A 72,089-nucleotide genomic window follows, 5' to 3' on the forward strand; every position below is an offset into this window, starting at 1 on the left:
GCTACGCCTCTCACTTGGTCCGCTCAGCTACACGCCCGTCCGACCACAGCTCGCTTGGTCTACTCTCCCGACACCTCTCGGCCTCTCTGCCTTTAGGCCGCCCTGCCTTCCACTGTAAGGCTAACTACACACTCGACCTGTCTGCCCAGTCGACCAATTTACTGCTTGCTCGCTCGACCCTTCTGTCCGCTTTGACTTTGCTGCTCGAACTCGGAGCTCAATCTGCACTCAGCAATTAGTAGAAACCAGCCCCTGCTAGCAGCCTGAGATTATCAACTCAGGTCATTTTAACAGATAAGTAAATTTAATTCGATGTATTTAAATTCAGCTAATTCCAAATATGTCTGACAGATTGTTTGTCCAACATTATCAAATTATATCAAGCAACTGATTATATACCATCTAAGGAAGACCGAAGAGATTAGCAAGTCAATCTACGACGACGATGAAGTTGACATGGTACTTTATGGTGATAATCATGAGACCTTAGTCGTTCGCAACAGTTTGCTGGCCCCCAAGGATGACTCGGAGGAAGATGATCCTATGCCAATAAATAAAGAGGAAATAATGAGAGAGCTTTAATTGATTGTGAAAAATTACCCAGACTCTGTAATGGTGGTCACAACGTTCTGAATGGTGATGCTTCAGTCTCCAATGTCTTCATAGAAACTGAAGATAAAGAAGAATGTGTACATATCGTGGGTAATAATTTTGAAGGAAAGCCAGCCAATGACATTATTCTTAAACCATGTGATCAGAATCATAAAGATGAGCAATTAAGGGAGTCTTTTGCTAATATCACTGCCAAGGAGATCAAAGATATAAATGAGAAATATTTTGGTGCTTATGGCTCTTTTGACATACACATGGCAGATGATTAAAGGACTATATCATCATAAAACTCTCAAGAATTATTTAGCTTTTCCTTTGGAGGATCAAGCGGCAACCTATTTGCTGGTGGAAGCAATGCTCATATATACTTTTGGGACTAAAGAAATGGTAATCACTTTTAGAGGAGTCCCATATGGATGATGTCACATAGGTTGCTAACGTAAATGATCAGAAAATTGAAGCTGATGAAGCAATCAATTTGGTTGAAATCAGTTTCATCAATCAATTTGGTTGAAATTCAGTATGTTAATGGAATTGATGTGTGTGAAATTTATTTTCAGCTTCTCAAGGTCCAATAGTTGCTAGTAGATTTTACTAATTTGGTATCAAATGATCTTTCTCCTAAGCAACCACCTAAAACTACCTTGAACTCTAGGACGAGTTATTTCAACCCGGAGTATCTAATGCTGAGAATCTGGAGATTATTATTATTATTTTTAGTAATTTTTATTTTTTTTAGTAATTTTGAGTTTTTTTTTATAGTTAGAGTATTTTGGGTAATTTTTATCTTTTCTATTGTTAGATTTTGAGTTCGTTTAAAAATTTTAGGATTATGAATCTTTTTACTTTTTATTTTAATTTTTTTTTCTTTCCTTACAAGATAGAAATTATAGTCTATATGTTAGGATTTCTTTTCTTTATTTGAGTCTTAGGGTCTAGAGTCTATATAAACATGTATTTAGCTTTTTGAGAATTAATGCTCAATTATTAAATAAAATTTTCTTTTTTCAAGAAAATTTAAAGGGTGATGGTTTTTCTTTTCTTGTCTTCTCCTCAATTTCCACTCCTCGTCTTCCTATAGGATAATCGTTATCCTACTCAACGTCAAGAAGACATGTTAATATGTGTTATTGAATTGTCATCATGTCCAATTTTATATAGAGTATGTTTTTTTTATATAAATCATGTGTTTAAATATATAACTATTTAAGTCATCTTTATTTACAAATTTATTATTCTTTTTTAGTGAACACAAAATAATTGTGAATCGTAGTTATTCTCGTCTTCCACGACACCAAATTGAGCATTTACATAGTGAAACTTTTACCCATTGGTTTGCTAGGCATGTAAGTTGTGTTGTGATAATTATTTATATGTTACAATTATTTTAAAATATATTGATTAAGTACTTATTTTATGATAGATTGAAGATATAAATATTCCAGCAAATGATCTAGTGTCAAATGATTTGAAATCAATTTCTAAAGACCCGACTATCATTAGGATATGATATGAAATTTTTTTTCAAATGGATTTAGGCTTCATACAAAGAAAGTGGAATGTCATAAAAAAACTCAACTGTGATATAATTGTTAGTGCAACTACTTCAAGTTATTCAAGTATAACAGATCATAATAATCTAGTATTAAGTGAACTTGATTATTATGCAATTTTACAAAATGTGATTAAGTTAGATTATGGAGGAGGTTGAAAAGTTGTTTTATTTGAATGTGAGTCTCCAAAAGCAAACAACTAAAATTGGATGAGGATGATTTTGTGTTAGCCAATTTTAAAAATGTTATGTGTCATAACGAGCCTTATATTTTTGGATCTTAGGCTATGCAAGTATTTTACGTAGAAGATTCAATTGATTATGATTGGCATGCCATTATCACCACTGGTGCATGAGCAAAGTATAAAATGTAGCCTATGGTAGATGTTGATACATATTTTCAAAGTTATATTCGTAATTCTGAAGAATACATTGAACATGAAGAAGTGGTTTGGGCTCGTGATGATGTTGCCGGAGTAGAAATCGATACTTATTTATAATGAAATTTTATCTAGTCTACGCATTTATGTTTACTTAATTATCATTGTAATAACAGTAGAATGGATTTTTATATAATGATTGAATGATATATGGTGATATGTATTCCATTTTCATGTTTAACTTTTAGCTTTTTTATATTTGATATTAGAAGGTTTATGATTTTTGTATTATCTATAATTTATAACTAACTATTATTTGTAGTAGGAATGACACTCCTAAGCATCTAACTAATAGGAAATCTTGTTTTAAACTTTAACCTAAGATAGATATACAACCATCAGTTATAAGTACAAATCACACAGATTGACATTCAATTGAAAAGGTATTTGGGAAAGTGTATTTAGGTTGGATAGATTTATCCAACTTTTGCTCATTAGATAAGATATCAATGATTGGTTTTATTGAAGTCACTCAAGGTGGAAAATATACTCATTAGATTTGGAATGAACTTGAATATATGTAGGAAAAAGAAAAGGGATACCCTCCAATATGAGTTGAATTATTTTAGTCTTGCTTTACTTATGCCAATGAAAGTCTCTAAAGCAACGATGTAGCAGAAAGATTGGTAAGATATTTTATACTCTTTAAATATATTAATTTAAAATTAATTTATTTTAATTATCATTATGTATTTAATAAGTATCAACATGTCTTGTTTTGATAAAGGCTACTATGAATGAATTAACAAATTAACTTCTTGAATATTCTAATGATCTGGTGAATCAAAATGATATATTTGCTCAAATCATAGGCTAGATAGACCTGGTCTAGTACGTATGCTTGATAATAATGTTAGTCCATCTGATTTATGGGGAGAAGTTCTTAGTCGTGGCACATGCTGTTGGATAGATCGTACGTGAGATGGGGAGTGAATTACGTGATTTTTAAAAACTCATTTTATCATTTTAAAATCACAAGTATGCGCAGCGGAAAGTATGAATGAAATCAAAATTAAAAAGACACGAGAAAGACACAAGCGGTTTACTTGGTTCGGGGCCTTCAGCGACTCCTACTCCAAGACCAGGTCCCACAAACTTATTGATGGGTAATCCACTAAAGGCCTCTTCCGATACCTCTGAAAGAGGAAATCCAGTATAAAGAAAGTTTGAATAAGTGTAACACACTGCACTTGTCCTTTTGCAGTAATCAAGTACACAAATAAAATGTTACCGACACTTTAGAAATAGAAGTAGGAGCACTTGTGTGTCGGTGTCGATCTACCGGCCGTGATCAGAAGTTCTCAGAGCAGTTGTCGGGCGCAGTAGCTTCGCAGCAGAGTCATAGCAGAAGCCTAGAGCAGTTGGAAGCTCAAACGGATGCGCGGTAGCTCGTATATTAGCGTTATTTGAATGCCTTCTCGAGACTGCCTTATATAAGGCATGGAAGGCCCCTTCCATAGTCGTTGAAGGCACCTCCAATGGTTTAAACTTGATCTCGAATAGCCCATCACTTATCCACGGCGAGGTTAAAATTTCACCCTGCGAAAGGCGCCTTCCATAGCCATAGAAAATCCCTTTTATGAACACCTTCGGACACTGTTCATCCAAAGGCAAATATGCTCATTTTTTTCCTTCAAAACAATGTTAGTCCAAATACCCTGCAAGATAAATATTAGGACAATGATAATTAATAGTAAAAAATAGTAATTAGTTCCTGTCCTCCCAGGACCAGGAACTAGTCAAGGTCTCAGTTTACGGATCCTAAATGGACCTAAACTGGACTGACGCCTACTGTCCCTCAACCGGGATACATCCTCATAAGGTCACTCTCCTCCAGTGACTTACCTTAACTTACCAACTTTCCAAACATCCGGTCAGACCATCGACCTATTTGGACTTCATACTAGCTATTTGGTCAGGCCATTGACCTAGCTGGATTTCTTGCCAGATATCCGGTCAGCCCGTCGACCTATCTGGACTTTGTACTAACTATCTGATTGGCTCATTAACCTAGCTGGATTTCCTACCAGATATATGGTCAACCCGTTGACCTATCTGGACTTCTCCTGCATACTTAATCGAGTGGTTAGATCACAACAAAATCTAACTAAACTTACTTGTCATTCATCAAAATCTGAGTTAGACCGTTAGTTAAAACTTCATCAACACATGAAACTAATTAGTGATGGAAAAATAAAAAAAATTAGAAAAAATGGATGAGCAAATTAAAAATCAAGGCCAGCATATTGCAATATTAGAAATAAAGATTTTTGATCAATCAAACCAGAGTCCTTTTTCAAATTGCAATAGTAATCAACACACATCATTAAGTACTAATCCACAAATTTGTGTTCCTCATCATCCATCTTTATGGGTAAGGTTTGTTTAATTTCTTGTTTTATTATCCATTTGACACCTCTTCAAACTTTTATCTCTTTTGCACTTTTATCTATATTGGATACTTTGTTTTGATTAAAAGTTTAATTGATTCAACAAAAATTGTTACAAAGGAGTGCAAATGGAGAAAATGTCTAATGGAAAAGATCTTGCCAATAATTAAGGAAGATAATGTCAAATGGAGAAGATCTTGCCAATGATAAAGGAAGACAAATGTCACCTAATATCTTGGGATTATAATTGTATATTCTTGTTGTATATTTCCTTATTGATTAATCCCTAATTTGTTGGGTTTACTAGGGATAGATATAGGTTTGTATATAAATATGTAAGTACCCTTTGTAATGAAGGACCAAATTGAGTTTTCTATTTCAATTGTTATCATGGTATCAGAGTCATTGAGCAATTCTTTTTCATTGTAGCTTATGTTCTATTGACAATTTCTTTTGAGAGTTTCTTTCCTCAACTTTTTATCCTTTAAAGGATCTATTCAATCTTGAACTTTGTGTTTCCAAAACTTGTGATTAATCTCCATGGATACAAACAAATTCAAAATTATATCTATCAAATTCAATGGAAAAAAAATTTGCACTTTGGGAATTTCATTTTTGGATTTTTGTTGAAGGCAAGGGATTATCTAGAATTCTTGATGGATCGGAGAAAAAAAGGTGTTGAGAAGGATTGGAAAACAAAGAATGCACAGGTTATTACTTGGATACCCAACTCGATTGAACTTGATATTGCACTGAGTCTTTGATCTTTTGATACTGTTGCTGATATATGGAATCATCTTAAAAGAATTTATTCTCAAATAAACCAATCATGCCAATTTAAACTTGAATATGAAATAGCCAACATTACCCAAGAGGATAGAGATATTTGCAGTTTTTATACAGAAATGTTAAAATTGTAGACTAAACTAGATATGATTTCTTCTTCTATGATTTCTCCTATTGTATATGTTGAAGTTAAGAAAGAAAGAAATCATGGATAAGTGATGTAATTTCTCATGAAGCTTCTACCTGAGTTTGAGATGGCAAGGGGAACATTAATTAATCATGGTGATTTGAATATGGAATCCATATTAGGAAAACTCATTCATGGTGAAACGTGCTTAAAGACACAAGCACAGCAAGACACAAAAACTAATTCAGTCGATTCTATATTTCTTGCTTCATGAAAATATCAGTTAAAGCAAAGCACATGGAATAAAGAAAATATTTGATGTTGACGCTGTAATGAACTTGGACATGTCCAGTCTCATTGTCAGAAGCAGAATATGTGCAACTATTATAAGAAATCAGACTACATCATTTTGGAATGTAGGCTTTTGAAAAATAAACAAAATTCATCAATTTTTGTTACTATGAGCAGTGATCAGAAATCAGAAAATGCAACCGCAATGTCAGTCACACTGCAGGTTGTTCAACAAATGATTCAAGACTCAATACAATCAACTCTTCCAAGTGTTTTTTCCTCTGTTTTTTCTATTGTCGGGTTATCAGGTACATGAATTAAATCTACTCAGGTTTTTAATTTAGCCACTTTTAACCACATGACTAATAAAAAACATGCATTTGTTGATTTGAAAACTTGCCCCTTAAATCAATCTGTCACTACTGCTAATGGTAAAAAATACCAATTCAAGGAGTTGGTATAGTTTGTTTGTCGAATAATTCTACAAAATACATTTGCATCCCTAATACATTTTATGTTCCTCGATTGATAGCTAATATGATTTTTGTTGGACAACTTATTGATCACAATTGTTTAGTTCAATTTTTCTTTCATAGTTGTGATGTGCAGGACCTTCAAATAGGGCAAATGATTTTAAAGGGGAATAAACATGGGTGTTTAATTTGTTTCATCTTGATCTCAATCAGAAAAAGATTCCTCCATTTTGTTTTATGATCACTTCATCATCTTCCACCTCACATGAGAAAAATACTTGGGATCTTTGGCATCGTTGGTCGGGTCCCCACATGTTAGTCGATTAGAATCTATGTTCAAATCGATGTTTCTTCTAGATATGTTGATTGTTAAGAAAAATGCCTTTAAACATTGTCGAACTTGTGTTCTTGGTAAATTTGCTAAATTACCTTTTGATCTTATTCATTGTGATTTGTGGGGACTTTAACCTATTTTATCTAGACTTGGGTACAAAAAGTTTGTTCTACTTATTGATCATTTTACTTGTTTTACTTAGGTGTATTTCTTGCGAGCTAAATCTGAACTAGGAGATATTGTCCAAAATTTTGTGACTATGATAGAAAGATAATTTGGAAAATAATCAAATTATTTTGTTCAAATCCAGTAGAGAGTTTTGTGCCTCAAAACTTATTCACTTCTTTAGTAAAAAAGGTATTTTAACTCAACAATCATGTCCTAAAACTCCCGAACAAAATGAGATAGTAGAATAGAAAAATCATCATGTTGTTGAAATTGTTCGAACTCTTTTGCTTGAGCTTTCTATTCCATATTAATTTTGGGTAGAAGCGATTCATACAGATGTTCATCTTATTAATAGGCAATCTACTCCTATACTTGGTAATTAATCTCCGTTCTCTATTCTTTTTCATAAATCACCAAATTACAAGCATCTTTGTGTTTTTGGTTATACCCGCTTTGTGTTGCTCCCACCCCATGAACAACATAAACTTTATGCAAAGGCTACTAAATGTGTTTTGATCGGTTATAGTGATAAACAAAAAGCTTATATTTATTATGATCCTCAACATCATCGCATTCAGGTATCTCATAATGTCATTTTTTTTTTTGAAAATTTGTATTTTTATCTTTCCTTCTTAAACACATCAACTCCACATTCTTCCATTTCTATGTTATATAACTTTTTGGATCCTTCAAATTCTAGTTTGTCTAATGATGTTTCCATCATGCCTGATATGCCACTTCCTGATCATGCACTTGAAGGTTCTCCCACTGATGTTCCAAGCGATGCCCCACCACTTATCTTGCCTCCTTTGAAGAGACCCACTCTTGTCAATTTTGGTAAGCCACCTAATTATTTAACTCTTTTTATAAATCTAAGTTCTATTGTGATCCCTTCAACCTATAAATAAGCAATGGAACAAGCAAGCTGGAAAAGGGCAATAGATGGGGAAATAGAGGCATTGACTATGAACCATACTTGGGATTTAGTCCTATGACCTTCTAATACTTCTATCTGAAAGTACACCGTATTAATTTTGAAGTGATCAATCAGGTCAAGTTAGGCTCTGCGTCTCTTGCATCTGAGTGTGCAGGGGCTTAGGAACACAAGAAGTCGAGCGGAAGATACGGTAGACGAGAAGGATTACATAGGAATCGAGTCAACGGGCTCAATGCATCCGAGAGATCAGAAGTTGTGGAAGAGAACACCAGTTGATCAAGAAGAACGTATGTGGTGCTTCCGAGGGATGAGAAGTTGGAGCAAAAGACTGCTCGAGGAGAGAAGGTCAAAGTTGGGTTTAAGTGAGCTCAACTCTGGATGGCAAGAAAATCACTCAAGCGACCAGAGCGGAAGACTGAACAAAGTCAACCTGAGTTGACTTATCCGGACACTTGGACCTCATCCGAGCTCCCAGACCAGTTTGGTGCCGAAGAGGCGCCCATTGCTATGGATCATCGCTAGTCCACATCAGCAACAGTCTGGGTACCCGGAGTGAGTCTAGGCATCCGAAAGTGGATAAATGCTTATCCCTTTACCATTACGAAGCAAATCGAGGTGACTAGCTGGGGTGCCCAGATCGGGTCTGGGCATCCAGATCATGTCATATCATCAAATGGTCACTTCGACCAGTGAACCTATAAAAGGAGGTCTAGTGCTCAACATTTAAAATAACACTTTCTGTACTTTGATTTTCTGTTCTATTTTCAAGTTTTGTGCTTTCAACGTCTTGTACAAAGCTTCTCCGCCTCTGACTTGTATCAAAGAAGGAGTCTACTAGTTGAACTTCATTTGTCTTGGATTAGCAACTTCTTTGATTGCAAACCAAGTAAAACCTTTCTATCTTGTACTCTCTTTTATGCTATTTAGTTTTGTTTGTTAAAGTGTTTGCCTTATCTAAGTTGAAAGTTTTGAGAAAGGGCATTTTTGTCATTTCAAGTAATTCACTCGCCTCTTGCCAGCTACACAAGAACCAACAAGTTGTATTAGGGTGAAAACTCTTTAGAATGACTACCTGTCGACTGAAGCACACAAGAAATGGTCAGACTAGCATCTACCCGCCTAACTTCGAGGGGGAATTCGCGACATGGAAAAAGATGATGGAGGTATTCTTCAAAATAGATTTTGATTTATTATTAATTATGAAATATGATTTTGTAGCACCTAAAGAGAAGCAAGGAGCCAATAAAGAAGAATATCTATGGACAAAGAAAGAGCAAGCTGATTTCGTGGCAAATGGTAAGGTAGAATTCTATCTGTTGAGCGTTTTACCACCATAAGAAGTCAACTGGATTAGAACTTATGAGTCGGCCAAAGAGCTCTAGGAGAATTTCTTGGAGCTACATAAAGGGATCTCAGAGGTGAAACTTGCAAGATAACACCTGCTCCGGAACAAAATCAACAACCTTCAAATGGAAGAAGGTGAAACAGTCGCTCACCTGCACTCAAGGATCAAGGAGTTGATCACTAGACTCACGAACCTTGGTGAAATGTAACAAGCTGAGATTCATTAAGGTATGCTTTAAATATATTTCTGAGAACACTTGAGTGGACATCCATAGTCGACTCATTTTACATCTTTAAGGGCCTCGAGGTGAGTACACTAGAAAATCTATTTTCTACTTTTTGAACTTCACGAATCGAGATGTGCAGATTTAAAGAACAAAGAAGAAAAGGCACCTCAAAACCTAGTACTGAAAAATAACCAGAAATGTGAACCAAATTCAGACACATCACTTGATGAAAATGAAGTTGCGTTTATGGTAAGAAACTTTGGTAAATTCCTTAAGTCTAACAAGTTTAACAAGTCGCAGGCTAAGAAACTTTCACGAAGCAAATGAAAGGTTTGATGCTACAACTATCAAGAAGAAGGGCACATCAAGGACAACTGTCCAAAACTGAAGGATAAGGATAAGAACAAAAGACCAACTCGGATAAAACATAAAAACCTAAAGGTGACCTAGGACGAATCGTCGTCATCAAAGGCGAAGATTGAAGCCTACGTCAGACTTGCACTAATGGCAAGTTACCAAGAAAAAGATGAAGCAAGCTCATCCGAAATGAGTATCGAGAGCATCGATGAAGGGAGAACTACTTTAGAGGAAAGCGGCAATAAAAGGGGAGCAACGGATAACTAGATCGACAAGATAAGTAAGGTATGATCTCTACCTCCTGATAAATTATTTAAATTTGTTAAAATACTTTCTAAAAATTCTTATCAATTAAAAACTAAAAATGAAAGATTTAAAAAGAAAAATTTAGAATTAAAAATAAGTTTAGCAAAATCTTGTTGATTAAAAGATTTTGATAAATTAAAAATTAAAAATAAAAAAAATAATTAGAGTTATTGAAAAAGAATGATGCATGTTTAAATTTAAGTTCATTTCAAAATTCAAATTTGAGAAATTATGGTAGGCTGAATTGATATTTTAGATACCTAAGGGTTAAATTGTAAAGGTTTCATAAAAATTTATTCCTAGAAAATAACTTATAAATCCAGTATGTAGGAACCTATATTGGGTTCTAAAATCATGTATAATTTAAATTCCTTTTAAATTTAATTGATTTACTATATTGAAATTTCTTTACTTAGAAATTTTTTTTTTTTAATACAAACTTACTATTATTATTTTTTGTTCAAAATTTTTTAAGCGGTAATACAACAAATTCTCTGTTAAAATAAATAATTTCAAAATTTTATAATTGTTAATTAATTTTTATAAATTTTTTTGTCAAAATATTAATTTTTAATATTAAAAATTCTCAAAAAGTAAATCTTTGAAAATTTAATTTTTCTACATATATATTTTATGTTTTATATATTTAAAAAAATTACAAGATTTTTAGAGCTTAAAATCTATTTTTTATGTATTTTCCTTTGCAAATACATCTTTCTACATAAAATAATTAATTTTCTCTAATATCGATGTTATTTTCTTGTGAAAACTTTATCTCAACAATGGATAATTATGTTTAACAATGAAAAAAATTTCTGAATTTTTCAAAAAATAAAAAAAAATAAAATTATTTCTTCTAAAACTAGTTTTTAAATAGTGAAATTTTAGATTTTTGAAAAATAATTCGCACAATTTTTCTAAGTGTTAGTCACTATTTGTGTAACCCGTAGAATTTTTTGTTAAATTTTTACCCATATTTTTAATGTGATCAAAGGTGGAGAATAAATAGATTAAGTCTACGAGGAGGGTTCAACTTATCAATTTATTTGCATTACATTTAAATTTTGCATATTTATTAATTACTATTTATTTATTGCATTTAATTTAGCATAATTATTTCTCTTTACGGTTTTGGTTTAAACTCAAACTTAATTTGGGTTGATCACATCAAAAAAAGGGAGATTGTAGCATCTCGGGTTAGTTTTGATGTGATCAACCAAGTCAAGTTAGGCTCTGCGAATTTGATGTCTTACGTCTAAGTGTGCAGGGGCTTAGGAACACAAGAAGTTGAGTGGAAGACGCTACAAATGAGAAATATTGTATGGGAATCAAGTTAGTGAGTTCGGTGCATCCTACGGACTAGAAGCTGAGGAAGAGTGCACCGATGGAGCGAGAAGGATGCGCGTGACACTTCTAAGGGATGAGAAGCTGGAGCGGAAGATTGCTCAAGGAGAGAAAGTCAAAGTTGGGTTTGGGTGAGCTTGACTCTGGATAGCCAGAAAATCACCCAAGCAATTGGAGCGAAAGACCGAATAAAGTCAACCCAAGTTGACTTATCCAGGCACCCGGACCAGTTTGGTGTTGAAGAGGTATCCGTTGTTGTGGATCATCATTGGGTCCACATCAACAGCGGTCCGAGCACTTAGAGCGGGTCCGGGCACCCAAGAGTGGATAAATACTTATCGCTTTACCATGTAAAGCAAATCAAGGCGGCCAGCAAATGGTCACTTCAGCTAATGAGCCTATAAAAAGAGGCCTGGTACTCGATATTTAAAACAACACTTTTTGTACTTTGATTTTCCGTTCTGTTTTCAAGTTATGTGTTGTTAACGTCCTGTACAATGTTTATCTGCTTCCGACTTGTGTTGAAAAAGGAGTCTACTAGTTGAGCTCCATTTGTCTTAGATTAGCAAACTCCTTGGTTGCAAACCAAGTAAAACCTTTCTGTCTCATACTCTCTTTTATGCTATTTAGTTTTGTTTGTTAAAGTGTTTGTCTCATCTAAAGTTGAAAGCTTTGAGAAAGGGTATTTTTATCATTTCAGATAATTCACCCCCCTCGCCTCCATTGCTAGCCGCACCGGGACCAACACTATCATGGGCAGTAAATGGGTGTACACTATTAAGGTCAAGGCTGATGTTATTCTAGATCACTACAAAACTCGTTTGGTAGCATAAGGCTACAAGTAAGAATATGGGATTGATTATAAGGAAAATTTTGTCATAGTTTCCAAGATTACCATAATTCGAACTCTTCTTGCTACTGTATCATGCAAGCAGTGGTTATTTGTATCAATTAGACATAAAGAATGCTTTCCTTCATGGACATTTGAAGGGAACTATTTATATGGAGTGCCCCTTGTTATTCTCCTAGTGATTCTAATGAGATTTGCAAACTTAACAAATCTCTTTACAGACTTAAACAAGCACCACGAGCATGGTTTGAAATTTTCACTCAACTATTTATTCAGTTGGTTTCTAACAAAGTTCAAATGATTACTCTTTATTTACTCGTCACTCCTATCATAGTATTATAATTCTACTTTTTTATATAGATGATATGGTCATCACAGGTAGTGATCCATAGGGAATTATTCAGTTTAAACAGATTCTTTATGATTCTCTTCGTATGAAAGATCTTAATACTCTTACTTATTTTTTTGGCTTTAGAAGTGTCTTATTCCTCTCATGGTCTTTTTCTCGCACAACACAAGTATATTGAGGATTTGATCAAGCTAGCCAATTTGAGTTATAATAATTTTGTTCAACTCCTATGAAACTCAATTTGAAATTAAAACTTGATGATGGTGCACCTATTTCTGATCCTACTTTGTATCGACAATTAGTGGGCAGTCTTGTTTATTTGACCATCACACATCCTAATATATCTTTTGTTATTTAGGTTGTCAGTCAATTTGTTTCTCATCCTCGACATTATCACCTCTCAACACTTTATCAAATCATTCTCTATCTCAAAGGCACTTATGATTGTGGACTTTTTTCCCCCTTCAAACACACCTCTCACTCTACAAGCATTTTATAATGCTAATTATGCAGGATGTATTGATACTTGTCACTCTACGACAGGTTGGTGTGTTTTTCTAGGTGCCTCACTGATGCATCTATTTTATATAGGTATTTTGATATATTTTGATGTATCTTTTGACCTCCTTTGCATGTAAATATTTCATAATTTCATCTATTTATGCTTTATATTAATAATTCCTATGTTGGGATATTGCTCTTGTGCATTTCTTGTGTTAGGGCATGGAATGGAGAAAAAAATGAAGATTGAAGACCAAGTTAGGAGTTTCTAGCACTGAGCACAGCCACCCGTGCCCAACGGCATGATCGTGCTCAGCTTCTAACACAGAACATGAGCGGTCGTGCCCAGTGACATGACCCATGTTCAATTCAGCTTCTAATCTAGAGTGCCCATGCCCAGTGGCACGGGTCGTGTTTGGCCGTGATATGAAGCAATAGCACCCCTGTGCCACCGAGCACGGCCCATGTCGGGCTTCCATTCGAACCATTTTAAGGAGATCCCTCTACTTAGATTGGGGATCCAATCTAGACATCATTTGAGGGTTCCAAGGAGGCTTGAGGAGGAGATCCAAGGACCATCCACACCATCTAGGTGAAGGAGGAAGACCAAGAACATCTAGGAAGAGGATTCTTCGATCAAGCCTATGCATCTTCTCTCATTTCTCTAATTATTTGAATTTCTAATAGGATTTCTGAATTATGATCATGATTTGGGATTGTAATCCCACATTTATGGGGTAAACTTTGGATTCTAGGATTAGGGAGTAGCTTTGTGCAATGTAAACACTATATCTTTTGATCTAAACATGTTTGAATCTTCTTGTTCAATGATATATGATTTGTGGTCTAGATCTACTATATTAAAACAATTTTGATGCCAAGAGCACAAGATTCATATCCCATGAGAGATTCAGTGTAACGACCCAAATTTTCTCATTTTGAGCCTCAAAAATAATTCAAAAATATTTAGAAATGTTATAGAAAAATTCTAGAGATTTTTAGAAATTTTTAGAGTATTTTTATGCTATTTTTGGAGTTCGTTTGGTATTTTTACCAAGAGGAAGAAGTTTAAAAAAATAATAATAAATATATATGTTAAAGCCAGGTTTTGAACCCAAGATCTCGGACCGAACTAGACCCTAACCAAAGTCAACCAACCAACTGAGCTAAGCAAGTTTTGTTAAATATATATCGTGCGAAATATTCTTAAGCCGTAGTTAGATAATAGGAAACCCTAGTATAAGAAAGGAATTGAGTTTCTTTTTTTTCAAAAACCTAGAAATTTCTCTCAAAATTTCCTTTCCTCTCACGCTCGCGACGGCGCACGACGGTCTCGGGCGGAAACGTAGCGAGGTTAGGATTTCGTCTCCGGCGCCGGCCAAGGGGTGTTCTTGCGAGATCCTCACACGTTCGTGGCCATCTCGTCGAGGGGAGCACGCGGACGCGAGGAAACGCCGGATTTGGAGCTCACCCGAAACCCTAGAACCTCTCTTTCTCGGTTGTAAGTCCAAGAAAACGAAGGTAAGTCGCTTCTCACCTGCAGTAGGAGTAGCTCCGAATTGGCTTTGGTGTTTTTCTAGTTTTCTTGAGTTTTGCGGTGAAGAATCTTAGTTTTTTTGTTTGCTGCCGTGAACCTTAAAGAAAGAAGAGACAAATTAGTTCAGTAAGCATGAAGAACATATTTCGGATTCCTGTGTTGGGCAAGGAACAAGGAAGAGTTTAGTTTCCTTTAAAGCATGTAGTTTGATTTTGTAGAATGGTATGTTATGATACAATACATGAAGAACAGCCATGTTTTCCTAGGTTTTCAGTAGCAAATCTTTATTTGGTTGCAAGGTGTGTACAATGGCACAATGTTGGTGAATATGCTATGAGATACTTGATTGTAGTTTAGTCCTTAAAGCATGTAAGTAAATGTACTACATATTTATGCAATTGATATGGAATTTGTGATGTGTTCAGATTATGGTGGTGTAGAATCAATTCTGTTGATGCTCTGTGAACAGTTAGGCTAAGAAATTTTGTAGACAGTAAGTGGTAATATGATGAGCAAGTTGATTTATAAAAGTTGGAGAGAAGATTATTTTATAGCAAATAGAAAGATATAAGTGCAGGTGGTGACAAAATTAAATCTTGGACGTGAAAGATTTTATGGATCTTAAAAGGAAAATGTGTAACGCCCGAAAATTCTTAAACTTGCATTAGAATTATTCTATGATTTTTTTGGAATTTTTAGATATTTTTCCGGAATTTTCCGAGTAGCGGAAGTAGCAAAAGTAATTAGATAAGCAAAATGGTTTAAGCGGGAATCGAACCCGGGACCTCTCGGGTCCGCTAAACCTTTAATTAGCCTTAGTAACCGGTGAACCCAGCAGCGCCGTGCTGAAAGAAAGAGGAACAAATTATATTTATATTAGAGTTGGGTTCAATAATCCGCTTAATATAAATTAAGAACTTAAGTAGGTTTTGGTTTATTTTGGGTTCGGCAACTTTTCAACCCTCACCACCGAGACCTCACCGCCGCCTCTTCCCTCTTCTTCCTCTCTCGGCACATCAAGCCCCAAGGGCTCTAGGAGCACTTTCCGGCAGGATCTTCGATACGAGGACGTTCCCCTCCGCGAGAAGAACGCGTGGACGCGAGCGAATCGTCGAGAAGTCGTCTCCACCGGAATTTCTAGCGATTAGATTTGTAAGAAATCTAGCACACAAGGTAAGAAACCCCTCACCTGCAGTATAATAGCTACCGTGTGATTTTTCTGTGCATTAGTTTAGTTATATGCGTATGTTTTCGACACATAGGGTGTATTTAACCCTCCTCACAGGTTTAGGGATTTAGTGAGTACCTTTAGATGGGCCGGACACATCTTTTCTCCTTCAGTTGGAGGTTTAGATGCTGTTGGGTGCCTAAAGGTAGTCTCCCTAATAGAGAGGGGAGTTAAAGCGCACTAGGTGTTCGATTAAATAATCAGCTTAGAAAAGAATGCAACTTAGGCATTTTTATTAGCACGGTTGAATGCATTAGAAGTATCTAAATTAGTAAATCAGTTTATTCTAGCTTATATGGGACTACGGTCCAATGGGTGGGCTCCCACAGTCGCCTCTAGGTTCAGACAACCTAGCTCTAGGTTCAGATAACCTAGAAAGAGCAATTTAGAACAGTTTAGCTATACTCAGTATTTTACTTTTCAGTGGCCACTGTACTGGATTAGATATCCATTGGGTTGGGCTCCCATAGTCGGTCCCTAGGTTTAGATAACCTAGTAGCTCTACTAAATTCGGGACTTGCAACTCCGGGTCTGGTTAGAGATGCGCGCATAGCACGTACAGTTGTCGGACCCCTCAGCAGCATGTTTAGTATTTTCACTTATTATATGTATATGGTTTTCAACCTTTCACAAATTAGTTCGTGAATTCGGTACAGTTCTAGCAGTAGCTCAGTATTAGCGTAGCTCAGTTCTTAGTATCAGCTTAGTTTTTCCCTGTGAATATGCATGATGACTTTATGTTCAGCTTTAGATATGCCATGATTGTATGCTTATATGTCATGCCATGCTTAGTTTATTCAGTATATCCAGCATATGTTTTAACCAGCATGATTTAAAATCATATTTGCATCGTTGCATGTTTTTGTGAGGTAGATGGTTTCTTACTAAGTTTTTTAGCTTATAGATACTACTTTTCTTATACTGCAGATAAAGGTAAAGGAAAAGTGGATCAGTAGCGGAGGCTGGAGGGCAATGCTATCAAGATGTGTGTGGGCAGGGGTTGGAATAAAGATCTTTGGGATCTAAACAGTTTTACTTCAGTATTAGCACTTTGCGTTTTTAGTTTTCATTATTCAGTTTTGATTGTTAAGTGTTATGAGATAGTAAACCATGCACTATGTAGTATGCCAGGTTCAGAATGTTAGTAGTTTTATATTAGTGTGATTTGCATTGGTTTAGAGTTGTTGTGTGAGGTTTTGGCACGCCAAAGTGCTGAAATCAGATTCCCGGGCGAAATCAGAACTCTGATCGGTCTCCAGACCGATCAGGGCCTGAGCAGTGCCACTGGATCGGTCAGCCGACCGATCCAGACAGATACAGTATGCTACTGTATCCTCCTGGATCGGTCAGCCGACCGACCCAGCACGATACAGTAGCGTTCCAGGAGAGTTTCGGGTGTCTGGATCGGTTAGCCGACCGATCCAGACATACCTGGATCGGTCTGCCGACCGATCCAGCCACACCTGGATCGGTCTGCCGACCGATCCAGTTGGGAACAGAACGACCGCAGCTCCGATCGATCTGTGGATCGATCGGCAGGTCTGTAGGTAGTTGGGAAGTTTAGTTTCTAGTCCCTAGCTCAGTTGGGATGTTCAGTTTCCCCTCCTTAGCATGTGTACACCAACAAAGAAGGTCATTAGACCTTTCTTATCAGTTGTATCCGTCCTTAGTAGAGTAAAATTTTAATTAGCCCAGCTTTCCGCACAGTATAGTTTAGCAAAATTGTAGCGACCGGCCTTACAGCCAGTACCCAGAAGGTGGGTCGTTACAAAGTGGTATCAGAGCCAAGTTCCATACTTCCTACACACACATCAGCATTGAACCTGCAGTTTCCAAGTAAGAATACCTCTACTCTCTTTATTGTTCTTGCTTTCTAGTTACAATTCATGTTTATATGCCTACTGCTTGTTAGTATGTGATAGTTTTAAACATGATATCAGTAGTTATATAACTGTAATTACCTTACTTATGTTATGTTCTCTATGTCTTTAGAAATGGCACGAGGACGCCCAGCTAGAAGGGCACTAGCTACTGAGCCCTAGCAAGAGGCAGGCAGTTCAGTGCCTCCTCCAGACCTTACAGCATTAGTGGCTCAGTTACAGCAGCAGCTAGCTGAACAGCAACAGGAAATAGCCACCTTAAAGGCTAACCAGCAGAATACCCCCACAGTCACCCCGGAACCGAATTTGACGACTCCGGTAGTCTTAGAGGTTCCACCAGCTCAGCCTACAGCACCAGCACCAGCCCCAGCAGCTGAGCCAAGAAAGGAAGCCTATCTGATCCAGTGGCAGCGGGTCAAGCCAGAGAACTTCTCAGGCACTAGTGAACCATGGGATGCACAAGCCTGGTTCAAAACACTGGAGAGCACGATGGAGCTTCTGGACTGGCCAGAACACGAGAAGGTGAAGTGTGCCTCCTTCTGCCTGACAGGAGACGCACGCATGTGGTGGGAAAGAATCAGAACGAAGCGCCCAGTGAACCAGATGTTATGGGCTGACTTCGAGAAGGAGTTCTTCGAGGAGTTCTTTCACATACGGGTTACAAACCGCCACTACGACGAGTTCACTGAGTTTCGTCAGGGCAACCTATCAGTTGAGGAAGCCGTGAAGAAATTCAACAGGTTGGCTCGTCTATACCCAGAGCTAGTCAGCACAGAAAAGGAATGAATCCGGTTGATGCTCAAGATGCTGAGGCCAGAGATAGCAGTGAACGTGGCTGGTGGCATACATAGGCCACAAACCACAGAGGAGTTAGTGAGCAGTGCCTTGACCACAGAGCATTATCAGAACAGCATAAAGCAGCAAAAGCAAGTCTCCTCAGAGTCCAAAGGCCAAGGAAACTCTCACACTCAAAAACAGCAAGGCCACAGCTCTAACTGGAAAGGGAACTCCAACAGCAAGCGCAAATCAGGAAGTGACCCAAAAGGAGGACCATCTAGCAAGCAACCCAGTTATCCAAAGTGTGCTACTTGTGGGAAATTCCACCCAGGGGTTTGTCGCAAGGGCACACGAGGATGCTTTGAATGTGGACAAGAAGGGCACATGGCCAAGCAGTGCCCGAACAAGACCGGTCTTCCTCAGCCACAGCAGATTCAGTATGCAGGCCAGCCAGCTCAGTTATATCAGATGCAAGCCGCTCTAGAAGGTCCACTTATCAGCCAGGGCAGATTAGAAGCCCCTCCAGCTATGGCGAATGCGAGGATCTATTCACTCACCAGAGAGGACGTAGCCAATGCCTCGACGGTTGTCACAGGTCAAATTAGCATTTTTCAGTATAGTGCTACTGTTCTATTTGATACTGGGGCAACCCATTCATATATAGCTAGGATGTTCTCCGAAAAAGTAGAAATACCCTCATAGGTACTCAGTGGACAGTTTTTGACGGCACTACCTTCAGGAGAGATCATGACATCCACGCACTGGCTCAGAGCAGTGCCGGTCATTATAGCAGACAGAGAGCTCTTTTGTGATCTGATAGTGCTAGAAATGACCGACTATGACGTTATCTTTGGAATGGACTTTCTGATCAGATACGGTGCTACCATAGAGTGCCGTAAACAGAAAGTCATCTTCCAACCTGAAGCGGCAGTGCAATTTGAATACAGCGGGGAACCAAAGAGAAAGGCCAAGAAGTTTCTCTTAGCTATGAAAGCACAGAAGCTACTGGATTCAGGATGTACAGGATTCCTAGCACACGTAGTCAACGCCAGTCAGGACAAGAACCAACAGCTAGCAGAGGTTCGAGTCATATGTGACTACCCAGCAGTCTTCCCTGAAGAGTTACCAGGCTTAGCACCAGACAGGGAGATTGACTTTGAGATAGAGCTCATTCCCGGTACAAATCCTATCTCCAAAGCGCCTTATCGCATGGCTCCAGCAGAATCAAGGAACTTGTGAGCAACCTCTGAGCCGCTTGATAAGGGTTTCATACCGAGTCACTCACCATGGGAGCCTTTGATTGTTCGTGAAGAAGAAGGATGGAAGCATGCGATCGTGCATAGACTACGGATCATCGAGCCAAGTCACAATCAAGAACAGTATCCCTTCCGAATCGATGACTGCTCGACCAGTGAAGGGGCAGCAGATTCTCTAAGATAGATCTCGGATCGTTATCATCGTGTGAAGGTTAAAGAAGGGATATACCCAAAACAGCATTCGTAACCGATACGGACACTACGAGTTCGTAGTCATGCCCTTTGGCGTGACCAATGCTCCAGCTACATTCATGGATCTCATGAACAGAGTATTCAGAGAGTATTTAGATAAGTTTGTTATTGTGTTTATCGATGACATTCTTATCTATTCAGGAACTCAGGAAGAACATTCAGAGCACCTGAAACTAGTATTGCAGACCCTTCAGCAGCACCAGCTATACGCCAAGTTCACGAAATGTGAATTTTGGTTAGATCAGGTGTCCTTCCTGGGTCACATCATCTCAAAGGAGGGTATCATGGTAGACCCCAGTAAGATAGAAACTGTGAGCAATTGGAAGAGACCCAAGAACGCTAGCGAGATCAGAAGCTTTCTGGGATTAGCAGGATATTACAGAAAGTTTGTAGAGGACTTCTCCAGGATAGCCTCCCCACTAACAGCTCTGACCAGAAAGAACAGGAAATTTCAGTGGACAGAGGACTGTGAGAACAGCTTGAGCGAGCTAAAAAGGAGATTGACCAGTGCTCCCATTTTGGCTCTACCAGACAACACCAGCAGCTTTGACATCTATAGTGATGCCTCTAAGTTGGGATTAGGAGCAGTACTGATGCAAAACGGCAAGGTGATCGCCTATGCCTCCAGACAACTCAAGGATTATGAGAAGAATTATCCTACTCATGACCTTGAGCTTGCAGCAGTAGTGTTCGCTCTCAAAATTTGGAGACATTACTTATATGGAGCTCAGTGCAGAGTGTTTACAGATCATCAGAGTCTGAAGTACTTCTTCACTCAGAAGGATCTGAACATGCGACAGCGCAGATGGCTTGAGCTGGTCAAAGACTACGATATAGACATCCTCTACCATCCAGGGAAAGCCAATAAGGTAGCCGACGCACTTAGCAGAAAATCCAGTGCTACCTTATTATCTCTTACAGCCATGTCACCGCCCCTACAGAAGGAGATCGTAGATTTCGGTCTCGAGCTCATCGTTGGACAGCTCTCTACTATGACCTTAGAGTCTACCTTGCTTGGTGATATTCAGTCAGCTCAGGAGCAGGACCCTGAAATTCAGAAAATCAAGCAAGGGCTAGCAGAATCAGAAAGTAGAGAATTCAGAGTGTCCGATAGAGGGGTGTTGTATTTTGGTGACAGACTCTGTGTTCCAGATCAGGAGGAACTACGGAGACAGATTTTAGATGAGGCTCACAGGACTCCCTATGCGATGCATCCAGGTTCCACCAAAATGTATCAAGACCTGAAGAAACATTTTTGGTGGCCCGGGATGAAGCGAGACATCGCCAGATATGTTAGCATCTGCCTCACCTGTCAGAGGGTCAAGGCAGAACATCAGCGACCAGGAGGAGTTCTGCAGCCTATACAGATTCCAGAATGGAAGTGGGAGGATATCTCTATGGATTTCATAGTGGGACTGCCCAGAACCACGAATGGTTTTGACGCCATCTGGGTAATAGTCGACAGGTTGACTAAATCAGCCCACTTCTTAGCTATCAAGATATCCTACTCCATGGAGAAGCTAGCTCAGTTGTATCTCCAGGAGATCGTCAGACTACATGGAGTCCCACGAACCATCATTTCGGACAGAGACAGCAGATTCACATCACACTTCTGGGAGTGTGTACAGTCAGCGTTGGGCACTAAGTTAAAGTTCAGCACAACATTCCATCCTCAGACAGATGGTCAGACGGAGCGAGTAAATCAGGTACTCGAAGATATGCTCCGAGCGTGTGCCCTAGACTTCAAAGGAAGTTGGTGCAAATATCTGAGTCTAGCAGAGTTTGCATACAACAACAGCTATCAGGCCACTATCGGCATGGCACCTTACGAGGCTCTCTATGGGCGGAGGTGTAGATCTCCAATCTGCTGGTATGAGAGTGGTGAACAGAAAGAACTAGAACTTCAGACAGATCTAGTAGAAGATACCACAGTAGCTATAAAGCTCAGAGCCGCCAGAAAAGCTATGCTGACACACGGCGCAGACCTTTAGAGTTTTCAGTTGGGGATTCAGTGTTCCTCAGAGTAGCTCCCCTGAAGGGAGTAATGCGTTTTGGGAAGAAGAGCAAGCTAAGTCCCAGATATGTGGGACCATACCTTATGAGCAGAAGAGTGGGCAAGGTAGCATATGAGCTAGAGCTACCCCAGGAAATGTCAGCTGTCCACAATGTATTTCATGTCTCTATGCTGAAGAAGCATATCCCAGATGCCACCCGGGTGATTGAGCCCAGTCGGTACAGATCCGCGAAGACCTCAGCTACGACAGTCGGCCTATTCAGATAATAGACCGAGCAGTTAAGAAATTGCGGAACAAGGAAGTACCATTAGTCAAGGTTATTTGGCACAGTCACACAGCAGAAGAGGAAGCGAGCGAGCTCCTGGATCTCAGTGTTGTTCTAAGTTCGTTCGGATTTTATAAGGTATGGGATTTAACGCCCAAAAATTCTCAAACTTGCATTAGAATTATTCTATGATTTTTCTGGAATTTTTAGATATTTTTCCGGAATTTTCCGAGTAGCGGAAGTAGCAAAAGTAATTAGATAAGCAAAATGGTTTAAGCGGGAATCGAACCCGGGACCTCTCGGGTCCCCTAAACCTTTAATTAGCCTTAGTAACCGGTGAACCCAGCAGCGCCGTGATGAAAGAAAGAGGAACAAATTATATTTATATTAGAGTTGGGTTCAATAATCCGCTTAATATAAATTAAGAACTTAAGTAGGTTTTGGTTTATTTTGGGTTCGGCAACTTCTCAACCCTCACCACCGAGACCTCACCGCCGCCTCTTCCCTCTTCTTCCTCTCTCGGCACATCAAGCCCCAAGGGCTCTAGGAGCACTTTCCGGCAGGATCTTCGATACGAGGACGTTCCCCTCCGCGAGAAGAACGCGTGGACGCGAGCGAATCATCGAGAAGTAGTCTCCACCGGAATTTCTAGCGATTAGATTTGTAAGAAATCTAGCACACAAGGTAAGAAACCCCTCACCTGCAGTATAATAGCTACCGTGTGATTTTTCTGTGCATTAGTTTAGTTATATGCGTACGTTTTCGACACATAGGGTGTATTTAACCCTCCTCGCAGGTTTAGGGATTTAGTGAGTACCTTTAGATGGGCCGGACACATCTTTTCTCCTTCAGTTGGAGGTTTAGATGTTGTTGGGTGCCTAAAGGTAGTCTCCCTAATAGAGAGGGGAGTTAAAGCGCACTAGGTGTTCGATTAAATAACCAGCTTAGAAAAGAATGCAACTTAGGCATTTTTATTAGCACGGTTGAATGCATTAGAAGTATCTAAATTAGTAAATCAGTTTATTCTAGCTTATATGGGACTACGGTCCAATGGGTGGGCTCCCACAGTCGCCTCTAGGTTCAGACAACCTAGCTCTAGGTTCAGATAACCTAGAAAGAGCAATTTAGAACAGTTTAGCTATACTCAGTATTTTACTTTTCAGTGGGCATTGTACTGGATTAGATATCCATTGGGCTGGGCTCCCATAGTCGGTCCCTAGGTTTAGATAACCTAGTAGCTCTACTAAATTCGGGACTTGCAACCCCGGGTCTAGTTAGAGATGCGCGCATAGCACGTACAGTTAGCATGTTTAGTATTTTCACTTATTATATGTATATGGTTTTCAACCTTTCACAAATTAGTTCATGAATTCGGTACAATTCTAGCAGTAGCTCAGTATTAGCGTAGCTCAGTTCTTAGTATCAGCTTAGTTTTTCCCTGTGAATATGCATGATGACTTTATGTTCAGCTTTAGATATGTCATGATTGTATGCTTATATGCCATGTCATGCTTAGTTTATTCAGTATATCCAGCATATGTTTTAACCGGCATGATTTAAAATCATATTTGCATTGTTGCATGTTTTTGTGAGGTAGATGGTTTCTTACTAAGCTTTTTAGCTTATAGATACTACTTTTCTTATACTGCAGATAAAGGTAAAGGAAAAGTGGATCAGTAGCGGAGGCTGGAGGGCAATGCTATCAAGATGTGTGTGGGCAGGGGTTGGAATAAAGATCTTTGGGATCTAAACAGTTTTACTTCAGTATTAGCACTTTGCGTTTTTAGTTTTCATTATTCAGTTTTGATTGTTAAGTGTTATGAGATAGTAAACCATGCACTATGTAGTATGCCAGGTTCAGAATGTTAGTAGTTTTATATTAGTGTGATTTGCATTGGTTTAGAGTTGTTGTGTGAGGTTTTGGCACGCCAGTGTCAAATCGATTCGCGAATCGAACTCGATCGGTCTCACCGATCGATGACCGATCGAGAGATGTTATCAGATCCTCCTGGATCGTCACCGACCGACCCAAAGACGATACAAGAGCGCCCAGAGAGTTTGGTGTCGGATCGGTTAGCCGACCGATCGTGAGATACTGATCGGCCGGAGTTCCCTGATCGATCCGCCGACCGATCCAGTTGGGAACAGAACGACCGCAGCTCCGATCGATCTGTGGATCGATCGGCAGGTCTGTAGGTAGTTGGGAAGTTTAGTTTCTAGTCCCTAGCTCAGTTGGGATGTTCAGTTTCCCCTCCTTAGCATGTGTACACCAACAAAGAAGGTCATTAGACCTTTCTTATCAGTTGTATCCGTCCTTAGTAGAGTAAAATTTTAATTAGCCCAGCTTTCCGCACAGTATAGTTTAGCAAAATTGTAGCGACCGGCCTTACAGCCAGTACCCAGAAGGTGGGTCGTTACAAAACGAGAGCATGAAGTTTTTTAATGTTAAAAGATCTTAGTTGAAGAATTAGCAATGTGAGAGACACAGTAATATAAAGATAAATAAGAGTTTGAGGGAGACAAGGGATAGTCATAACATATGACAGTATTAAGCTGTATAATAAGTCAGATCAGCAGGAATGATGATAAGAGAATACTAGTAATGTTAGATGGATTCTAAGTAAATTGTAGTATATAGTATATTTACTACAACTCTACTTGTACTATTCAGCTTATATCCGTTAGATCTCTTAATGGCTAATTTAAACATGCAGTGATCTCTTCATTTTGTAGTTTAGTGTTTCAGTTTGAAATTGTTCTGTTAATTCCGAGCACGAACAGTTTAGATTTCCTTTGCCTATAGGTTAATGCTATTGTGAGTAGTTGATCTATTTAATTTATGGTAGTTACTTCACTTATCAGCTTTGGAGATGTAGAACCATGGAACAATTAGAATTGTAGCCTATATTCTACCATGCACGAACAGTTTTTTTTGAAGCTTGCTGTGAGGTTTCGGTTTGTAGCAGATAAAACGGATTTTCAAAGTGTTAAAGAAGGTTCCTAGTGTGCATTGTATTCCTTGGGTTGACTGCAGAATTTTCGGACAGATTAGAAGGAATAGATTTAGGTGTGGTAGCAGATCTTAGATAAGCTTAGTATGCAGATTTTGTTAAGCTTAGTATGCAGATTTTAGATAAGCTTAGTATGCAGATTTTAGTTAAGCTTAATATGCAGATTTCTGTTTAAACTTGTATGCGGATTTTGTTTAAGCATTGCAGTGTTAGAATTTGTTTAAACATTTTAGTTTTGTAAGAAGCATTCTTTTATAAGAAAAGTATAAGAAAGATAAAGAAAAGTATAAGACAGATAAAGAAAAGAAAGAAAAAGGCCAAGGCTTAAGTAGATCCCAAAGTCAAGACTTTAGGGATTTTGGCACACAAGGTGCTTATTAAAATGTCAAGGCATTATATATTAGAAGTATTAAAAGATAACAAGTATTTTACTTTTATCAGTGGCACTGTACTGGACTCTCAGTTGTTCTTGGGTTGGGCTCCCATAGTCGTCCCTAGGTTCAGATAACCTAGTAGTAACGGCACGGCCAACGGTCGACGGTCGACGACCTGAGGGTCGCCAAATGGGCCGCCAAATGGGTCGGGTCGTTACAAAAGTAAAAGCACAGTTGCCGGGTCCAAGAGAAGTTGATTATTATTTTGAAGTATTATAAGTATAAGTTTTTGAACAAGTAAAACGAGTTTTACATAAACATAAAGTATTAAAGATTAAGTTTAGAACAAATGAAATAAGTTTCATATAGTTCTAAAAATCAGTAAGTTTAGTTCTTTGTTCTACCATGTTTATCTAGTGGATGAGTAGTTTTCATGTTTACCTATTAGATGAGTAGCATGATTAGCCATTAGAATTACATGAGTAGATTCCTTAGCTTTTCTTTGCTATTAGTTTGACATGAGCAGTTATGTTTATGCTTTATTTCTTTTTAGAGCATATAGTTTCTAGTTCTTTTCGTATACATGCACATTCGTGATTTTGTGAGTTAGATAGCGCTTACTAAGCAAATTTTGCTTATAGATTGCACTTCCTCTTACTGCAGATATAGGAAAGGAAAAGATATAGCAAGAAAGGCGACAAGGTGGCGCGGATGGTGTGTGATGTTTGGACTATGGAGTAGACTAAGAGATTGAACCAGAATTTATTTAGAATGTTTTGGTTTAAGTGTTTAACGTATTTAGAACTTGTGCATGTTATTATTTGGTTTGTTTTGTCGTGTATTCGTTAGAGTTGATTTTTCCTTGGTATTGTGCTTCTTTTTTATATATAAACTGCGTGGTTGATTGATATGTGTTCCAGTCGCTTGTGGCTGTGTATATTATGTCATGTATTAATGATTATGGTCACCGGTACAGGGGAGACTCTGCCGAAATTTTTCAGTAGGGTTTCTTCGAGGATTTTAATTATACCGGTTAAGTAGAGTTAGTAGATAAGTAACGGTCATCCTTAGAGAGTAGTAGTAGTAAGAAGGGTGGTCGTTACATTCAGAGATGAACTGAAAGGAAAATCTGATCCTCTGACTCAAAAAATTACGGAGAGTCGGCGACAAAAGTATATTAGTATGCCACGAGAAGCCCTAGATTATTATAGAGTTTAATGGATTAATCTTAATTCATCATTGCATAACAATAGAACTATCATTTAAGGGTCATGGGGTCTCATGACAGGGCCCTACTTAGGTTACGATCCTTAATTTGGTCCACTCCAAAAGTAGTCGATAATTGAAATTAGTACATCGGTGTAGTTTTAAAAGTTTGCACTGGTTACATAAGATAGTCTACCTACACAAATCAATATTGAGGATAGGAATTCAAATGTAGATAAAGTGTTTACTTGTATAGATGTGAAACTGAAATCCTAGAATCACTCTTTCTCTAACTAATAGCATCACTTTCTGTCTTGCTACCATTTTTCTACTGCATTGCTACTATTTCAGTGGATCCCCTTTGATTAGACCATTATTTCCTTTATTATCTTTTTGAGCTAGCTACCTTTTCTCTCTCTATTCACTTTTCACTTTAGCTATTGATTTCTGTGACTGTGACACATTACATCTCTAATTAGGTCTAAATAATTAAATTTGTTCAGTAAGCTAGTATTCAATCACTAATCCCTATGGATTCGATCTTTATTACTTGACGATCTGACCTTGCACTTGTGATTTACTCACATCACTCACCCATTTCATGGAAATGTAAGAAGTAAGAAATGACATCTAAATCTTCTGTCGAGGCTGAGTATCGATCTATGTCTCTGTATTTCTGAAATTGTATGGCTTCGATGGCTTCTCCTTGATTTTGATGTCACTTGTGTTAATTATATTCCTCTTTTTAAAGATAATACAAGTGACATTAGCATTGCCACTAATCATGTTCATCATGAGTGAACCAAATACATTGAGGTTGATTGCCATTACATTTGAGAATTAGTTCATGATAAAGTTCTTCATCTTGTTCATGTCTCATCTCATGATCAAGTTGCTGACATGTTAACTAAACCCATGTCCTTTGCATGCAATGAATACCTTTTATGAAAATTGATGCTAGTTGATAACAATCATCAATTTGAGGGGGGATGTCAAACAGAGAAAATGTTGAATGGAAAAGATCTTGCCAAGAATCAAGGAAGACAATGTCAAATGGAGAAGATCTTGCCAATGATAAAGGAAGACAATGTCACCTAATATTTTTGGGATTATAATTGTATATTATGGATGTATATTTCCTTATTTATTAATCCCTGATTTGTTAGGATTACTAGTGATAGATATAGGTTTGTATATAAATATGTAAATACTCTTTGTAATGATGAATTGAATTGAGTTTTCTATTTCAATTATTATCACTCCATAGCATGGATCCAAATACTATAGTAAGGAGACATACACTAGGACCAAATTGACGTGAAGTACGAATACAAGTTATCTTAGAACCAAAAGAGAGTTTTGTTAAACTATATGATCATTTATAGAAGTTTGAGAATACACTTAGAGAAATGATAGCTTAGCTTTATGATCTAGTATAATTTTAACCTTTCATTAAAATATTATTAATTTTTTATATTATTATATTATTATAATTTTAAATAAATTTGAAATGTATATGCAGTTAACAGTAAACGAAGATTACTATTAAGTGAATATGAAATGATACTTTACATTTTCTCATTTGGTATGATATGCAATATTTATCATTATTTCTATTAAATTTGTGTCTACATTGTTTTATTTCACTAATACAAATATATCCATTATATTTGTAAGTGATAGGTACCTGGATTTTTGTGAAGCAATATGATGGTTGAAGATGATCTCTCTAGTTGAGTTTTTATTTTATAAGACTTTATTAGTTCTAAAACTTAATATTTTGAGTATCGTATGTAGTTATTTTTACATGTAAAAAACTCATCATTAGTTTACATTTTTAACTTTGACTCAAATATTTGTTGGATAAATTTAGATTATCTATTTGTACTTTAAATTATATTTTATAAAATTTTCTATTCTAAATGATGGATGAATTGTGATGATGTATAAATATTGAATTCATATTATATATTCTAAATAAATATCAGTGATTATTTTAAATGTATTTATAAATTATTATAATCACATTTAATAATGTCAATATAGATTAGTTAAGGTGATATTTTAAAATAATCTTATAAATTATCTTCACTAACACATTTTCATTGACCATTAAAAAAAATAAAAATGTCATAATATATGAGTTTTGGTGGCATTTATCTTTGGTCCTATTATGTGATAACATGACATATATAAATGTCCTTAAAAAAACTTTTTCTAACATTTTAGAGTGTCAATATATCTTTAAATTGAAAAACTTTTGACATTAGCATTAATATTGTAACGACCCGACCCTCTTGGCCTATTTGGCGGCCCATTTGGCGACCTCTCATGTCGTCGACCGACGACCCTTGGCCGTGTCGTTACTCACTAGGACTTTCCACCCCTGGTCAGTGGATTTTTGCCTCTCCCAGGATTCGAACTCTAAACCTCCAGGCTTAAGTATTAGAGTTTATGAATCCTGGTAACCAAGTGAGATTAACAACCCACCATTCTTACTACTACTCTCTAAGGGTGATTATTACCTAACCACTACTCTACTTATTAGTGTCACTGACGCTATTATTAGAATCAGTTAGATTTATCACGGTTCAGAGGAATTCCTACCGAAAAATTTCGACAGAGTCTCCCCTGTACCGGTGACCAAATCCATGATACATAAGATATATACGCAGCCACAGGCGGCTGGATCACATTTTTCACAACCACGCAGTTATAAAATAACAGTGAAAAGAAAGAACTACTCTAGCATAAATAACCAACTACGGTACTCCACAAATAACACAAGTAACCCAATTACAAGTGTAGAATAAACTCAATCACAATCTCATAATTTTCATAAGAGTAATTAAAGAAAGGAATTAGAGCATAAACTCTAAATAACTAAGTCCTGCAGGTTTGCTAGAACCCTCTGGATCTCTCCATAGTCCAGTCACCACACACATTCATCATCACCACCACCCTGTCGCCACCCTTCATATCTTAGCTTTTCCTTTATCTGCAGTAGGAGGAAAGAAAACAAAACTATAAGTAAAAACGCTTAGTAAGTACTAATCTATCTCACAAAACTCGAAGTGCATAAAAAGTAATGCAATAATACTGAAACCGAAATGCTAAAGCAAATCTGCATGTGCTCATGGTATACAGAAAATGAAACTGAATACTAAACATGCTCACTATCTAACAGGATAATAAGAAATCAATACTGTAAGCTTAGAATTAAAGAAACTAACTTTTTATTTATTCTAAGCATAAAACTTGTTTCAATTTCCTATATCCTTGTAATAGAAATTAATCTTTTAATTTCTATCTTTTACTTTCTTCTTCTTTCTTTCTTCTTTTTAACTTTTTCTTTTCTTTGGGCCCAGGCTTAGTACCATCTTTGTTTTGCGCGCTCTCTAATAGTGACTGAGGTAGCGAGTCTCTAGTCCTATGAGGTAAAGACCTTGGTTTTACCAGGGCCAAGACCTTGGAATTGGTCACCTGGATTTATTTAACGACAACCTTGGAAGTCGGGTACTAGCCTCTTACTTTAAATGATTTACTGGTTAACTCCTTTTAACTAGACCTTTATCTTTTTCTTACTTATAGCTGCTTATTACAGCAAGGAAGGTCCAAACTAAATGCTATGTGCGAATATGTAGATGCTAAAATCTGTTCATGCACATTTTAAAGCAAGAGAACCAAAAATCAGCATACATGACTAATAAAAATCTGCACATAAAACTACTAAAAATCTGCACTTAAACTCAATAAAATGCTTAAACCATTCTAACTAAATGAAAGGCTGTTCTTGCCCTTTGAGTAGCAAGGAAAACTAACCGCATGCTTCAAACTAAAAGAAAACCCGCTGAACTAAAATCCCTTGCAAACATATTCACAGCATAAAGCGATAAAAACTACTGCTGCTAACAACTTCTACACGTGGTGTACTAAAGCATGCATCACTAGATCTACACATGTTGATTCATTTCCAACGAAGTAAAGCAACAAGAAAAGCTACTGCTGCTATCAACTTCTATCTGATAAAGAAATCTGTCCATCTATTTGCAATAGAATGATCAACTAATAGAAACCGAAACCACATGTTAACCCTAAACAATTTATTCATTTATCTCATATTTCAAACAAAACTGAGTCCCTAACAAGCATAGATTTGGCTTAACACAATTCTACATGCTCAATCAAACTAAACAATTTATTAATCCTTCTTTGAAACCCACGGCAGTCATCCTAAACCCCCAAATTCAATCACTTCCAAAGCATAATTCGGAAACAAGGAAAGCCACTTATCCAAGGTTCACCGCCGAATTCATCCAACCAGGGAACTCACAGCAGATTCACATCAAGGGGAACTACAAATCCGAAAACAAGGAACGAAACCCTAAGTTCGGAGCAACTCCTACCACAGGTGAGTAGTACTTACCTAGGGTTTCTTGCACTTACAACCGGAAAGAAGGAAAGGAAGCTTCTAGGGTTCGGGTAGCTACTTTTCCCGACGATCCCTTCGTGATCCCAAGTTCTCCTCTGTCGAGACAACCGCCCGCGGATGAAAACTAGCCGGGAGGAAGCTTCGCCGGCGCCGGAAATTGAAACCCAGACTTTTCTTCGCCGTCGCCCGAGCAGGAGCAAATCGTCGCGCCGTGCGTGAGAGGAGAGGAGATTCGGGAGAAGATGTTGGATTTTTTTGGGAAAATCCACAACCTAATCCCCTTTTATATATTAGGGTTTTATTCCAAACTATACTATATCCTTAATTCTTTCTATATAGAGTTAACAAAAATCTCCTAGCTCAGTTCGTCAGGCCGGCTTTGGCTTGGGTCAGTATGACCCGAGGTTGCGGGTTCAAACCTCGCTTCCAACGATTTTTGCCTAAACTAACTTCTTTGGTTTTGTAAAAATACTAAATGACCTTCAAAAATTATGTAAAAATACTCTAAAAAATTATAAAAATCTCTAGAATATTTTAAAAGCATTTCCAAATATTTTTATGGGCATTTGGAACTCGAAATAGGAAAAATTGGGTCGTTACAATCCCCCATACCTTATAAAAAGTTCGTCCTCGAACTTAGAATAGCTCTGGATACTTCTGTCTCATACTGTCCTCCCGCTCCCAAGTGATTTCCTCGTGCTTCTGGTTCTGCCAGACGACCTTCACTAGTGATACTTCTTTGTTTCTCAATCTCTTGACTGCTCTGTCCACTATCTGTGTAGGTCTGCTCTCATAACTAAGATCCTCTTGGATCTGCACTGACTGAGGCTGAATCACTTGGCTCGGGTCATGGAGACACTTCCTTAGCATGGAGACATGCAATACATTGTGTATTGCTGACATGTCTTGTGGTAAGTCCAGCATGTAAGCTACTTTCCCAATCTCACTTGGTTATCAGGATTCATAAACTCTACTACTTAGCCTGGAGGTCTAGAGTTCGAATCCCAGGGAAGACAAAAATCCACTGCCAGGGGTGGAAAGTCCTAGTGAGTAACGACACGGCCAAGGGTCGTCGGTCGACGACATGAGAGGTCGCCAAATGGGCTGACGACATAAGGGTCGATGGTCGACGACCCGAGGGTCGCCAAATGGGCCGCCAAATGGGCCAAGAGGGTCGGGTCGTTACAATAAAAAGGTGCCTTTTTATTGTAACGACCCGACCCTCTTGGCCCATTTGGCGACCTCTCATGTCGTCGACCGTCGGCCCTTATGTTGTCGGTCCATTTAAATATTAGAGTTTATGAATCCTGGTTTTACACTCACTTGGTTACCAGGATTCATAAACTCTAATACTTAAGCCTGGAGGTTTAGAGTTCGAATCCTGGGGGAGGCAAAAATCCACTGACCAGGGGTGGAAAGTCCTAGTGAGTAACGGCACGGCCAAGGGTCATCGGTCGACGACATTAGAGGTCGCCAAATGGACCGACGACATAAGGGCCGACGACATGAGAGGTCGCCAAATGGACCGCCAAATGGGCCAAGAGGGTCGGGTCGTTACAAATATTATATAATGACATTATAAAATGTCAGGAATGTGAGGAGGGTCTAAAACGATATCACTTTATAAAATGTTTTTCGAAGATGTTAGTGTTAGCATAAATATACTATAAGTGCATTACTGTGTCATAATAAACTATTATTCTTGTAGAGTCTTTCTTTTACCTTGTTGTTCTTAGAACAATAAGTTTTGAGACTAACTTGGATAAGGAGGTATGAATAATGGGTGCTACTTATTATTGCAACTTTATATAAAATTATTTAAAATAATTAATATTTAAAAATAATTTTATATATATCATTCTAATTATAAAGAATGTATGAATGTTTATTTTAATTAGTTTTATGGTATAGAGCAATTTATTCAAAAATCCTTTTTTTTTCTTTTAGCTTGTTGTTATTAGGATAATGAGTTTTGAGGGTCTGTCCTCATCTAGCACATCCAAACTAGTTAATTAAGGATCCTAATCAAACTTAATGTAATTAAGGTTTGCCTTGGAGATCATGATCAAACTTAATGTTTGTTGTCATTAGTAATCTCTTTAAAAAATTCCATTCTAATTTTTTTAGTTAGTTCCTTTGTATAATTTTTCTAGTGTAAATGGTTATCTTTCTTAGTTTGTTTATCTCTAAAAAGACCGCTAATTCTCATACGATACTCATTTTAAATTTATTCTCTAGTAAAGTTTTGAATTCATTTAAAACCTTTGTATTTGTTGAACCAAAAATTACATCATTGACATATACTTGAGTAACGAAGATGTCATTGTCATAGACTTTTATAAATAGTATCGAGTCAATTTGGCCACTTCTGAGGTCTTTAGGAACTAGATATTCTTTCATACTAAGCACAAAGTGTTAGAGTGTATACTAAAAGTCTAGCTTTTGTAAACATTTAATTTTGAAATAAAAAAATCACATTGGTCAAATGTCTACATTTATTTGTTAAGTGTAGTTGTTCAATTAATTTATATTGTAGATAACATGGTGTGTGGTGTCACACACAGAAGATTGTGTTATCAGTTCTTTATAAATTATAAACAGTTGCTCACGACTAAGATGGAAAGGAACAAACTGTTGGAATAGTCGTAGTGTAATTAGGTATTAGTTTATCTTGACTAATAAATTACACTAATACACTCTAAGTATATTGGGTAAGACCATTTAAGGTAAGTTCTTTTTATACTGACTTAATAAAAGAACTATACCTTAGTTATTATGGAAGTGTGTGCTCTTAATCCTAATATAATAACAAGCATATATATTTAGTATTTATTTCTTTGACTTATCAAATGGTAAGATTTAGCTCGATAAATCAATAGGCCTGATAAGTTGGGAAATGATAATGCTTATAGTGTATGTTGTTGATTATAGAAGGAAACTGTGTCCTAGTAATCTAGGTTGAGAATGCCCCCAAGAGGAGCTCATAAGGATTGTCATGTTAAACCCTGCAGGTGGACTTAGTCCGACATGACAATAAGATTGAATGGTACTACTCTTGGACTAAGACATTAATTAAAATGAGTTGTCAGTAACTCAATTAATTAGTGGACATTCTATATCTTAAACACAGGGAGACTAACACACTCATGATAAGAAGGAGCCCATAATGTAATTTGGGATTGGTGCGGTAGTGCAATAATAACTCTCTAGTGGAATGAATTATTATTGATGAACTTGAGTTGTGTGTTCGGGGCGAACACGGGATACTCAAGCTCGTCGGAAGGCCAAAACCAATTTCTCCTCTAGGTCCCTGTCGTAACCTCATTAAAGTCTCAAGTCCATCCATATAAAAGCCCATCTTGGTGTCCAAAAAGGGGGTCAGCCCAAGGCTTGGTGACCAAGCCAAGGGTTGACCACTATCTCCTCAAAGAGGGCCGACCCTTTACTTGGTGCCCAAGCATTGAGGGGTCGGCCACCATAATCTAAACTAGGAGGGGTGTTTTGAATTTTTAAAATCTTCTCTTTGTAGAAAACTACAAGTTTTAAAAGAGAGATTTTAAAATTATAAAACTTTACTTATTTGAATTAGGCCACATGATTTAAAAGAAAGTTTAAAAGTTTTAAAACTTTCCTTTTTTAACCATCCTCATGGTTTTTAGAAAAAAAGGAAGAGAAGTTTTAAATTTGAAACTTTCTATTTTTGTAACCATGTTAAAAAAAGAAATTTTAGAAGAGAAGTTTTAAATTTTAAAACTTGGTTTTAATTTTTAAAACTTTCCTTTTTTAACATCCACTTTAGGAAATTAAAAGAGAGCTTGTAAAATTTTATAAGAGCTTTCCTTCTTTGCTTATAAAATTTTTACAATAATTATTTTCTTCCTTTTAAGGGGTCAGCGACCCTTACTTGGTGCCCAAGCAAGGGGTCAGCCAATCAATGATTGATTCAATCAATGATTGAATTAATCAAGAGAAAGGAAAAGGAAAAATAAAAGGGGAAAAGGAAAAACAAAAGGAAGATTTTAATTTTTATAAAAAGTCTTTCCTTATTTGCCTTGGGTAAGTAATATAAAAGAAGGGGAGGGGAGACCTTATGGATTATCAATTCTTATTCTCTTATTAGAGCTCTTCATTGTGGTCGACCCCTCTCTTCTTTCTTTTCCCCTTGCTCTCTTTTGTTCCTTGGTACTGGTGGTGGCCGAATACTAGAGAAGGAGGAGGAGCTTTGGGTGGTGTTCATCTTGGAGGATTGTCGCCCACACGACGTCCAAGAGGAGGCGAGGAATACGGCAGAAGATCTCGAGGTTATTAGCATACAAAGAAGAGGTATAACTAGTAATTATTTTCCGCATCATACTAGTTCTTCTTTGTTAGAATTCCAAACACAAGAGGAATATGATTCTAGAATTTCGGATTTGTTTCAAAGTTGTGTTTTCTTTGTTTTTAAAATTTGTGATTTGATTGTTCTTTTCGGTTAAACCTAATGTTATTTTAGGGAATTAAATATTAAATTTCTATTAAATGCTTTGCTAAGGCAGTGGTGAATGATCTCATACCCAAGAAGGCCTAGTGCCTCGCCATGTTTGACCTGGGTGCCGATTTTAGAAATAAATATTTAATTAACTTTATAACATAGGTGGTTTTGGATCAATAGTGTTAAGTTCCGCTTGCGATCCAAATCTAAACCATCAAGAACAGATAAGTTAAATTTGCAATCAATAATGTTAAGTTCCATTTGTGATTCCTAATTTAATTTCTAAAGAACACAATAGGTTGTTTAGGAAAGGTTCGATACTTGTACAAAATTTTTGTACAGTAGAACCGGTACGATCTTCCTAGGACCAACCAACAATTGGTATCAAAGCTAGGGTTTACCTCTGTGTGTTTGGTTTTCAAATTAATTATTCACATGTCATACATAATCTAGGCAGGATAATGGTAGGATATGCTAACTCTTTGGTTGCAGGCTCCAACTATTATGGCTTATAGATGTTGTGTGTGATTGGACCCTTGGACATGTCAAGGGCATTATTGTTGTGTGTGCATGATTGTATGTAACTAATACAGTAGGAGCTGTATTAGCCCTAGGATTTTAGAATTTTATTTTCGATCTAGATTACATGTACATTCCTTTGTGGAATATAGGATCGATATATGAAAAATTCTATTTTTGTCGCGGATCGTATCTTTACGAGGCGTGGTGCTATTGAAGGACCAGAAGCGCAGCGGAATAAGAAGCAAGATAGATGCGACAATTGGACCCGATGGTGGTGGCTAAAGATGGCAGCAGCTAGGGTTGGAGCACACGGAGGACAGTGATGGAAAAGGTCATAATAGTTAGAAAATTAATTTTCAAATTTATTACTTCTATTTACTGTGATGTGTGTGTATGCATGTGATGTATGCTTGCATAGGTTAAAATTCCTCACCTTAAATAACTAAGTGGGAGAGAGATTTTTAAATAAATTCCACGGTCTCCATTACTGGTTTGTAAGTGATGCAAACAAACTTGTGTGTTGGCTCTAAGTGCCTTCCTCCATATCGGATGAGTTTGTTTGAAGATCACTAGATCAAACTTCCATTTTGGATGACTATAGGAAATTAATCAAGAGTGTGTGATCTTCCCCATCAGAATGGGCACAATCTTATTAATGGACTACGTGTCAAGTAATGGTAAACACTTAGGCACGTCTAATAGTATCCTCCCCATCGGAGTCACAGCTATTATTTGTGTGACCGAAGGAAAACCAACTATTAATTTTATTTGTCAAAAAGTTAGGTTGACATGAATAAAATTAATGGATAAAACTTCCTCTTACAAATGTTTGATTTTGTATGCGTCCACACTATCGTGGCATACAAAATTCACAGTGATTTGAGGTGTTGGTTAATTTAAATAGTATTGTTTGAGGAATCAATATTATTCTAAATTTAGAGTATTGACCAAAGTCTATTTTGTGATTCTTAGGATGACTTTCAACCCACTGGTCATTATTCTGAAAGAGAATAGACTTACTGGTCCAAATTATATAGATTGGAAAAGAAATTTGGATATTGTCTTAACTGCTGAAAGCTATAAGTTTGTACTGTCAGAGGTATGCCCAGATACACCTAATAGTGATTATACCCCAGAGGAGATTGAGTATCATAAGAAATGGGTAAAAGCCGATGAGATGGCGCGGCATTACATTTTGGCTTCAATGTCAAATGTATTGCAACATCAGCATCAAGATTTACCAACTGCTTATAATATAATGAACAATCTCAAAGAACTCTTTGGACACCAGAGTCGGACTGCTAGGCAAGAGGCAATGAGAAAGTTAATGACAACCACCATGTCAGAGGGGACACCCGTAAGGGATCATATCCTCAAAATGATGGCTTATATGAACGAAATACAAGTCCTTGGAGGTGAAATCGATGGGGAAACCCAGGTTGATATTATTCTCCAAACGCTGCCCATAAGTTTTGAGCAGTTCCGCCTGAACTATAACATAAACAAAAGAGAGTATACGTTGGCGGAACTTCTGACAGAACTATAGGCAGCACAAGGTATATTTCGTCACAGTTCTCAGATTCACTATGTTGAAAATGGTTCTACTTCTAAGTCGAAATGCAAGAAGAAGAAGAAACAGGTTGTTTCAGTAAAGAAGGTGAATAAACCTCTAGGAACAGGACCAAAAGCTGGAATGAAGAAGCCGAAGGGCAAGTGCTTCATCTGCAAGCAGTCAGGACATTGGAAGGCGGACTGCCCTCGTAGGAATCAGAACAATAAAGGTATATTTCATTCTCTAGTAGTTGAAACATGTTTAGCGGTGTTATCTACCATCACCTGGTGTGTAGATATGGGAGCCACTGATCATGTCTGCAACTCTTTGCAGGGGTTCCAGGAAACCCGACGACTATTTAAAAGAGAGATAACCGTCTACATGGGCAATGCTACTAAGGTGGCGGCTGTTGCAGTGGGAGACGTCTACTTATCTTTTGATAGGAATAGAAGTTTGATTTTAAGAAATTATCTTTTTGTACTCAGTTTTAGAAAGAATTTAATTTCAGTTTCTAAACTGTATTTGAATGAATATTCTGTTTCTTTCAATAACACTGTGGTTATAAAGAGAAATAGGGCTATTATTTGTTCTGGTGCATTGGTTGGAAATTTATATAATTTAAATCCAATTTCTCCCTCAAGGCAACAAATGAAAATTAATAACACATCTTCTAACTCTAATAAGAGAAAAAAACCTTCAGAAATGAATCAAACGTATCTTTGGCATCTAAGGGTTGGTCATATTAACTTAAGTAGGATTCAAAGGCTTATAGTCGATGGACTTTTGGGTTCATTAGAGTTGGAAAATTTTCTAACCTGTGAATCTTGCTTGGAAGGTAAAATAACCAAGAGACATTTTAAGGCCAAGGGGTATAGAGCTAAAGATGTGTTAGAACTGGTTCATTCTGATTTATGTGGTCCTATGTCTATCCAAGCAAGAGGTGGTTTCGAATACTTTGTCTCTTTTATAGACGATTATTTAAGATATGGATACATTTACTTGATGCACCGTGAGTCTGAGTGCTTTGATAAGTTCAAAGAGTACAAGGCTGATGTGGAGAAATGTCTTGGTAAAAGTATCAAGACACTATGGTCTGATCGTGGTGGCGAATACCTCTTAGGAGAGTTTAGGAATTACTTATCAGAGGCCGGGATTCAATCCCAGTTGTCCGCACCTGGTACACCCCAACAGAATGGTGTGGCAGAATGAAAGAATAGGACTCTTATGGAGATGGTTAGATCGATGATGAGTTATTCAGAATTACCAAATTCGTTTTGGGGATACGCTCTGAAAACAGCAGTGCACATTCTGAACTTAGTACCTTCTAAATCAGTACCCTCTACTCCCATAGAATTATGGAATGGGTGAAATCCCAGTCTAAGACATATTCATATTTGGGGTAGTCCGGCACATGTGCTGAAAGCAGATGCTGATAAGTTAGAATCTCGTACAGAAGTTTACGTGTTTGTGGGTTATCCTAGAGGAACGAAAGGTGGTTTATTTTATAGTCCTAAAGACCATAAGGTCATTGCTAGCACCAATGCCCAGTTTTTAGAAGAAGACTATATAATGGACCACAAGCCCAAAAGTAAAATTATTCCAGAAGAAATAAGAGAGGACACGTCTACTTCAGTACCAACAATACAAGATGAAGTGCCACAAGAGACTGCAACACGTGTCACACATGATACACAACCGCAGACAGTGTCTCGTCGTAGTGGGAGGGTTGTGAGGCAACCAGAGAGATTCATGTTTTTGGGAGAGTCTTCGGATTTGATTCCAGGTAGACATGAACCTGATCCCCGGATATATTGTAACACCCCACCCTCCTCACTACTAGTCTGTGAGGGTGGAGCGCTACTGGACTATTAACTTTACTTAATTAGAGTTGTTCACATGTAAACATCAATAAATAAAACTCTCTAATTATGCATTTAATTGCAGCGGAAAACATAAATAACTCATCCTATCATACTACTCAAGCATATGTTCACATCTAAAACTACATATCAATTTGAACATGATAAACACATATCTATTAATCTGAACATGCATGCAATAGTACTACAACTCAAATCATGAAGCTATTGTACATAGCAATTAATAGGAAGAGTTCTAAAACAATAAGTATTCAATAGCCAAATCCAGCAACATGAAAGAAAATAGTTCTAACATTCTGAATACAAAATCTTAATAAATTTCTAAGCTAAGTCCCAAGGCTTCTATATTCCAAACATCACACATCCATCCGCACCTCCTTGTTGCTTTCCTTTGCTATAAATTTTCCTTTCCTTTATCTGCAGTAAGAGAAAAATGTAACTATAAGCAAAATTACTTAGTAAGCGCCATCTAACTCACAAAACTCGAATATGCATGTGAATATACTGAAATTCTAAACATATAAAGCTGCTCATCTAATAGTAAATAACAGCAAGCAAATTCTAAATAACATGTTAGCACAAAAGAAACTAAACTTGCTGAATTTTAAACTTATGTGAAGCTTATTTCACTCGTTTAAAATCTTATACTTTTATACTTCAAAATAATAATCAATTCTCTCTTGGGCCCAGGCGTAGTACCATTGCGCGCTCCCTAGTAAAACTGAGGTAGCGAGCCACCAGTTCTACAAGGGTAAAGACCTTGGTCTTACCAGGGCCAAGACCTCGGAATTGGTCACCTGGATTTGTTTAACGACAACCTCAGAAGTTGGGTACTAGCCTCTTAAAAATAAAATACTTATTATCTGTTTAGAACTCTTAGAACAAATGCTTCGGCATTTCTTCGAGCACTTGGCGTGCTGCTGATCCAAATTCTGAAATTTAAGGATCCTATTAAGACCTTGGTCTTGCTTTACATACAACTACTCATAAGCCTAAAAGAAAACTAATAGGCACAATACCACTCCACTGTCTACTCATTTACATGCTTGATTTTATTCATTGCAGCAAGGAAAAAAAATCCAACTGAGATGCTACACAATGAAATTAAACTACATGCTCCAAATCTAAATCATTTCTTGCTCATTACCTAGCAACCAAAACTAAATCTGCAGGGATAAACATAAGTCGATCATGCCCATTAAGGTAACAAGGAAAACCTAAATCTGTGCTGCTAATCATAAAGCTGTAGAATGAAATGCTATTTATAAGAATTATAGAATGAAATGCTAACTATGAGGAATGTTCTTTATGTTCAGTAACAAAGCATAACCATTCTGCAGTAAGCTACAAAAACAACCCACATGCTTTAGAAGAAAACTAAACTCTTTCTTATTCCTTGCTCAGCAGCAGGAATCCGAAATCTGTAACCCTTCAATTAACTGATCATGCCCATAAAAAAAAAATTCATGAACAGAAAGATTTAATCAACATCTGAATTCCTAGTTTCAAGGCCTAAAAACATAACCTTCTGTTCAGTTCCACGGCAAGAAACCAAAAGGAACCGAAAACTACATACAGTGAATCCAAAACCGCATGTTTAAGGAAACTAATAACAATAGATAACCACATGTCAAACCTTAACAATTCCCCTTTCGTTTCCTTTATGAAACTCACGGCAACAAACACAAAATCCCCAATCTTTACAGCATGCTTCGGATTCAAGAAGAAAACAAGGTTCGAAAACTACTCCTACTGCAGGTGAGAAGCACTTACCTTGCGTTCTTGGACTTACTACCGAGCAAAACGGCTTCTAGGGTTTCGGAGAACTCGAGATTTCAGCCCCTTCTTTGTGCCTACGGACTCTCCTCGACGAGAGGACCGCGAGGAGGTGAAGAACTCTCGGATTGGACCTTTGGTCGGCCGCCGGAGACGAGCCCTAACTTCCCTTTGTTTTCCGCCCGAGCTCCGCCGTCGCACGCAGAAGAGGAGAAGGGATTAGGTCATGAGCAAACAACTCAAACCCTCCTCTTAATACCCCATTATTTCTGTTAACCATTACTACATAAATATATTTCCGACCTCTATTTGATCAGCACGGCCCTGCTGGGTCCTTGGTCATCACGCTTCGCTTAAGACTCGGGTTGGGTCAGAGGTCGCGGGTTCGAACCTCGGCCGAACCTCTTTAATTTTTTGAAAATTCTTTCTTTTGGTAAAAATACCAAACGAACTCCAACAATTACATAAAAATACTCTAAAAATTCCTAAAAATCTCTAAAATATTTCTACAGCATTTCTAAATATTTTTAAGCACTATTAAGACTTGTAATGAGGAAATTTGGGTTGTTACACATATGACGAAGCACTCCAAGATATAGATGTAGTATCTTGGCAAAAGGCAATGAATTCTGAAATATAGTCTATGTATTCTAATAAGGTCTGGGAGCTTGTAGAACCACCAGATGGTGTAAAAGCCGTTGAATGCAAGTGGATCTACAAAAGGAAAAGAGGGACAGATGGAAAGGTAGAAACCTTCAAAGCAAGGCTTGTTGTGAAAGGGTATACTCAGAAAGAGGAAATCGATTATGAGAAGACCTTTTCACCAATAGCTATGCTTAAGTCTATCCGGATACTCTTATCCATTGTCGCTCATATAGATTATGAGATTTGGCAAATGGATGTCAAGACAGCTTTCCTTAACGGAAGTCTTGAAGAAAACATCCAAATGAAGCAACCAGAGAGATTCATTGAAAAAGGCAAAGAGCATCTAGTGTGCAAGCTGAATCGGTCCATTTATGGACTAAAACAAGCTTCAAGATCTTGGAACATCTGGTTTAACGAGTACTATACGTAGATGATATTTTGTTAATTGGCAACAATGTCAAAGTGTTATCGGACGTAAGGGTATGGTTATCCAAACAATTTGATATGAAGGACTTAGGAGAATGTGCACACATTCTTGGGATCAAAGTTATAAGACATCATAAGAAAAAGATGTTGTGCCTATCTCAAGCTTCATATATAGATACAATCCTTGCTCGTTTTAGCATGCAAAACTCTAAGAAAGGTTTCTTACCTTTTAGGCATGGAGTAGCTTTATCTAAAGAGATGTCTCTGAAGACATCAAAAGAGATAGAGGACATGAAGGCAGTTCCTTATGCTTCGGTTGTGGGAAGCCTAATGTATGCAATGCTGTGTACAAGACCTGATATCTATTTTACCGTAGGCATGGTTAGCATATATCAGAGTAACCCTGGACAAGGACATTGAACTACTGTAAAGCATATATTGAAGTACCTGAGAAGGACTAGAGACTATATGCTAGTTTAACAAGCAGACAATTTGCTCCCTATGAGTTACACGGATTCAGACTTCCAATCAGATAGGGACAATAGTAAGTGTACATTAGGCTATGTGTTTACTCTAGGAGGTGGAGCCATTGCATGAGGAGTGTCAAGCAGAAATGTAACGACCACCCTTCTTATCTATACTACACTCTAAGGATGACCGTTACTTGACTACTAACTCTACTTAATCGGTATGATCGAAACCACGAGGAGTCTCTACCGAAAAATTTCGACAGAGTCTCCCCTGTACTGGTGACCTTAAAATGAGATACAAACATAATATACATCAGCCACAGGCGGCTGGAATATGTATCAATCACTCACGCAGTTAAATAAGTGACAAACATCAAAATAACTACTTATTAAATAGAACTCATCTCCATGCAATCAAAACAAAAATAATCTCAAATGACATGAACATAAAATACATCTTCAAATGTTTATTAATTACTAAAATGCAGAAAACTTAATAACGTCCCAAGTCTCTTCCATAGTCCTGGCATCGCACACCATCTGCGCCACCTTGTCGCCTTCCTATATCTGCAGTAAGAGGAAGTGTAATCTATAAGCAAAATGCTTAGTAAGCGCTATCTAACTCACAAAAACTCGATATGCATGTGAATATACTGAAAACTAAAACTGAATGCTCAAAAGGAAAACTACTCATGCTCATCTACTAGTAAATAAACAAACATACTGAAATGCTAAACATGTAAAGCTACTCATGCTCTTCTAATAGCAAAGAACAGTAAGCTAATCTGAATAACATGATAGCATAAAAGAAAACTCAACTTGCTGATTTTAAAACAAAGTGAAATTTAATTCATCTGTTCTAAACTTATTCTTTAATTCACTTGTTTAAAACTTATTCTTTAATACTTTATACTTATGTAAAACTTGCTTTACTTATTCAAAAACTTATACTTATAATACTTCAAAATAGTAATCAACTTCTCTTGGGCCCGACAACTGTACTTGCTTTTACTTTTGTAACGACCCGACCCATTTGGCGGCCCATTTGGCGACCCTCGGGTCGTCGGCCGTGCCGTTACTACTAGGTTATCTAAACCTAGGGACGACTATGAGAGCCCAACCCAAGGACAACTGAGAGTCCAGCACAGTGCCACTAATAAAAGTAAAATACTTGTTATCTTTTAATACTTCTATATAATGCCTCGGCATTTTCTTTAGCACCTTGTGTGCCAAAATCCCTAAAGTCTTGACTTTGGGATATACTTAAGGCCTTGGCTTTTTTTTTCTTTCTTTTCTTTATCTTTCTTTACTTGTTAATACCTCTAAAACAATGTCTCATACAAATTCTAACTTTGAAATGCTTAGATAAACTGAAATTTACACTTGAATATACTAAGAGTGAATACTTAAACAAATAATTTTGCATACTATAACTAACAAAAATCTGCATGCTACATAACAAAATTTGCTCTACTACAACAAGAAAACTGCTCATATTAAATCTGCAAAAGATCTAAAACTAGTATGCAATTTGTGGCCGGTTCTTGCTTATGGAGATACAAAAGAAATCTGGACTGCACACTTGAATTAAAGTTGTTCATGCTCAGAATTAACGCTGATCTAAAACTAATCTGGATTTGGCACTAATCTGAGATCAAGCTAAACTAAGGAAATGTAAAGCATGATCCGGAAACCATAGGAAGAAATTCGAACCAAGGAAAACAATGAAGCACTTGCTGCCCTTTAAACTTCAAGCTATCCTAATGCTGTAAGAAAACAATGATGCACCAAATTCTGAAATCTAAGGATTCCATTAACGCAAATTCACAGCTTAAACTTTTATAAGCAACCAAGATTCTCTACAACCTGAAACCCGAAAGCCATGTAAGAAATTCCTCCTGGAAATGTAGCACGGCAGAAAACCAAGAAACAAAATTTCCCCACATACTCATCCTTTCCTGTTCTTCCTTTTAACTCACGACAGAAGACTTAAGTCATTTGGTGAATTGAACTTAACTCACGGCAGAAAGCTTAAGCAACAAATCTTACAGCTTAAATCCGAATTCTGTAAAACTCAAACTGTGTACTAACCCTTTACAACCTATTCCTTACAGCATGTTTCAAAATAAACATCAAGAAGATACAAGGATTTAAATCCTCAATTCGCGGCAGCAACTTAAGGAAGCAAACCTTCTTAATAACATGCTGCAAAAATCAAAAAGAAAAGGCTAACGGGAAATCCAAAACTACTCTTCTGCAGGTGAGTAAGCAACTTACCTCGCGTTCTTAGACTCTCTACCGAAGGAGAAAAGGGCTTCTAGGGTTCGGATAACTTGAAATCTTCAGCGACTCCTTGCGTCCACAGCTTCCCTTCGACGAGAGGATCCCGAAATGGTGAAGAACTCTCGATGTTAGCCCCCTCGCCGGCCGCCGGTGGTGAAAACCCTAGCTCCGGCTTGCTGCTACAGTTTCGCCTGAGAAGAAGCATCGCGCACGCGAGAGAAAAAAGGAAAAAAAGAGAAAGGAAAAGCTAGGTCACGGGTAATCAATCAAGCCCTAAGTTCTCCTCTTTTATAACTTCAATATTCGGTTAACTTCTTTAAATAATTTTGCTATCAATTCTAAATAGAACCGACGGCCTGAATACTTGGTTAGCAGTGGTTTAGCGCGAGTTGGAGGTCGCGCGTTCGAACTCTGCTCGGCTCCCTTTATTTTGATATTTCTGTTTCTATTATGGCTTAAGTATAATTTAGTTCCTATATGTTCACAAAATATCCGCAGCACACTTGGTTACCCGGATTTACTTAAGGCTTTGCTTAACCGGAGGTCTCCAGTTCGAATCTCGGCTTGGACATTTTTTTGTCAAAACTTCCTTCGTTTAGTAAAAATACCAAACGACCTCCAAAAATTACATAAAAATACTCTAAAATTTTCTAAAAATCTCTAGAATTTTTCTAAAGTATTTCTAAATATTTTTAAGAACTTTTAGAACTCCTAATGAGAAAAATTGGGTCGTTACAAGAAATACATTTCAGACTCAACCATGGAAGCTGAGTATGTGGCAGCCTCTGAGGCAGCCAAAGAAGCTGTATGACTCAGGAACTTCCTAATGGACTTAGATGTGATTCCTGATTTGCTTAAAATCATCACAATTTATTGTGATAATAGAGGTGCAGTTGCAAACTTAAAGGAACCATGAGCCCATAAGGCGAGTAAACATATAGAGCGCAAGTACCACCTAATACGAGACATCGTGAAGTGAGGAGAAGTTGTCGTCGTTAAGATTGTATCAGCAGTAACCTGGCATATCCTTTCACTAAGGCCCTTTCGGCAAAAGCTTTTGATCGACATGTGGAGGGGATGGGAATCAGATGTATAGCAGCAGATATGGCAGCTTAGTCTTTTAGTATAAGTGGGAGATTGTTAGAGTGTACACTAAAAGCCTAGCTTTTGTAAACATTTATTTTTGAAATAAAAGAATCACATTGGTCAAATGTCTACATTTATTTGTTAAGTGTAGTTGTTCAATTAATTTATATTATAGATAACATAGTGTGTGGTGTCACATACAGAAGATCGTGTTATCAGTTCTTTATAAATTATAAACAGTTGCTCACGACTAAGATGGAAAGGCACAAACCATTGGAATAGTCATAGTGTAATTATGTATTAGTTTATCTTGACTAATATATTACACTAATACACTCTAAGTATATTGAGTAGGACCATTTAAGGTAAGTTCTTTTTATACTGACTTAATAAAAGAACTAGACCTTAGTTATTATGGAAGTGTGTGCTCTTAATCCTAATATAATAACAAGCACATATATTTAGTATTTATTTCTTTGACTTATCAAAGGGTAAGATTTAGCTCGATAAATCAATAGGCCCGATAAGTTGGGAAATGATATTACTTATAGTGTGTGTTGTTGCTTATAGAAGAAAACTATGTCCTAGTAATATAGGTTGAGAATGTCCCCAAGAGGAGCTCATAAGGATTGTCATGTTAAACCCTGCAGGTGGACTTAGTCCGACATGACAATAAGATTAAGTGGTACTACTCTTGGACTAAGACATTAATTAAAATGAGTTGTCAGTAACTCAATTAATTAGTGGACATTCGATATCTTAAATACAGGAAGACTAACACACTCATGATAATAAGGAGCCCATAATGTAATTTGGGATTGGTGTGGTAGCGCAATAATAACTCTCTAGTGGAATGAGTTATTATTGATGAACTTGAGTTGTATGTTTGTGGCGAACACGAGATACTCAAGCTCGTCGGAAGGCCAAAACCAATTTCTCCTCTAGGTCCTTGTCGTAGCCTCATTAAAGCCTCATGTCCATCCATATAAAAGCCCATCTTGGTGTTCAAGAAGGGGGTCGGCCCAAGGCTTGGTGGCTAAGCCAAGGGTCGGCCACTATCTCCTCAAAGAGGGTCGGCCCTTTGCTTGGTGCCCAAGCAATGAGGGGTCTGCCGCCATAATCTAAATAAGGAGGGGTGTTTTAAATTTTTAAAATCTTCTCTTTGTAAAAAAACTACAAGTTTTAAAAGAGAGATTTAAAATTATAAAACTTTCCTTATTTGAATTAGGCACATGGTTTAAAAGAAAGTTTTAAAGTTTTAAAACTTTCCTTTTTTTAACCATCCTCATGGTTTTTAGAAAAAAAGGAAGAGAAGTTTTAAATTTGAAACTTTCTATTTTTGTAACCATGTTAAAAAAGAAAATTTTAGAAGAGAAGTTTTAAATTTTAAAACTTAATTTTAATTTTTAAAACTTTCCTTTTTTAACATCCACTTTAGGAAATTAAAAGAGAGCTTGTAAAATTTTATAAGAGTTTTCCTTATTTACTTATAAAATTTTTACAAGAATTATTTTCATCCTTTTAAGGGGGCGGCCACCCTTGCTTGGTGCCCAAGCAAGGGGCTGACCAATCAATGATTGAATTAATCAAGAGAAAGGAAAAGGAAAAATAAAAGGGGAAAAGGAAAAACAAGAGGAAGATTTTATTTTTTGTAAAAAGTCTTTCCTTATTTGCCTTGGGCAATTAATATAAAAGAAGGGGAGGGGAGGCCTCATGGATTATCAATTCTTATTCTCTTGTTAGAGCTCTTCATTGTGGTTGACCCCTCTCTTCTTTCTTTTCCCCTTGCTCTCTTTTGTTCCTTGGTTGTGGTGGTGGTCGAATACTAGAGAAGGAGGAGGAGCTTTGGGTGGTGTTCATCTTGGAGGATCGTCGCCCACACGACGTCCAAGAGGAGGCGAGGAATACGACAGAAGATCTCGATGTTATTAGCATACAAAGAAGAGGTATAATTAGTAATTATTTTCCGCATCATACTAGTTCTTCTTTGTTAGAATTCCAAACACAAGAGGCATATGATTCTAGAATTTCAGATTTGTTTCGAAGTTGTGTTTTTTTGTTTTTCAAATTTGTGATTCAATTGTTCTTTTCGGTTAAACCTAATGTTATTTTAGGGAATTAAATATTGAATTTCTATTAAAGGCTTTGTCAAGGCAGTGGTGGATGATCTCATACCCAAGAAGGCCTAGTGTCTCGCCATGTTTGACCTGGGAGCTGATTTTAGAAATAAATATTTAATTAACTTTATAATATAGGTGGTTTTGGATCAATAGTGTTAAGTTCCGCTTGCGATCCAAATCTAAACCATCAAGGACAGATAAGTTAAATTTGGAATCAATAATGTTAAGTTCCGTTTGCAATTCCTAATTTAATTTCTAAAGAACACAATAGGTTGTTTAGGAAAGGTTCGACACTTGTAAAAAAATTTTGTATAGTGGAACTGGTACGATCTTCCTAGGACCAACCAACATGAAGTACTTGTTTTAGACCATAGAATGGCTTTTCAAATTTGAATACATGATTTGAGCAAACTATATTTTTAAATTTGGGTGATGCTTCAATATAATCTTCCTCTTTTATAAATTCATTTTAAAAGATTGACTAATATCCATTTAGTAAAATGTAAAACTATATGAGCAACATATGCCAATAACATTTTAATTTAGTCAAGTTTTCTTATAGAAGCATAGATTTAATCATAAGCTAATCATTCAAACTGAGTAAACCCACGTGCAACAAATCATGCTTTCTTCTATTTATATTTCCTTGGTCATCTAGTTTATTTCTAAAAACTCATTTAGTATCAATAGTTATTTTATCTTTTGATCATGGTACTAAGTCTCACACTTGTTTTTTTTTAATTGAGTCAATTCTTCTTGTATTGTTATCAACCAATCAAAGTCAAATAATGCTTCTTATATGATTTTAGGTTCAAAGTGTAAAGATTAATGTCACTTGATTTTCAAAGTTTCAATGAAATGATTTAGTAGAATATACCACCTCTACAAGAAAAAGTCTAACAATTTCGATTGTTAAAAATAAGAAATCATATTATATGCTTTGGGTGTAAGGAGAAAGGGCACTATAAGAAAGTGCCCCAAATTAACGAAGAAGAAGGTTTAAATAACACCCAAGGTGAAGTAAAAAATAAAAAGAGGTTGGAGCCTTGATACGAAATAACAAAGAGCACATTGTGTGATTCTTATGCAATCACAAGGGGCATTATCAAAATCAATGTCCAAAGAGGAAGTCCTGAAGCTCAAATCAAGGAGAAGTTTCAAAAAGCAAATCTTAGGTACCATTAGTTAATGTTTTTTTATATCATGATGACAAACATGGTAGAAATAATTTTATGATTTTAGTGCTTATTATCATGAAAATAGAAAGTATAACAATCCTAAGGAAAATTATAAGTCATATCATGCTAGAACAACCTTGCCTAAAGATAGGAAGGTAGAAAATAATTTAGGCAAAAACTCTAAGAGAGTTAGATATATGCCTAAAAAGTTAAATGCTTAAGGCAATCATGAAAAATCTAAATTTGAGGGTTTAAGGATTAAAAATAAAGTTTTGAGGTCAAAACATAAAAAATTAGAGAAGACCCTAGAGAAAATAACAAATAATATCAAAGGATCTAAGAAGCAAAACCTAGACTTAAATAGGCAAGAATCATTCAAAGGGACACTACAAGAAAATTCTTATTCAACAATACTCAAAAGATAATGGTTTTATGCCAAAACCATTATTTTTTACTTTTTTACAATTATTTTAACAAAAATCATTGTCGTTGAGCGATTTTTTGGAGGCTATGACAACAATTTTTGACAATCGTTGTCTATATGTGCCTTTTTTGGGATGCAACAATGGTTTTTAAAAAATCATTATTTATTTATACTTTTTTGAGGGTTATGACAACAATTTTATTAACCATTGTATATTTTGTGTTTTTATATAGTAAAAACAATGGTTTTTTTTCCTTCATTGTTCTTCCCATTCGCATTTTCCTTTACAGCCTCATTTTCTCCTAGAAATTTTAGCCAAAAACCATCCATGCCTAAACGCCTTCGTGTTTTCCCCCTTTGTGTTTTTTTCCTAAACCCTAAGGGTGCATTTGGTTAGGGGTTATTCTTAATAGCCTTGGTTATCCATCTAAAGTTATCAATGAAAATCCTGTTTGGTTTATCTAATCGAAGATTCCTGAGTAATGTTTCATGCCCGACACGTCAGCAAAAGGGGCATGCAACCAGGAATTGGAAAACCTCGGAAAACTGAGATTTTTCTTGATTCCGGGGTTAATGAATTTTTTTATCCAAAATACCCTCAGATAAGAAAAAAATGTGATAAAAAGAAAAACGTAAGGAAAAAATAAAAAAATTATAAAAAAATAAAATAAAAAATAAAAAAGCGTAAAAAATAAAAAATGGTAAAAAAATAATTAAAAACATAAAAAATGAAAATATTTATAAAAAAAATAAAAATGGGAAAAACATAAAAAATACAAAATTTTTAAAAAGTAAAAAATAATTTAAAAAAGTTTTAAAAAAATAGAAAAAATTGTAAAAACATTAAAAAAAATAAAAAAATGTAAAAAACATTAAAAACATAAAAAATGGAAAAATGAAAAAAAAAATGGAAAAAATAAAAAACATAAAAATACATAAAAATAAATAAAAACATGAAAAAAGTAAAAAAATAGAGTTTAAATAATAATAATAATAATAATAATATTATTATTATTATTATTAGTATTATTATTATTATTATGTATAGTTGGTTTTGTAATTAAGGGTAATATAGTAAAATATTAAACTAGGTTATTCATTAAAATCTTCAAACAAACAACTTTTTGTTGCACTACCTAGGTTGAACCAAACAACATTTGGTTATGTTTTATTCCTCATAACCTTGGTTATGTGATTACCTGGTAACACATAACCAAGGTTATATATGATAATTTGAACCAAACACACCCTAAGTGCCTAAACTCCTTCCCAAACCCTAAGTGCCAAAATGCATCTCTGTCCAACCTACAATCTCTTCACCTATCTCTTCATATTTTTCTTACCCTCTTCGCCTACGTTCTGACTCGACACTCTAACAATCCATAGCTACCACTTATATACCTCAGGTATGGCTGTAAAAGATGCTTCTTCTAGCTAGTTTCATGTGACTATTATAAAATTATAAAATCTCTTTATATTTGATCTAGTTGAAGCATATGAATGTAGCAATGTTTATGTGTCAAATTCTCATTTCGAATTTGTTTTTATGTGTTCATTTGTATTCCTGAGATTGCATCATGTTTTCATCTATATTCCTGGAGACATTATTGTAGTTTGTCTAAAAGCATAGAGATTGAACTATTCAAAATCTCGTTCTAATTTTGAATTAGTTCTAATCTCATAATTTTCTTTAAGTGCATAATAGTGATCTACCTAATCGAATGGACTTTGATTTACCTAAAAGTAGAGAGCTATCATGCTTTATTTGATTACTTTTGAAATATTTGTAATCTTCCACTTATTCTCAATCACAAGCAAAGGTATATATGTATCCTAAATAAAGTGGGGACAAGTGATATTCAGGCCTACATTTTAGCTGGTTTATCCTCATGCATTTTTTTATGTTATCGTTCATTTAGATCTAAATTGGTCTAGTCATATGCTCAAACTTCAAGAATAGGTATTTGGGTGATTCAGTTATGTTTAATGTGTCAGATGGCATAAAAGCCATTCCATAAATGGCCTTGATTTATAGTGGTTGGTAATTGATCCAAAATATTGTAGGATTGACAAAACGTACTAGAGGGGGGTGAATAGCGCCCGTGGTTTTTTCATATTTTTGTAAAAAAATTGAGAGTACACAGCAGAAATAAGAAAGATAAAAACCAATACTAACAAAAATCTTTTACTTGGTCAAGAGCCTTTGACGATTCCTACTCCAAGGCCTATAATTGTTGATCGCTTTCGTTAGAAAATTCACTAAAGATTTGTCAATTATCAAAACACTGATTATAATAAATGAAATGAAAATAATAAACACATATATCGACAACTTGCAAGGATGTAGACATGAGCATTGTCGTCGGTGGATCATTTCGATGTTGTGAAGAGCTTTTCGGAACAACACGAAAGTTGTATGAAAAGTTATCTTAAAGGTGTTGGTCAAACCCTCTTTTTATAACTTGTCCTAGGTGCCTGAACCTGTCCCGGGTTCTTGGACCTGTCCAGGGCACCTGGACCTGTCCTGGGTGCCTGGACCTATCCCGAGTACCCCTATCAAGCTGATATGGTGTGACTTCAGTGAAGCTCTATCCACCAAAGTTTATCCCGATTCAGGCTCCAGGATCACTCCCGAGCGCCTAAACGCATAATGATTAGGACAATCTCAAGACTGTTTGATTCTGACTTTAGATTTCACTGAAATTCTAGGTCGAAGTGACACCTATTGTTCTCTCAATGGGGCATGCGTCCTCACCTACTCCTCTCATGAAAGATTACCTTTTGCCAAATACCTATTTGGACTTTTGCTCAACATCTGACCTTGACCTCCAAGACTTCCGCTAGACGTCCAATCCTCGACCCGCCTAGACTTCCGCCTAGTGTACTCAACCCCAAGGACTTTTGTCGAACATTCTCGATCTACTAAGTCTTTTGCCCAGTCCACCCTATTGATCCCTAACAGCCAACAACAGGGGAGGTGAATTATCCTACATAAAAATAAATAAATATCTTTCTTGATCTTATACCTTGATTAAGACAAACACTTGTACAAAAGAATTAAGAAACTAATTAATTAAAGAGAGAGACATAGAAAGATTTACTTTATTTACAACCAGAAGATTGTTAATCTAATGTAATTAAAGCTCACTAAAAATCTCCTTTACGCGGAGTAGTCTCTTACAATATTGACAGCTCACAAACAAAGTAGTAAAATAAAAAGAGAATCTTTCGCAAGTTTTGTTCTGAACTACTGAGATCAAGGATATATTTATAGTCTTGATCCGGGTGCCTAGAAGGACTCCAGGTGCCTGGGCGTAGATAAAACTTAATCCATAATGCAATAGACCCCATTGCAGTGGGTTTGGATAAACTCTCTAGTCCAGGCACCTGGACTAGCTCAGCCACCCAGACCCTTATAAATCTTATCCGCATCGCCGAGTAGGTTGAGGCGCCCCCAGGTTGCCCCGGGGGATCCGGGCTCCTTGACCGTCCGAGCGCCCGAACTATAGTCAATTTCGAGTTGAATTTTAGTCCAGGTGGGTAATTTCGACCATCTAGAATAGGGCTCACCAGAACCTATTTTCTGGCCTTCTTGAGCAATCTTCCACTTCGGCTTCTCGTCCCTCGACAACTTCGCGTGCTCCCTTCTCGTCCGCCAGCATATTCTTCTGTAACACCTCGTCACTCGAACACACCGAGCTCGTTGACTCTCTCCAGTGTCGTTCTTCTTGCTAGCTACATCTTTCACTCAAATTCTTGTACTCCTAAGTTCCTGTACATTTAGATACAAGGTAGCAAACTACAATAGAACCTAACTTGAGTTGGTTGATCACATCAAAATTATCATGGGGTACTTACAATCTCTCCCTTTTTGATCTGAGCAAACCAAGTTAAGTTAGGGTAAAAATAAAAACAAAAATAGTTTGGTAATAAGTATATAATTTTCAATTAAAAATAATGTGCAAAAATTAAAATGTACCCTCCCCCTAGGCTTAACCTCTCATTATCCCTCTTTGATCATATTAAAAATAGGGGTATGCTGTGAAAATAATATGAAGTAAATTTAAAATAGGATCTAAGGGATAAAAATACAATGACTATCATCTAGAAAAATCATGAACTTTAAATTTCAAAATTTTAGATTTTTACAATTTATAAACCATTTTTAGAAAAAATAATTTAAAAAATATTTTTAATTGCGGGAAAATTATGAAAATTTATATAATGGTTAAACAACCATATCCAAACTAGAGATAATATTTTAACGAAAAATTAAAATTAATTTAAGCAGTAGTAAAATATTTTCTATATAAAGACATATTTTCTTTAAAAATTACTTAAAAATAATTTTGAACCTTGAAAAATTTTCTGAATATGTATTATAGTAAGTTGCTTTGTAAAAAATAAATTTTTAAAAAATAACTTTTCAAGAATTTTTAATATTAAAAGGTAGTATTTAGATAAATAATTCATAGAAAATTCATATCAAAAAATTTCAGAAAAATTTTATTAGATAAGAAAATGATAAGATTTCACAGAAAAAATAAAGTTCACAAAGATAACCCTGAAAAATATTTTTAAAATTATAAAATATGATTTTTGTTAGAAAATTCATAAAAAATAATATAATGAATAGAAAATTCTGAAAATTTATATTTAGAAAAGAGATGAAATCATCTTTCTTAGAAAAATTACTATCTACTTAATTTTAAATAGAATTTAAATGAAACAATTTATTTAGAATGTTAGTCAACTTTAAGCAAAATTAAATCAATTTAAAAGTGATATATGCATAAAAATTTAATCTAAGTATGATTTTGGAATCCAAAATAGATTCCTTCCTACCAGATTGATCAAAAAATTTCTAAGAATATATTTATGTGATAATTTTCTAATTTAGCTCTTGTGGTATTTAAATTGTCAATTTATTTTTTGAAATTTGAAATAACATCATTCAAACATGCAGAATTATTTAGATTCTCTATTTCTACTTTTAATTTTTCATTTTTCAAGTTTTAGTTTATCGAAATCTTTCAACCAACAAGATATTACTAAGGTTCCTTTTAACATATTATTTTCTTTTAATAATTTTTTATTATCATTTTCTAATTGGCAGGAAGTTTTAAATAAGATTTTTATAAACTTGTACAATTTGTCAGGAGGTAGAGACCGTACCTGGCTTACCTCGTTGATCCCTTTATCTGAAGCTCTTTTTGTAGTGCTGCTTCCTTTTGATGTTGCTCCCCCTTCTTCGATGCTTTCAATGCTCATCTCAGATAAGCTAGCTTCATCTTCTTCTTCTTGGTGACTTGCCATCAGAGCAAGTCCTGTGCGGGCTTCGATCTCCGACTCTGACAATGTTTCGTCCCACGTTGCCTTTAGGCTTCTGTGCTTTGTCTAGGTCAGCTCCTTATCCTTCTCCTTATTCTTTAATTTTGGGCAGTTACCTTTGACGTGCCCTTCTTCATTGCATTGATAGCATCTTACTTTTCTTCTCCTTTTCTTGGCATGCACTTGATTGAATTTATTAGCCTTAAATTATTTTTTTTTTGAATTTCCTTACCATGAATGTCATTTCGTCATCGTTGAGGGATGTTTTGGACTCTAGTTCATCCATTTTTTCCTTTATGGCAATGTTTTGTAAAATCTTCATTTTTAGATCTGTATATCTAGATTTGTGAATTTCAAATGTTGAAAATAATTTCTCTAAATTACTTACCTTGTAACAACCCACCCTTATTACTACTACTCTCTAAGGGCGACCGTTACCTAACTACTACTCTACTTACTAGTGTCACTGACGCTATTATTAGAATCAGTTAGATTTATCACGGTTCAGAGGAATTCCTACCGAAAAATTTTGACAGAGTCTCCCCTGTACCGGTGACCAAATCCATAGTACATAAGATATATACGCAGCCACAGGCGGCTGGAACACATTTTTCACAACCACGCAGTTATAAAAACAACAGTAAAAGAAAGAACTACTCCAGTAAAAACAACCAACTATATTACTCCACAAATAATTAAAGTGACTAAATGCATATGCGGAAATAAACTCAACTACAATCTCACAAACTTCATAATAGTGTTAAAGAAAAAAACTAGAGCATAAACTCTAATCAAATAGGTCCTGCAGGTTTGGTAGCACTCTCTGGATCTCTCCATAGTCCAGTCACCACACACCTTCATCACCACCACCACCCTGTCGCCTCCCTTTCATATCTTAGCTTTTTCCTTTATCTGCAGTAGGAGGAAAGAAAACAAAACTATAAGCGAAAACGCTTAGTAAGTACTAATCTATCTCACAAAAACATCGAAGTGCATAAAAGTAATGCAATAATACTGAAACTGTAATGCTAAAGCAAAGCTGCATGTACTCATGGTATACAGAAATAAAACTGAATACTAAACATGCTCACTAACTGACAGGAAAGTAATGAAACTACTACTATAGGCTTAGAATTAAAGAACTAAACTTTTATTGATTCTAAGCATAAACTTGTTTCATTTTCTTATATCCTTATACTAGAAATTAATCTTTTAATTTCTCTTTCACTTTCTTCTTCTTGTTCTTCTTACTTTTCTTATACTAGAAATTAATCTTTTAATTTTTTCACTTTCTTCTTCTTGTTCTTCTTTTCTTTTCTTATACTAGAAATTAATCTTTTAATTTCTCTTTCACTTTCTTCTTCTTGTTCTTCTTTTCTTTTCTTTTAGTTTTCTTCTAATGTTATATTAAATTTGGGATTGTAGTTGAGTTTATTTCCGCATATGTAATTAGTCACTTTCATTATTTGTGGAGTGATGTAGTTGTTTGTTTTTGCTAGAGTAGTTCTTTCTTTTTTCTGTTGTTTATAACTGCGTAGTTGTGAAAAATGTGTTCCAGCCGCCTGTGGCTGCGCATATATCTTTTGTATTATGGATTTGGTCACCGGTACAGGGGAGACTCTACCGAAATTTTTCGGTAGGAATTCCTCTAGACCGTGATAAATCTAACTGATGCTAATAATAGCGTCAGTGACACTAGTAAGTAGAGTAGTAGTTAGGTAATGGTCGCCCTTAGAGAGTAGTAGTAAGAAGGGTGGTCGTTACATACCTCTAAGTCCCTAGAGATTAAATATGCACCTACTAGGGTTGACCATTCAAAAGTCCTAGGAAATATGTTAAGTGCATACCTTAGCGAATCTCGGTTGGTTACCTTTTCTCTGAGATTTGTGAGTCTGGTGATGAGTTCTTTAATCCTTAAGTGGAGGTGTGCGTCGGTTTCGTCTTCTTCCAACTAGAGGTTGCTAATCTAGTTCTGGAGCAGGTCCCATCTCGTGAGTTTTGCCTCTGAGGTTTATTCATATAGTTCCTAGAATTTCTCCCAGAGGTCCTTAACTGACTCATAGACTCCAATCCGGTTGACTTCTTGTGGTGTTAAAACACTCAGTAGATGGAATTCTACCTCGCCATTTGTCACATAGTATGCTTGCTCCTTTTTCGTCCATTGATGTTCTTCTTTGTCTTTCCCTTGCTGATCTTTCAGTGTTACAAAATCATATTTCATTATTATTAATAATTCAAAGTCAGTTTTAAAAAATGCCTTCATCTTCTTTTTCTAAATCGTAAACTCCCCCTCAAACTTAGGCGGATAAATGCTCAGTCAAGCCATCGTCTTCTCTACTTCAGTGGGCAATTAGTCCTTCTGAAGTAGTTGGGCTCTGATACCACTTGTTAGTCCCTTACGGCCGGCAAGAGGAGGTGAATTATCCTGCATAAAAAAATAAATACCTTTCTTTATCTTATAGCTTGATTAAGACAAAACCTGCACAAAAGAATTAAGAAACTAAGTAATTAAAGAGAGAGGCACAGAAAGATTTACTTGGTTTGAAATCAGACGATTGTTAATCCAAGGCAATTAAAGCTCACTAAAAATCTCCTTTAGGTAGAGTAGCCTCTTACAATGTTAACAGCTCACAAACAAAGTAGTAGAACAAAAAGAGAATCGTTTACAAGTATTGTTCTGAACTACTGAGATTATGGCTATATTTATAGCCCTGATCCGGGTGCTTGGAAGGATTCCAGGTGCCTGAACATAGATAAAACTTTATTCACATTGCAACGGATCACATCACAATGGATTTGGATAAACTCTTTGGTCCAAGCGCTTGGACCAGCTCCGAGCGCTCGGACCCTTATAAATCTTATCTGCATCACCGAGTAGGTCGATACACCCCTGGGATGCCCCAGGGGATCCAGGCGCCTAGATGGTTCGAGTGCCCAGACTACAATCAACTTTAAGTTGACTTTTAGTCCAGGTCTTATGCTCCAGCTCCGCTCGCTTTGGTGATTTCGACCATCCAGAATAGGGCTCACTTGAACTTATTTTCCGGCCTTCTCGAGCAGTCTTCTGCTCCAGCTTCTCATCCCTCAGCAACATCGCGCACTCCCTTTTCATCCACCAGCGTACTCTTCTGCAGCACCTCATCCCTTGCACTGAGTCCATCGACTCTCTTCCGTGTTGTCCTTCTCGCTAGCTACATCTTTTGCTTGAATTCTTGTGCTCCTAAGTTCCTACACACTTAGACACAAGACATCAAACCACAACAGGACCCAACTTGACTTGGTTGTTCATATCAAAACTACCAGGAGGTACTTACACACCCGACCAGGAATTCATGGTCAATTCTCATGACTAGGACTTCGTGCCCAATCTCTTGACCAGGACTTCATACCCAGTCCTCTTGACCAGGACATTTTTGCCTAGCCTCAACTAGAACATGCCTGCATACTCAGGTGAGCTTATTAGATCACAAATAAGCTTAACTTTAAACCTTTGTGAATATCAAAATACATGTTTGATTAGCTAGTGCTTCCAGTACTAAAAATCTCTCCTTTTCTTATTTATGGCAACCTGTCTTAAAGTTAAGTATATATATTTGCAATAAACTAATATTTCAGAACAAAATATTTTCAATTGTAAATAGTTTATTCTAGCAATAGCATATTTCTAAGTCGGAGTAAAACATTAGAAAAACTAGTGATCCGCTTTAAAAAAAAAATGCTCCCCTTAATTATTACTCTCCCCTGAATTTTAGGTTTTTATTAAAAAAACTTAACTTTTAATTCATTTCTTCTCCTTTAACATATATCAAAAAAAACACAGGGGATTAAAAACACACAACAATGTTGAACTTGAACATACTTTAAAAATTTGAAGAAATATTTCAAGTTCTTGAAAAACACATAGAATTTTGTTTTAAAACATATATAGTGTGTTTTCAATCAATATTTTTCAAATACTCAAATAATTTGTGTCAACAATATTTTCAAAGGAATTTAAAAAAAGATGTTTTGAAGTTGAAGAACTAGATTTTCAAGGAATATATTAAAAATGATTTTCAAAGACACAAGAATCTAAAAAAAAATCAAGTATAGAACGAATTTTGAAGATATATTCCAATTTAGAAAATGTTTTGTACTTAAAGACAACATTTAAAATTAGGTAATTGAAAAAAATAATACATGCAATACAAGATATTAATCAATTAAGACTTTTAAGCATGCTAACGGGTCCTTAGAGTCAAAGCATATATAATCATCCATATATTTTCCAATCATATTTACATTATTTCTTCGTTTCATAATTTGTTCAAGTATAATTTACTCATTTATATTTTTCTCTAAATTTCATAAAAAAAATTGACAAATTATTGATTATGATAGACATTATTAATTATAAAATAGTTATAGCTCCTTTTTGTGAATCAGGTATATTTCAGTGTGATGTTCAAGTATAAAGTATAGGGTTGACTTGATTATTAATTAATTTTTAGTTAATTAAGTTAGTTAATTAAGTTGGATTAATTAAATTAATTGAAATAAGTTAATTAAATGAAGCAGAATAAATTTTAATTGAGTTAAGTTTGATTACTTAAATTAAATAGATTGAATTAACTTTTAATTATATTAATTAAATTAGATAATTAGGTTGAATTGATTAATTAGGTTAAGTCAATCAAATTGATTAATTATGTTAAATTTATTGAGCTAGATTTAATTAAGTTAATTTGATTAATAAATTTTTATTTGAATTAATTAATTGAGTTAGTGATTTAGATTAATTTTAATTAATTGATTCAATTTCGAATTTAATCTTAGTTAATTAATCATTTAGTCATTATTAATTAATTAAATTAATTTAGTATGATAATAAGTTGAGTTTGATTATTAAAGTTTGAGTTTGATTAATTAAAGTTTGAGTTTTAGTTTGATTAATTTATTAGGTTTTAGATTAAATTAATTAAATTAGTTAGTTAACTAGATAAAGTAAGTAGTAAAAATTAATTAAGTTAAAGTTTGTTAAAATTAATCAAATTAAAGTGTTAAGGTTTGTTATATTTAATTAAGTTAAATTATTTAATTTTAATTAATTAATTAAGTTAATTAGTTTAGGGCCAATTAATTTCAGATTAATTAAATGGTTATTAACTAAGTTTTAATTAAATTAATTTGGTTGAATAATTTAGATTTATTAATTAGATTTAATTAATTAGATTAATTAATTTGTTAAGAACTAAAAATTTCAATTTAGTTTGATTAAATAGTTTAGATTAAGGTTTGATTTTGATTAAGGTTTCAATTTGATTAAGGTTTGATTTTGATTAATTAAAAATTGAATTGAATTAGATGAACTAAAAATTAAATTAGATTAATTAAAAGTTAAATTGAAGTATGTTGGTTTAATCAAACTAATTTTAACCTTAACATCTCACTCATTTCTAAGTTTTCAAGTAGGAGCCTTATGGGTATTATGAGATGATTATTAATTTCATCTTTATTAATTTAATTTAAAATCTAAGAATTGATTGACATTTGAGTTAAATTTAGGTTTAACTTTTAGTTAGTTAAATGCACATTTTAAAAATTAGCTTCCTGTTGGAACCCCAAGGTTGTTTTGGTGTGATCAACAAGTTAAGTTAGGTCCTGTTTGCTTCTAACCTTGTGTCTAAGTGTGCAGGAGCTTAGGAGCACAGGTACTCGAGCGGAAGACGCAGCTAGCGAGAAGGACGTCACGCGGTGCGTCCGAGGGACGAAGCGCTGTGGAAGAGTACACCGGCGGACGAGAAGGAAGTGCGCGCGATGGTTCCGAGGTACGAAAGCCGGAGCGGAAGATTGCTCGGGGAGCAAGAGACGCAGCTAGCGCGAAGGTCGGCACGGGGTACGATCGAGGGACGAAGTCTGCGGATGAGTACGCTGGTGGACGAGAAGGGACACGCGGCAATTCCGAGGGACGAGAAGCCGGAGGGAAGCACGCTCGAGAAGACCGGAAGATGGGTTCGGGTGAGCCCTATTCCGAATGTCAGAGATCACCCAATCAAGCGGATCCGGAGCGGAAGAACCGGACCGAGGCGGGACTGAACCAGAGAAGCGGTCCCGGATAAAAAAGTCAACTGTGTTGACTTTCGGGGTTCGGGGCGCCCGGACCCCTCCGGGGCGCCCGGAACAGTAATTTTGACCGGATCGAGAATTATCTCGATCTGAACGTTGGGGGATAAATTTTATCCCACCCGTTCCGGGCGCCCGGAACAGTAATTTTGACCAGATCGAGAATTATCTCGATCTGAACGTTGGGGGATAAATTTTATCCCCCCTAGGGCGCCCGGAACCCTTCCAGGCGCCCGGAACCCTTCTAGGCGCCCCGACCAAGGCTATAAATATAGCCTTGGTCCAGAAGCTTTCAATCAGTTCAGAAATTGTAAACAACACTTGTGTGCTTCCACTGTTTTGATTAGCTTCCTTCTTTTTGTGCCTACACTGCTGTAAACGAGGCTTCTCCGCCTGAAGGAGTTCTTAGTGCAATCATCTTCCTTGGATTAACAACCTCCCCGGTTGTAACCAAGTCAAATCCGGTGCCTTGTTTTTATGCTTTATTTTTTGCTTAATCTATTTTTTCAAGTGTTAGCTTAATTGTTCGAGAAAGGGTTGTGTTTAATTCAGGGCTATTCAACCCCCCCCCTCTTCTAGCCGGCCCAACGGTCCTACAAGTGGTATCAGAGCCGAGGCGCTTCAGGAGGACTAACCGCCGAACGAAGCAACGAAATGGCTGGACCAAGCATCCACCCGCCGAAATACGAAGGGGATTTCACCACATGGAAAAAACTGATGCAGGTATTTCTTAAAACCGATATTGAACTATTTTTAACGATGAAATTTGGCTTTGAAGCTCCAGAGGACAAGGAAATAGATAAATGGACAAAAAAGGAGCAGGCTGACTTCGTGGCGAGTACCATCTGCTAAGCGTACTTCCGCCTCAAGAAGTCAACAGGATCGGTAAATACAACTCGGCAAAGGAACTTTGGGAAAAGTTCCTCGAGCCGCACGAAGGGACGTCCGGCCAAGCTCGCCGAAGAGATCCGCTTGAATCAGCTCACAAACCTGCGACTTGGGAAGACGAGACAGTCGCACATCCGCACTCCGAATTAAAGAAATAATCACCGGACTCACGAATCTCGGAGAAGAGGTAAGTAACCGAGATTCGCTCAGGTACGCGTTAAATTCATTTCCGAGAAATTCAAAATGGACATCACTAGTAGATGCTTTTTACATTTCTAAGGACTTAGAAAAAATTTCATTAGAAGAATTTTTTTCAACATTTGAAGTCCATGAGTCAAGATGTGCAGGAATGAAGGAGCCCAAGAACAACGTCGCCCTCAAAGCTTCGAGAGACGAACCTGAGTCGGAATCCTCTCTCGACGACGAGGAAATGGTAATGATGGTAAGAAGATTCAAGAAACTTTGTAAATCTAGATCTGCTAACCATCCGCAGGGGAAGAAGAAAAGGATGATCCGCTGCTACCACTGCGACGAAGAAGGGCACGTCAAGGACAACTGCCCCAAGCTGAAGAACAAAGACAAGGAGAAGGGAAAGAAGCCTATCCAGAAACGAAAGGCCCTGAAAGCGACGTGGGACGATACGTCGTCCGAATCGGAAGTCGAAGCATTCTCCGGACTCGCACTGATGGCGAGCCATCAAGACGACGACTGCGATTCAAGCTCTTCTGAAATGAGCATCGAGAGCATCGATGAAGGGGGAGACACGTCGGAAGAAAGCAGCAGCTCAGGGGGAGAAACGGACAACGAGATCGACAAGGTAAGTCAGGTACGATCTCTTCCTCCCGATAAAATGTTTAAGTTCGTTAAACTTTTAACAAAAGACTGCTGCAAATTAGAAAGTGAAAATAAAAAATTAAAAGTAATTCTAGCTAAGTCTTGTCTCTTAGAAGAATTAGATAAATTAAAATTGAAAAATGAAAAATTGGAATTTGAAAATTCAAATAGATAACTTAAAGAACTATGCATGTTCATCTAAAACCAGTTTTAGAAGATTCAATAATTTAAATTGGTACTTTAAATATCACCCGGGACAAATCAGGAACATCTCAAGATAACATGTCCCTAAAAACCTTTTAGTTAATCCAGTAGGTTGGAACCTGTATTGGGTTCCTAAATCATGCTTAAATTAATTTTAAAATTAAAATTAGCGCTTTAAGTGAGAGAATTAAACAAATAATTTCTTTATGAGGCCTTGTCTAAGGAAGTGGTTGTTGCTCCAATAACCAAGAAGGCCTAGTGCCTCGCCACGACCTGGAAGCCAAAATATTGAAATAAATGTTTAATTAACTTACTAATGAAGCATTAATACAAGAATTAATTAATGCTTGAAAAAGGTTATTCAAAACATTTTATTTCAAATTAGAAATTTACTTAGAATTTTTTATATTCTCAAAAATCATTTTGTAAGTTAAGAATCTTTCTAAACAAGAAATCTCAGCTTAAATGACTTCAAAAAATTTTCTAAATTTCTTAAAAACTTAGAAATTTTTTTTACTTTTTCTTGTTTTTCTTAGAACCCCATTTTTTGTGATCAAAGGGGGAGAAGGGAAAGTATAAGTCTAGGGGGAGGTAGATAGATTTAATTTGATTTTTATCTTTTCTCTATCTTTTTGCACTTAAATTAAAAATTAAGTTAATTTACTTAATGTTATTTAATGTCTATTTTTAGCCCTAGCTTAACTTGGGTTGATCACACCAAAAATGGGGAGATTGTTGGAACCCCAAGGTTGTTTTGGTGTGATCAACAAGTTAAGTTAGGTCCTGTTTGCTTCTAACCTTGTGTCTAAGTGTGCAGGAGCTTAGGAGCACAGGTACTCGAGCGGAAGACGTAGCTAGCGAGAAGGACGGCACGCGGTGCGTCCGAGGGACGAGGCGCTGCGGAAGAGTACACCGGCGGACGAGAAGGAAGTGCGCGCGATGGTTCCGAGGTACGAAAGCCGGAGCGGAAGATTGCTCGGGGAGCAAGAGACGTAGCTAGCGCGAAAGTCGGCACGGGGTGCGATCGAGGGACGAAGTCTGTGGATGAGTACGCTGGTGGACGAGAAGGGACACGCGGCAATTCCGAGGGACGAGAAGCCGGAGGGAAGCACGCTCGAGAAGACCGGAAGATGGGTTCGGGTGAGCCCTATTCCGGATGTCAGAGATCACCCAATCAAGCGGATCCGAAACGGAAGAACTGGACCGAGGCGGGACTAAACCAGAGAAGCGGTCCCGGATAAAAAAGTCAACTGTGTTGACTTTCGGGGTCCGGGGCGCCCGGAACTGACCGGGGCGCCCGGACCCCTCCGGGGCGCCCGGAACCCTTCCGGGCGCCCGGAACAGTAATTTTGACCAGATCGAGAATTATCTCGATCTGAACGTTGGAGGATAAATTTTATCCCCCCCACGGCGCCCGGAACCCTTCCAGGCGCCCCGACCAAGGCTATAAATATAGCCTTGGTCCAGAAGCTTTCAATCAGTTCAGAAATTGTAAACAACACTTGTGTGCTTCCACTGTTTTGATTAGCTTCCTTCTTTTTGTGCCTACACTGCTGTAAACGAGGCTTCTCCGCCTGAAGGAGTTCTTAGTGCAATCATCTTCCTTGGATTAACAACCTCCCCGGTTCTAACCAAGTCAAATCCGGTGCCTTGTTTTTATGCTTTATTTTTTGCTTAATCTATTTTTTCAAGTGTTAGCTTAATTGTTCGAGAAAGGGTTGTGTTTAATTCAAGGCTATTCAACCCCCCCCCCCTTCTAGCCGGCCCAACGGTCCTACACTTCCAGGTTGTGGCGAGACACAAGAGTCTTCTTGAGTATTAGAACAATTACCACTTCTAGACAAAGTCTTTTCAAGAAATTATATATTTAACTTTCTTATTGAAAAACTTTAGTCTAACTAGTCTTGTCACGCCCCGAGGGTAAGGTTGTCCGACGAAAATCGGACAACACCTCCCCTGTATTAGTGGCAAATAGAACCAATATACATTACCACAAGGCTACTCACAAGCAAACTACAACCAACACAACTAGATGTAAACACAACCACACAGTTTATAAGCAACCTACACAGCTGGAAGTAAACACAACTACGTAGTTAATAAATAGCTCACACGGCTGAAACAAAACACAACGAAAGTCACAAAATAATGATCACAAAACCATAATACAACTAACTGTGAGTCGGCTTGGCTTGACACAACAACAACAAACCAATTGCAGGAAGTCACAAAGCTAAACTCCATACAAAAGATACATATACATGAATAAGTCAAAAGCCAATAATATGAACAAAAGCAATAACAGAAAAAGGTCGCTCGATGTGACATGGGACTAGCGAACAGGATCTCCAGACAACTCCCTAAATCTTTTACTTGCTACCTGACAAAAGAAAATCAGTTTATGGGGTGGTGAGTGCTGGGATTCAGCGGGTAATAAATAGATAATGCATAAACATAGTAAAGACTAAAGATACCAAGGTATACAGTGTCATAGGGAAAATAGCAGATACTACAGTGATATTATAATAAATGTCCATACCTAAAATCATATCCTAAGCTATTAATAGGAGGTCAAGAGTAGTAAAGATCTACTACAGTACTGCTTATAACTACAAAGATAACATGTAAGGTATATACACACTACCCATAGGTAAGCCAGAGTCAAACCATATGCAACAGATATATCACTCATATATGTAAGCATTTCACATGGATACAGTAAGAGAACTGCATAAGTAAATAAGCAACAGTATAAGCAAGCAAAATAATAACAACGTATGCACAGATGGTCACCCCACCCACCTCTCTGCACCACAATCCCTGTATAGTCAAGAGGTCGGATCCATGACAACTGTACAACACTCCAGTCGCCACTATTCTCAAGTGACCGAGTGGACAGGTGCATAATAGCTAACTAGCTATGTAGCAACGGGGTCCCTACTGCTCGCATCTGCAGCTGTCACTACCCATGAGTGACCGAGTGGGAGCACTATAGGACAAGCGGCACACTCCAACTACCACTACCCATGAGTGTCCGAGTGTGCGGCTCTGACTGATGACTCTCTCACATCACAAGGGAGACCATGGTCATCAGTATGCATGCAATAACATGATGCACAAGATGCAACAATCATCATATATATATATATATATATATATATATATATATATATATATATATAAATCAGGTATGCTACAGTAAGCTAGCATGCTCAATAAGGCATGTGAATAAACAGCAGTCAAAGAAAGTAAGCATGGTATCTAGTATCTGCTAAATATCATGGATAGCAACGTGAAAGTGTATAGATATGGAAATGAGTATATCAAAGATAGAGTGGATAAACATCAAGCACAAGAAAAATACGAGTGGAGTCAAGGTAAATACAACAACTTTTCGAATATATAGTTCATGCACCAAGGTCAAAGTACTAAAGAAATAAAGCAAGAAGTACCCGCATTTATTTGTCGATCGTGATAAACCAATCTCACATCAAGACGCTCATCTCAAATCAATATCCTGCAAATCACATAATGTGTAGTTTAGCTAATCACATTATATATCAGCTAGCTAAACCTAGTTCCCAAAACAAATAAGATAACCCACCATCACAATGATTATTAGTCAACCCTAATCGTTGGTTTACTTCAATTAATCTAATCCATGAAACCTTAATTAAAATTTATTCAATACTGCCAACCAGAAATAGTATAAATCCAACACAATTATCTCATAATTTCTTCCACAACCAATCTTCTTATGATTTAATCAATTAAATCATGGCAACCTTTCATGATCAAACTATACTTAATTCATAAACATGATCAGATAACATGAATATCCTTATCCCACTGGTCAGTTCATAGACTTATTCCATTAATTCCAAACACATAAGTAATCAAATGTATCAAATCAGAATTCTCCTATCTAATTCTTCTATTGATGTTAGTTCAATCAGAAGTAAGATTTCGTTACCCAAACACTACTTGTTCTCCTTCTCCAACCATAGCTTATGGTGGAATGAATCCCTCCAAGGTAATACTCTGAACATCTTCGAGGTTATGGTTATACTAAGGTATAAACAAAGATATGTCATCACTAAATTAAATCTAACAAATAAAATTTGTTACCCAAATCAAACAATTGATCTCCTTCCTCTCTGGTGGTTCACTGCGGCCGAAGTAGCATTGATTAGGGCTGGCCACAATCGGAGCTAGCTATTGGCGATAGTGGAGAGGAGAAGACTGTTAGAGTGCATACTAAAAGTCTAGCTTTTTGTATAAGCATTTATTTTGAAATAAGAATCACATTGATCAAATGTCTACATTTATGCTAAGTGTAGTTGTCCATTTAATTTATATTGTAGATAACAAAGTGTGAGGTGACACACAGAAGATCATGTTTGTTGGAATGTATACTAAAAGTCTAACCTTTTGTATAAACATTTATTTAGAAATAAGAATCACATAGGTCAAATGTCTACATTTATGCAAAGTGTAGTTGTTCGTTTAATTTATATTGTAGATAACATGGTATGAGGAGACACACAGAAGTTCATGTTATCAGTTCCTTATAAATTATAAACAGTTGCTCACAACCAAGATGGAATGGGACAAACCATTGGAGTGGTTGTAGCGTAATTAGGTATTAGTTTATCTTGACTAATAAATTACACTAGTACACTATAAGTGTATTGAGCAGGACCATTTGAGGTAGTTTCTTTTTATACTGACTCTTTAAAAAGAACAAGACCTCTGTTATTATGGAAGTGCATACTCTTAATTATGATATAATAACAAGCACGTATACTTAATATTTATTTCTTTAATTTATCAAAGGGTGCGATTTAGTTCGATAAATCAATAGGCCCGATAAGTTGGGAAATGATATTATTTATATAGTGTGTTGTTGATTATAGAATGAAACTGTGTCCTAGTAATCTAGGTTGATGATGTCCCCTTGAGAAGCTCATAAGGATTGTCATGAAAATCCTGCAGGTGGACTTAGTCTGACATGACAATAAGGTTGAGTGGTACTACTCTTAGAGCTAGATATTAATTAAGTGAATTGTCAGTAACTCATTTAATTAGTGGGCATTCGATATCTTAAACACAGGGAGATTAACACACTCATAATAAGAAGGAGCTCATAATGTAATTTGGGATGGTGCGGTAGTTCAATAGTAGCTCTTTAGTAGTATGAGTTATTATTGATGAACTTGAGTTGGGTGTTCAAGGCAAACACGGGAAATTCAAGATCATCGGGAGACCAAAATCAATTCCTCCTCTCAGTCCCTGTTGTAGCCTCTTATATATAGTCTTATATCCACCCAAAGCCTAGCCTCTTAGCCCATGCTAGGGGTCAGCCCCTATCCTTGCTTGGAGCCCAAGCAAGGGGCCGACCAAGTCAAGCTTGAAGCTCAAGCTAGGGTCGGCCAAGCCTTGCTTGGTGCCCAAGCAAGTGGTCGGCCAAGTAAGGAAAGGAAAGGGAATTTTATTAAAAATAAAATTTTGATAAAATCTCTCCTTTTATGTTTTTATCCACATGGTTTTAAAAAAGAGTTTTCAATTTTAAAATCTTTCCTTTAATAGATTTTCTACAAAGGATTAAAAGAGAGATTAGATATCTTTCCTTATTTGTAGATATCTATAATGTTAAAAGAAAGATTTTAATTTTTTAAGAAAATTTTTCTTTTTTGTAACCATGATATAAAAGGAGTTTTATTTTTAATCTTATTTTTTATAGATATTCATAAAAGGATTTAAAAGAGAGAGATTTTAATTTATAAAACATTCCTTTTATAGCTAACCACAAAAGCGATATTTTAAAAGAGAGATTTTAATTTTTGTTTAAAATCTTTCCTTGTTTGTTTTGTAAGAGGTGGTCGGCAATGTCATGAATAGAAAAGGAAGTTTTATTTTTGTTATAAAACTTTTCTTTTTTGGATTCACCAAGGATTATAAAAGAGAGGTAAAGGGTGCCTTCATGACACACAATTTCTATTCTATTGTTCCTCTCTCTTTTCCTTTGGTGGTCGGCCCTCTTCCTTTCTATCTTCTCCTTTTGTTTTCCACATTGTGGCCAGCGGCATCAAGTCTACTAGGAGCTTTGGTGGCCAGTTACTAGGAGGAGAAGAAGAAGAGAAAGGAGGCCCTCTAGTCTAGATCCCTTTGGTGGCTAGAGCTTGGAAGAAGAGAAGAAGGCTTTGGTAGATTTCTTATTGGTAGATCGTCACCCACACGACGTCCAAGAGAAGGAGAGGAATACAATAGAAGATCAAGAGGTTTTTGTTAACAAAGAAAGGTATAACTAGTTGTCTTATTCCGCATTATACTAGTTTTCTTTGTACGGAGTTTGAATTACCAAACACAAGAGGCTAACGATTCTAGCCAATCGATTTTATGTTTCAATTTTATGTTTCTTTTGTTTTTCGATCTTGTGATTCGATTGTTCTTGGTGGTTAAACCTAGGGTTACTATAAGGAGATCAAATATTGAATTTCGTTGAAAGACTTTGTCTAGGAAGTGGTGGATGATCTCATACCCAAGAAGGTCTAGTGTCTCGCCATGTTTAACCTGGAAGCCGATCTTTGAAATAAATATTTAATCAACTTTGTAACATGGGTGGATTTGGATCAATAATGTTAAGCATCATTTGCGATTCAAGTCTAAACCCTCTAAGAACAGATAAGTTAAATTTAAAATCAATAATGTTAAGTTCTATTTGTGATTCCAAATTTAATTTCTAAAGAACACAATAGGTTGTTAGGAAAGGTTCGAGACTTGTACAAAATTTTTGTACAGAGGAACCAGTATGATATTCCAAGTAGCAACCAACAATTGGTATCAGAACTAGGATATTGCCTCTGTGTGTTTGGTTTTTCAGTTTAATTATGCACATGTCATACATATTTTAGGCATGATAATAGTAGGATGTGCAAATAGATTAACTCTGTGGTTGTAGGCATCCTGTATGATTGGACCCTCAGACATGTCAAGGGCATTTTATGTGTGTACATGATTGTATGTATTAAATATAGCATGAGCTGTATTAGTTTTAGGATTTTACTTTTTCTTCGATCTAGATTACATGTACATTCCTTCATGGAATATAAGATCGATAAATGTAAAATTCTATTTTTGTCACAGATCGTATCTTTGTGAGGCGTGTTACTATTTGAGGACCAGAGGCGCAGCAGAATAAGAAGCAAGATAGATACAACGACTAGACCCGATTGCGGTGGCTAAAGATGGCAGCAGCTAGGGTTGGCAGCACACGGAGGACAGTGATGAAAGAGGCCATAATAGTTGGAAATTATTTTTCCATATTTATTGCTTTTTATTTGCTGTGATGTGTGTGTGTGCATGTTAAAATCCTCATCTTAAATAACTAAGTGGGAGAAAGATTTATAAATAAATTCCACGGTCTCCATTACTGGTTTGTAAGAGATGCAAACAAACTTGCGCGTTGGCTCTGAGTGCCTCCCTCCACATCGTATGAGTTTGTTTACAGATCACTAGATCAAACTTCCTTTATGGATGGTTATAGGAAATTATTTAGGAGCGTGTGATCTTCTCCAAATGAAGAGGCACAATCCTATTTAATGGACTAAGTATCAAGTAATAGTATATACTTAGGCGCATTTAATAGTATCCTCCCTATCGGAGTCACTACTATTATTTGTGTGACCAAAGGAAGACCAACTATTAATTTTATTTGTCATAAATTTAGTATGACAAGAATAAAATTAATGGGTAAAACCTCCTCTTATAAATTTTTGAATTTGTATACGTCCACACTAACGTGGCATACAAAATTCACGGTGTTTTGAGGTGTTGGTGAATTTAAATAATATTATTTGAGGACTCAATATTATTCTAAATTCTAAAGTATTGACCAAAACTTATTTTGTGATTCTTATGATGACTTTCAACCCATTGACTATTATTCTAAAAGAGAACAAACTTACTGGTCCCAATTACATAGATTGGAAAAGAAACCTGGACATTGTCCTAACTACTGAAGGCTATAAGTTTGTATTGATGGAGGTCTGCCCTAATGTGCCTAATGGCGATTCTAGTGAAGAGGAAATTGAGTATCATAGGAAATGGGTCAAATGTGCTGCAACATCAGCATCAGGTTATGCCCACTGCCTACGATATGATGCAAAATCTCAAGAAACTCTTCGGACACCAGAATCGGGTTGCTAGGCAAGAAGCTATGAGAAACTTAATGACAGCCACCATGTCAAAGGGGACACCCGTAAGGGATCATATCC

Source organism: Zingiber officinale, chromosome 9A, assembly GCF_018446385.1.
Source record: "Zingiber officinale cultivar Zhangliang chromosome 9A, Zo_v1.1, whole genome shotgun sequence".
NCBI lineage: Eukaryota > Viridiplantae > Streptophyta > Magnoliopsida > Zingiberales > Zingiberaceae > Zingiber > Zingiber officinale.